The sequence below is a fragment of the Rhododendron vialii genome, chromosome 3a, assembly GCF_030253575.1.
Source record: "Rhododendron vialii isolate Sample 1 chromosome 3a, ASM3025357v1".
In the NCBI taxonomy this organism is placed as follows: domain Eukaryota; kingdom Viridiplantae; phylum Streptophyta; class Magnoliopsida; order Ericales; family Ericaceae; genus Rhododendron; species Rhododendron vialii.
Genome location: NC_080559.1, coordinates 12,917,863 through 12,978,810, shown reverse-complemented (window position 1 = coordinate 12,978,810; position 60,948 = coordinate 12,917,863). Strand labels below are relative to the sequence as shown.

The window sequence follows — 60,948 nt, the reverse complement described above, 5'->3', positions numbered from 1 at the left end:
TATCCTGGGTCATGTTATTTGATATAAACTGTTTATTTTGTTTGCCTTGTCAAGTAGATAGTCCCCATAGAAATTCAGCTTAATTAGACTATGATATCTATGTTTTTAGAATGTATATTTGTCTTGGAAAAAATACAGTTATAACTGATTTTGTTTGACAAAAAGAGTTGGATTCTTGTCAATTGGGCTAATCCAACTGTAGCGTGCAATTGAACTATATGCAGGCTCGTGTAGTTCTAGTTTGATGATCTAAACAGTTCACTTTGTTGAACTCCAATCTTGCAAAAAGTCATATTTATCGGATATCAAACTGTAACGACCCTAATTTTAGCCTTAATTTTTATTTTTACAATTAGAGAAATTTTATTCTAAATAAAAAATCACTTATTTAAATTATATGGTTTTGTGACTAAATAAGATGTAACTAGAATCCCTAACTATTAAATTCCTAGCCAATTAAAATCCTAAACTACATTACTTCCTAACCATCACCTCCCACATCACTCCATCACCTCCATATTTAACCATTTTTGGCCTTCTCTTTTCTCTAGCCAACAACAATCCAACAACTCTTCTAGAAACCTTCCTTACAACATCGTAATATTGCAGTCCCATAATAAAAGTTGGGCAACGAAACAATCCAAACAACACCCATTTAGAACTTCACATAGAATTGTTTCAAAAGCTGGAAAATTGGCAATATTGATCCAGGTTTATAAATTCTTCCCTGTACCAAAGGAGATGATACAAAAACCTCGACAGGATAAAAACGGAAAGAGTTTTCCCTTGACACTTTCCTTCCAAGGGAGATAGGCTACATTAGGGCTCCGTTTGTTTGAACGTAAAATATTTTCCGGTAAAATGTTTTCCCTATTTTCCGGTGTTTGGTTGTGTAAAAAATGAGAAAAATATTTTACATGTAAAACATTTTCCATCAATTGGATGAAAATGACTTACCCTTAAATCTTCTGTAAGTTATTTTTCTAAATGAACCCGCTGCCTTCTATTGCAATTCTCACTGCTCAATTTTCTCGATCATCAGTCCTGACCAACGTTCAATTCCAATAATCTCATATCTCTCCACCGTTTAAACTCCTCATCTCCCTCTCTACACTATTTTGTTGATTTTTGAAAATATTTTCAAATGCCAACCAAACACCGAAAAATAAAAGTTTGAAGTTTGTTTTCTGAAAAAACATTTTACATCGAAAACATTTTACATTGAAACAAACGGAGCCTAGGTTTAACGGAAAAAAAAAAAAAAAACCTCCTTTTATTTTAGAGCAGAAGGAAGATTATGAGGAGGAGTGGAGTGAATAAGCAAGAAAACTCCAGCCCATTCAGCTCCGCCCTCAAACTAGAAGCAGAACCCATCTCCACATCAAAATTTCTTTCGACTTCTTTCTCTCCCATTATGGGTACTTCATATGGTACGTACATTCTAGAGTTGGGTTTCTGTGGTGGCCTTGGTTACCGTCTCGGTAGCCGAGCCAACTGGTTTGAGGGGTAGGATGGCAACTAGGGAAAAGCTAAAGGGCCCTATGTGCTGTTCGGTTTATCACTCGGTAACAGGACTTCTGTGCTTGCTTCGGTAATTATCAACAGTTCGGAGTGTATCTGTTTCAATGTTCCTGAAGCTGCCTAAGAGAAGTTGTTACGCCGGATGCAGCCCATGAGGATTGTGCAACAAGCGTAATGGATCAGATCTGGCCATGTGCTCCGTAACCGCATTCCCCATTCGTCACATATGACATCACCCGGGACAGTTACCCGAGCGTATCCTCCACGTGCTAGCTTGGAGGCCAAATAAACCTAGATCTAAAAATACAAAGGGATACTCACTTGGAGAGATATGTCATTCTATCCTAACTCTAGACCTACATTCTTCCCCTGAGATCTAATTTGATCGTCGGAGGGTCACTGGGCTACTCCAGCCCTTGTGACTTGTTGCAGGTCCAGTAGTAACCTGACCTGAACCACGGTCAAGGTCCCGTCAAATCTGAACCCCGACAGTTTCAATTTTGTCCCTTTCAATTCTGAACATTACCCTTTTAATTTGCCTCATCTTCGAAGTCATAATTAGATTCTTATTTATATTCTACAATATATATCTCGGCCTATGTTTTTGTTCGATTCTGGTGTTTGTTTGAGAACAAAATTTCATTGGGTAATTGAATTCCATTCCTGTTCAACTAGAAAGGGGGGGGGGGGGGGGGGGGGGGGGGGGGGGGGGGATTGGAAAATCTATGTTAAATTACACCATTGTGGTACCTCTGCATTAGAATTGAGCCTTTTTTGTTGCTTCATTCTAGAATGAGTTTGGTCAATCAGTCCATGTTTAAGGGGAAAAGGGTAGTTTAATCATGAAACATAACAATGATTGATCCTTTCCTTAGTGTTGTAACTCACTTGTTATTTGTGATGAATTTTTAGAAAGTGATAACAAGCAAATGAGATGGTTGTGGAATCTCTCTTTTCGTGTTCAAAGCTTTTGTGATTCTATTTTTTCTGACATTCAGTTTATCGCTGGGCATGTTGATACTCGCTGGTATATTTGCATCTGAAAACTGCGGGGGAAATGATTCCACATTTCTTCGATTGTAACTATGAAGTATGATGAATTTCTAGCCAAAAGCGGCCTTGAAAAAGTATCCTCAAGCTTTATTACTTCAAAGATCTAATACCTATTTGTTGTCGAATTCAGAAACTCTTTCAGGGATATACAAGACAATTATAGTGGTGTTGTTGATTGGATTTGTAGCCTGGACATTTTAGGTCATTGTCCCTCCGCAGCCTAATATCTGTGGGTCCCCAAACACTCCACCCATCACAGCAACCAGAATTAAGCTTAGGGATGGAAGGCATTTGGCTTATGCGGAACATGGTGTCCCCAAAGAAATGGCCAAATATAAGTTTGTCTTCTTCCACGGATTTGGCTTTGGTAGAAATGATGGATCATTTGTAACCCCGGTAGTTTCAAGCACCGTAGTTGATGTTCTTGTTGATTGTTTTGTGAAGTTTTTTTCGAATGATTTCGACTTGGTGTTGGGATTCTTTCAGGAAATAACTGAAGAACTAGGAGTCTATCTTGTGTCTTTTGATAGACCAGGATATGGGGAAAGTGATCCAGATCCAAAGCGAACCCTGAAAAGTACGACTTTTGATGTAGAAGAGCTATCTGATCAGTTGGGACTTGGATCCAAATTTTATATGTTGGGTTTCTCCATGGGAGGGCAAGTAGTATGGGCTTGCCTGAAGTATATCTCTCACCGGTAATATTTTTAAAAATTTACTGCTTAATTTCGATTCACGCTAGGGAAAATTTGAATTACAATAATCATGGGAAAATACTGTCAACAGACACAGACCCATGGTCAGTTGTTAATATTATCTGAAATGATTTGGAGCTTGTATGGTGTCTAGACATAGAAAAAGTGATTGAAGCGGGTAGAGGACATCTAGGCTGTGTTTGGGTCAAGGATTTGAGGAAAGATTTTAATCAAGAGGACAATGTTAAGGAACCAAAGAGATCAATTTATCCCTTGTTTCAATTTTCTTGTTATTTACTTTACCTTTATCTTTCTGTTGATAAATCCCTTCAAGATTCTTGATCCAAACAAGCCTAATATAAAAATTAGCTGCTAGTGTCAAGTTGGCTTGCACAAAAAGGATTATTACTATGCAGCTGGTTGATTGTTGGTTGTCCATGATTCATTGCAGTTCTCAAATTTATATTGTGGTATGAAGCATATCCACTTCCCTCAATTGGGGAGTTCTTCGGAGTTCTTATGGTATTCAGTTAAGATGTCCCCAATTAGGTCGTTCCTTTTGGGCCTGTTTGTTTGCTTGATTTGGGGTCGTTGGTCACCATTAAATATTTGTTAGATATGAAATTCTAAACAACATGTGATCTATGATACCTTGGGAAATGTGGTATTACTTCTCCAATGTTATCACAATGAGAATACATTTCATGTAGGATTACGTATCATTTCCATGTTATGCCAGTTAAGGAAACAGGTCCTTTGGGAGTAGAGATGCGATGTCTTTAAGGTTGAACTTGCAGCATTAGATGAATCTTGGCGAGGGGGGCACATGTAGATTCTTTTTCAGACCTTATAGACAGTTTGGACTTTCACAGGAGGCTTTTGCAGTGTTTTAGCTTCGCATGTATGCCTTTGGGTGTTCCATAATAGTTACTTATGTCCAAAACAAATCTGAAGAGGAAAAGTTGAAGCAAAACAAGAATAGACATTGCGAATCACTAGTCACAACCCTAATCTTACTGCACTTTTTTTTAACATTAACTATCTTAAGTTGATTGACTGTGAATTTTATTATTTTTTGGCTATCAATTGTTTGTGATTTTGGCAGGCTAGTAGGAGCAACACTAGTTGCTCCAGTGGTGAACTGCTGGTTGCCTGGTTTTCCCAACAATCTAGCTAAAGAAGCCTATTATGAACAACTTCCTCAAGACCAATGGGCAGTTGGGGTTGCTCACTACACCCCTTGGCTTACTTACTGGTGGAACACGCAGAAATGGTTCCCTGCCTCTCGTGTTATTGCTCAAAAGCCTAAATTATCTCCCCCATACGTGAAAATTCTGACCACGATGTTTGCTCGGCAAGTAAGGCCAAAGGTACTAACTTTCCTCTCCTTTTATAATTTGGAGGGAGGTCTCAAACCTCGTGTGCTAGCGTCCTTTCATGCTTGTGCTAGGTTATAATTACAGTCAAGAAAATGTGTATGGTGGAATCAATTATACAGAATTTGACATTAAAGTACTTTTTCTTTTGTCCTTGTCTTCACAAACGTCAAATTGAAAACACGTTTACAACTGCTTTTGGTCCAACCCCTAACCTCCTTTAGGGCACCCCCTCTCTTCTTCTTTTGTGTTTTCTGTAACTATCATTGCTGCTAAACACTTGTAGGTGTCAATATTTGGATTTCACAACTATATAGCAAGTGCAAGACAACATAGTAACTTTTGTGGAGCAATTGAGATTGCTATTTTGGACTTTGGAAACATCATAGCTCAGGAGAAGCTAAAATTGATTATTGTTCCTATCCAGTTCGAACTATCTATGGGTATTAGGTATCAAAAAAAAAAAACAAAAAGGTTCTTGATCCCTTAACTTTATTACTTTATTTTCTATTTTTCTTGATCCCTTAACTTAATTATTTTTCTTTTTATTTTCTATATTTTTGCGAACATAAAATATAACCAAAAGATATTATCGTTGTCAAGTGCATGATACACAATATATGTACTTTTGTTAGCCGAGGAATTCAGTGAAGTTTACCAATCAACAAGGATTCGTTTTGGCTAGAGCGCCCAAACCTGCTATTTTCTGTTTAGTGTGTTCTTCATGAAATATTTTTGTAGTTATTTGTAGTTTACTAGTTAATAATGAATGTGTTACCTATCCGTTCTTAACCAGGAAAATGTAACGCAACTAGGGGTATACGAGTCGCTCCTAACGGACATGATGGTTGGATTTGGGAGCTGGAAATTTTATCCTATGGATCTCGCAAACCCTTTTCTGGACAATGAAGGTTCCGTACACTTGTGGCATGGCAATGAAGATGGGCTTGTTCTGGTTACACTGCAACGTTACATTGCGGGAAGGGTTCCATGGATTCACTACCATGAAGTGCCAGATGCTGGGCAGTTCTTCCCTTGTGTAGATGGAATGAGAGAGGCAATCTTCAAAACACTCTTACTTGGGGAGAAATAGCCCATTGCAGAACAATTCCCCCATCTATCTCAAAAATTTCGGCATTGTTGCCCTAAACGTGAAAATTTTGGATACAACGGTTATTTGTAACGCTCCTCTCACATGAGGTGGAACCTCCATATATATGGGACCAAATAACTATTGTGTTGAAATTTTTTTTGCCTGAACATTCAAGGATCCATTTATACTGATAGAAATGGGGACACAAGCACCAGTGGAAGAGAAGTTGTCTTGGGATTGGTAAAGAAAATTGAGTGGTGATTGTAGTTGGTTCACGACTTTGAATTAGAAACTTGGTTACATCATTTGTCGTTTCAGTTTCCAGATTCCCAGCCAACCTAAATTAATTGCTTTGTTTTCTATAACTCGGTATGCGACTTGATAAATTGACTAATCTGAAAGATAAATTCCATCAATCCACTACGAAGAGATCCAATTAAAGTTGGAATAAAGTTTCATATAAACTAGCTACACACAAGAATTGACAATTGATAGGCATATGCATGGGTGGACCTACATTGTGCCAAGCGGGGTTAGCTAACCCCATTCAGTGGTAAATTTCCCAAGGTTATGTATACTGTTTTGGGTATTTTACCTATATTTGCCCCAAAGATTCCATACTTTGTGTGGTTCTTGCCACCAACTTGCTTGATGGCCACCTCCTCACCGCGGATGTGTGGAAAAGGCTGCAAGGCTGAGTGATTAGTCGCACAAACTAACTGAGACATCATAAATTAACCAAAAAAATCCAAATGGACAAACTCAACATTTCGTATGCGTTTCCTTATTTGATTAGTAGATTAGAGCTGAAAAGGGAGTGGCGTGAATAAGCTCGAAAATTTCAGCTTCTTTCAGGTCCGCCCAAACTAGAAGCAGAACCCATCCCCACTTCAAAACTTCTCTCTCTCTCTATCTCTCTCTCCAGGTACATCAAAACTTCTTTCAGATGGGTTTTCATTTTGTTCCTTCCAGTTATTAACAGAACCCCATTAATTTGTTTCATCTTTGAAGTCATAATTAGATTCTAGTTTATATTATACTATACTATATATATCTTGAGCTATGTTTTTGTTCAATTCTTGTAAAATGATAATGAGCGATTGAATTCCATTTCTGTTCAACAAGAAAGGGGGAAAAGTATAAAAAGTTAAGGATGGAAAATCTAAGCATTTGAATTGAGCATCTATTGTTGCTTCATTCTAGAATGAGTATGGTCAATCAAGTCCATGTTTATGGGGAAAAGGGTATTAGTTTAATTGTAGAGACCCAAATTTTTGGTCCGTAATTTATTTTTTTAGGAATATTTAATTATCGAGTAGAGGCGTAAATTGAGGAAATACAAATAGTATCATGATTATAAGATTTGGGGATCAATGTGATATAATTGCAAGTACAGGGGTGAAAGTGTGATAAGTATATATGTATATGTATATGGACGTACAGGGGAAACTCCAATTTTCCCATTTTCACTTTTTTTTCTTTCTTTATCTCTATTCTCTCGGCAGTCTCTCTCTCATGTTCTCCTCCGAAAAACTCTCTTCTCTCTTTGATTTCAACACCTTAGAGCGTGATTCCGGATGAAATCCAAGAATTAAAGTTTCTATTCGGAGCATGGGCTTTCCGAATATCCAAGAAAAATCATGATCGGACCTCGTGGGAGCTCAGTTGACTTGGTCAAAGGGTCGGGTTTTGCTCAAAACCGATGAGGTAGGGATTTCTTGCTCTTTTTATGCGTTTATACGGTGTTTATGTACCTAGATCGTATCTTGCTGCGTTGTTTAAGCTTGTTCCTTCCATTTCCGAAAATCAGCATAACAGGGCCTGCGTTTTTGGGGTTTTACGCCTTCTTAAGCTTAGATTTGAATTTTGGCTCCTTCGTATGAAATAGAGTAGACTTAGAGCCCGTTCTAATGCTGCTGGAATCATACGAAACCGTTGAGAATTGAATTGATGGTGATTTTTAGAAAACTGGTCTGCAGTCTGTCTCGTGTTCTGGATTTCAGCCCACTTCGAATGGCCATAACTTCCTCGTCCGATGTCCGTTTCATGCAAACTTTATATTGATTCGAAGGTCTTGAAGTCAGCTTTCATTTGCCACTAGAATCGTCTTAAAACTCTTAGAACACAGAAAGTTATGATTGTTTGAGTGGAGGTGTGTCAATCTGTCATGCTGCGTGACAGATTCATATTGCTTCAGTAAATGCCTATTTAACCATCCTTGGAGTGCAGATTTGACAAGGCTTCCTTCGTTCAATTGCGCAACTTTTGGATTTGAATCACTCAAAAATATTAAGAAATCGATTTATAGTGATTTTTAGAAGATTGAACTGAAATCTGAAAATCTGGGCAGCTTACAGAGCTGCGTTTTTCATCGCTTGTCATGGTTAAACGACGCTATGGGTTATGGGTCCTTATGGGTTTTAAAGATTGGTAAGTTGGTGATATTTTGGCGTTGGAATCATTGAAAAATATTGAGTATGCAATTTTTAATGATGTTGTATAATCGTTTTAACTTGATAATGGGTGTGAGATTGATTATGGATGGATTGTGCATAATGAAGGATGTTTATGGACCTATGATTCGAGTGTTATGGCTACGTGTGATATCGAACTTTGTATGTATCGTGGTGTGGCATGTCATAGCATATGGAGTCATGGACAATGGATGGAGTCGTATCCAACTTCGGATGTCGACGAAGGTTACGGGGCCTAACACTGCCCGGAATGTGGAGTCGCATCCACTTCGGGGGATGTCGATGAGGGTTACGGGACCCAACACCGCCCGGAATTCACGTCAATATGGACGGAGCCCGGTTCACCTTCTTGGTGGGACCTTGGCGAGGGTTACGGGGCCCAACATTGCCCGGTGCATTGCTTTGCATCACATATCACGCATTGTTGATTGGTTGAGCTAGACTTATGACCTGTGTTGCTTGAGAAATGAAAAAAGAGAGATAAAGTTGTTAATCTAATGTTTGGCTTGTCATTCGACTTTGAACTGTATCTTGGATTACTATCCTTCCTCATTGAGCCTCTTGTTCGGTACAAATCAAGGAAGCTAGTTCTTGTTGCATGGAGTGGCTAATACTTGAGAAATAAAAGACAAATCAATTATGTTCAAAAAGGAAATCCAGTGATATGTTCGTGTTGTTCTGCTGATAGATGTACTCATTGTCATTAGCATCTTGGGGTTCGTTGTACATATATAATGTTGCTCACGTACCACTGTTGGTGCATGATCATCACATATTCGTATAGATCGAGGCAGAATGGAGTAATTGAGTAGCGATGGACAAATGACGGTTGAGGACAAGTTGTGGTCTAATTGGAATAATTCGAGTCGATTTTTGCTTTTAGTTTGATGTGTGAGCTATTAGGGTTATCTTTATGAAATCATGATTCCCTGGTTGTAGTATGCTTGTTCGTGGTGGAAGACCCATGTTTCTTTGTAGATCTCGTTGTATTCACTCACTCTAGGTGCATGATTCATCGCATTTTCATATAGCTTGTGTATAGATTTTCTTGCTAGGCTAGTGTAGCTCACCCTATCATTTTCAGGTGTGATTCAAGGATGTTGGCATGAAGTGCTTGTTGTGCATTTGTGACCAAACCTTTAAAAGGTATTCAAGAAGGATTTCATAGTACAAGATCTGAAAGAGCATTTTTAGGAAAGATATTATTTGTAAATTGTAATAATATTTCCGTAGGATATTAGTATTTTGATGACTTGGGGCCGTCGAGTTTTTTTTTGCTCGGCTTGGGGCCTTCGAGTTGGAAATGTAATATTTGAATTTTATTTGAGAATAGTGAACAGAAAGGTCTTTTGGGGTATTATTTATATTACAACGAGGACTTTATTTATTAAAAGTGTTTATTATATATGTTGAAAATCGAGGGCGTGACATTAATCATGAAACAGAACAATGATTCATGTCCTTTCTTGGATGCTGTAACTCACTTATATTATTTGTGATGAATTTTTAGAAACAATAACAAGCAAATGAGATGACTGTGGAACCTCTCTTTTCGTGTTCAAAGTTTTTGTGATTATGTTTTGGATGCTGATTTTGGCGCTCCACTTTTGTACGTAGGCGCTCCACTTTTAACATGAAGTTTACTCCTAGGGCCCCTGCGTACAAAAGTAGAGCATGAAAATCAATTTCCTTATGTTTTTTCGACATACAGTTTATCACTGGGCATGCTGATACTCACTGAGAAAATTTTGGGGAAACTGAGTACACGTTTGTTCAATTGCAACTATGGAGTGTGTCGAATTTCAAGCCAAAACTGGCCTTATAAAATTATCTTTAAGATTTATTCATTCAAAGATCTAATATTTTGTTGTTAAATTCAAATATTGTTTCAGGAATGTTATCGTCCCTCCGCCGCCTAATATTTGGAGTAGTGTTGATCGGGTTTCTAGCCTGGGCATTTCAGGCAATCGTCCCTCCGCCACCTAATATTTGTGGGGCCCCAAACGGTCCGCCCATCACAGCAACCAGAATTAAGCTTAGAGATGGAAGGCATTTGGCTTATGCAGAACACGGTGTCCCCAAAGAAATGGCCAAATATAAGTTTGTCTTCTTTCATGGATTTGGCTTTGGTAGAAATGATGGATCATTTGCAACCCCGGTACTTTCAAGCACTGTAATTGGAAGTCATTTATGTTCTTGTTGATTGTTTTGTGAAGTTTTTGCGAATGATTTTGCCTTCTTGTTGGGATTCTTTCAGGAAATAACTGAAGAACTAGGGCTCTATCTTGTGTCTTTTGACAGACCAGGATATGGAGAAAGTGATCCAGATCCAAAGCGAACCCCGAAAAGTATAGCTTTTGATGTAGAAGAGCTAGCTGATCAATTGGGGCTTGGATCCAAATTTTATGTGATTGGTAATTCCATGGGAGGACAAGTAGTATGGGCTTGCCTGAAGTTTATCTCCCATAGGTAATTTGTCGACAAATTTAGTATTAATTTCTATTTGCGCCAGGGGAATTTGAACTTAAATAATCACCGGAAAAATACTGTGAACTGACACATGGTCAGTTATTAGTATTATCTGAAATGATTTGGAACTCGTATGGTGTCTAATTATAGAAAAAGTGATTGAAGCAGATAGAGGATGTCTAGGCTGTGTTCCGGTCATGGATTTGTGGAAAGATTTATCAAGGGGAAAATGACAAGGAACCCATGAAATGAATTGATCGCTCTTTGCGATTATCTTCTTGTTGTTTACTTTACTTTTACCTTTGTCTTTCCTTTCATAAATCCCTTCAAAATTCTAGATCCAAACACAAGCCTAATATAAAAATTAGCTGCTACTGTCAAGTTGGCTTGCAGAGGAAGGATTAAAACTATGCAGTTGGTTGATCGTTGGTTGACCATGATACTATCATAATTCTCAAATTTATATTGTGGTATGAGGCATACCTACTTCCCTCCTTTGAGGAGTTCTTCGTACTTCAGTTAGATAATTCCTTTTAGGCCTGTTGGTTTGCTTGATTTACAGTCAACATTAATCATCTATAGGATATGAAATTCTAAAAAACACGTGATCTATGATATCCTTGGGAATTTGGTATTACGATTTCCACTATTACTACAATGAATACATATCATTTAGGATTACGTATCATTCCACTGTTACCAGTTAAGGAAACAGGCCCTTTGGGAGTAGATGTGACGTCTTCAAGGTTGGATTTGTACCATTTAGATGAATCTTGACGAGGGGCTAATACATAGATTCTTTTTCAGACCTCGTAGACAATTGGAGGAGGTTTTTGCAGTGTTTTAGCTTTGCATGCTTCGCGTGCATGTATGCCTTTGGGTGTTCGATTCCGTAATACTCCAGTTACTTACATCCAAAACAAATCTGAAGAGGATACATTGAAGCAAAACAATAATAGGCATTGCTAATAACTAGTCACTAGTCACCACCCTAATCTTACTACAATTTTGTTACTAATGTTTCTTTTGAGTTCTAAAGATCTCAAGTAGTTTGGCCATCAATTGTTTGTCATTTTGGCAGGCTAGCAGGAGCAATACTAGTTGCTCCAGTGGTGAACTACTGGTTGCCTGGTTTTCCCAACAATCTAGCTAAAGAAGCCTATTATGAACAACTTCCTCAAGACCAATGGGCAGTTGGGGTTGCTCACTACACTCCTTGGCTTACTTACTGGTGGAACACTCAGAAATGGTTCCCTGCCTCTAGTGTTATTGCTCGGCATGAAAGGACACCAAAGGTACTAACTTTCCTCTTCCTTCATAATTTGGAGGGAGGTCTGAACCTCGTGTGCTAGCGTCCTTTCATACTTGTGCTAGGTTATGATTGCAGTCAAGAAAATGTGAATAGCAGAATCAATTATACAGAATTTGGCATTAAAGTACTTTTTCTTTTGTCCTTGTCTTCACAAACATCAAAATGAAAACACGTTTACAACCGCTTTTGGTCCAACCCCTAACCTCCTTTTGGGCACCCCATATCTTCTTCTTTTTTTTGTGTTTTCTGTAACTAGCATTGCTGCCAAACGCCTGTTGGTGAAAATATTTGGATTTCACAACTATATAGCAAGTACAAGACAACGGAGCAACTTTTGTGGAGCAATTGAGATTGCTAGTTTGGACTTTGGAAACATCATAGCTAAGGAGATTTTCTGTTTAGTGTGTTCTTAATGAAATGTTTTTGTAGTTATTTATAGTTTATGATGAATGCGTTACCTATCCGTTATTAACCAGGAAGACGTAACACAACAAGGGGTATACGAGTCGCTCCTAAGGGACATGATGGTTGGATTTGGGAGCTGGGAATTTGATCCTATGGATCTCGCGAACCCTTTTCTGGACAATGAAGGTTCCGTACACTTGTGGCATGGCAATGAAGATGGGCTTGTTCCCGTTACACTGCAACGTTACATTGCAGGAAGGCTTCCATGGATTCACTACCATGAAGTGCCAGATGCTGGGCACTTCTTGCCTTATGCAGATGGAATGAGAGAGGCTATCTTCAAAACACTCTTACTTGGGGAGAAATAGCCCATTGCAGAATAATTCCGCTGTCCATCTCAAAAATTTCAGCACTGTTGCCCTAAACGTGAAAATTTTGTATGCAACGGTTATTTGTGAGCGTTACAAATAATTGTTGCATTGAAATTTTTTCGCACTGAAGGATTCAAGGATCCATTTACTAGAAGGGCATTATTGTTATGTATTTACTGTTTGACAAGTCATAATTCATGTCTTGATGGTTGGCATTGGGAGTGAGGATTAGCTTATGAAACGCTTGGTAAGACACAATTTTCAAATGCTTGTGTCATACTTATAGAAAGGGAGACATGACAGGCACCAGTGGAAAGAGAGAATTTGTTGTCTTGGGATTGGTAAAGAAAATTGCATGGTGGTTGTAGTCGGTTCACGACTTTGAATTACTAGTAGAAACTCGATTACAATTTGTTGTTTCAGTTTCTATATATATTCCGGGCCAACCTAAATTAATACTTCTACTAGCTTTGTTTTCTATAACTCGGTATGCGGCTTAATAAATTGACTAATCTGAAAGACAAGTTCCATCGATCCACTACGAAGAGACCCAATTAAAGTCGGAATAAAGTTTCATATATACTAGCTCAAACACAAAAATTGACAACTGATATTTATGCGTAAATAATATAGGTAGAGATTTGATTTTCTTTTAAGCGTTAAAGGCACCACGGTGTGTGTACACGGGTTTTTCTATACCATCTATAACGCTCCATATAGATCATTCATCATTGACCTAAATAGCTTGTTGAAGCCTACCAATATGACTTGCGCTGTGAGATTGATATCACATTTTATTTAGTGAGGGACCGTTGGGGCCCACGATGAAACTGATTAGATAAATGAAAATTTATTATGTTTAGCTCGTCAAGGAAAATAATATTAGAAGCTTCTCAGGTATTGTGATTGGATGTCCCAACCTCCATCTCAATCACACAATCTTGTGGGACTTAGGATTTTAAGTGTATGGATTTAGAAATGGATGTATAGAGGTAGAGGGTGTTAGAGGACCACTTGATGGTGTCTTTCTATAGGGCTCTGGATGCCTGGCTTGAGACGAAACTGTGGGGTTTACCACCTGCATCCACTCCTGATACTCCCATAAACCAAGTTGATGGAAGTACGTTAATTACATGATTGAATCATATTTTGGAGGTGAGCAAAATAACCATTGAACTGCTAATCCAGTTTGAACCAATCCAAACTAGTCCATTTGGTTCAAATTTCAATGGTGTGGTTTGGTATTGGTTTATAATAGTATGATATGAAAAACCGGGTTAAATGGTTTTGACATAATACATTTTTCAAAACATATTTCGACAGAATGCATCCCACAGTTGGCTCCCGTACGCCCAAAATGCAAAACCCACAATTGAAAATATATAAATGCAGCGGCCAAACAGGCCCTTAGTTTATTCAAGTTTTGTTCATGTTGCCGTTTTTTTCCTCAACTAACACAATTTTCTTTACTAAACGTATACCCGTAGCCCTTACATGCCACTCATGTTGTGACACTAACTAACTAACATGTAGAAATATTCCTAGTTTTTTTCTGTTTGTTTCCAAACGCTTTGTCTAGAACACGTGTGTTGTGCACCCATTATAGGATCCATCCTGGGTCATGTTATTTGATATAAATTGTTTATTTTGTTTGCCTTGTCAAGTAGATAGTCCCCATAGAAATTTAGCTTAATTGGACTATGATATCGATGTTTTTAGAATGTATTTGCCTTGGGAAAAATACAGTTATAACTGATTTTGTTTGACAAAAGGAGTTGGATTCTTGCCAGTTGGGCTAATCCAACTGTAGCGCGCAATTGGACTATATGCAGGCTCGTGTAGTTCTGGTTTGATGATCTAAACAGTTCACTTTGTAGAACTTGTTGAGAACTCCAATCTTGCAAAAAGTCATATTTATCGGATATCAAACTGTAATGATCCTAATTTTAGCCTTAATTTTTATTTTTACAATTAGAGTAATTTTATTCTAAATAAAAAATCACTTATTTAAATTAGATGATTTTGTGACTAAATAAGATGTAACTAGAAACTAACTATTAAATTCCTACCCAATTAAAATCCTAAACTACATTGCTTCCTAACCATCACCTCCCACATCACTCCATCACCTCCATATTTAACCATTTTTGGCCTTCTCTTTTCTCTAGCCAACAACAATCCAACAACTCTTCTAGAAACCGTCCTTACAGCATTGTAATATTGCAGTCCCATAATAAGTTGGGCAACGAAACAATCCAAACAACACCCATTTAGAACTTCACATAGAATTGTTTCAAAAGCTGGAAAATTGGCAATATTGATCCAGGTTCATAAATTCTTTCCTGTACCAAAGCAGATGATACAAAAACCTTGACACGATAAAAACGGAAAATCTCAGGTGGTGATAGAAATGCAATAGAGAGAGCAACACATACTGGAATTCACGGAATGCAGTTTCGGTCTCTTCACTTAGGCAGCCCAGTTTCAAGGCTGAGGAGAGCAAGGCTTTCATCACCAAGTAAAACAGGACCTCTCCCAGGTCTTGTGCAGATGAAGTAACTGACATCCCCCATGTACTTCTGGGCTGGAATGTTGCCCTTTATTTCCGGAGGTGGCGGCAGAGCTTCCACATCGTTTATGTCCTTAACCCCAGCATCTTGTAGTATAGACTTATCACCGATAACATAACTGGGCCCCCAAAATAGATAAAAGACATTATCAAAGAACTTATCATCCCAGACTTCTTCAAAACAACAATGCTTTTGGAAATCAGAGGAACTAGAATTAGAGATTGCTTTGCCAAGTGAAGTTGTAGACGCAAGATACCTGTCCATATCAGTATCTGGATGCGGGGGAAAATGGAAAAGCAACCTTTGAAGCAAAAGGGCAGCAACCTTTCTATTGCGCGCAATCAGAACTGCATTTGGCCCCGCGTCAAAAGTGTAAGCTACCTGTCAAACATATCAAGATCAGTCATGTTACACCCCGTCTTTTCTTATTCCTAATAATTATATTTTTGTAATAAAAAAAAAGGAGAAGATTTTTATGGTTTGAATCCTAATTGATATTTTCTCTCTCCACATAGAATAACTGTTGTTGGCACTATAATAGTGTTGGGGTATAAGTCTAGTTTTAGTATTCAGTGTTGTACCGTATTAAATATTTTTATTAAGTGGTTACATATTATTTAGGGGAGAACGTGGGTCAGTAATATGAGACTAGGGTTTTATATTGGAGTATATCGTTCGATTAAGAAGGAGGGGGGGGGGGGGGGGGGGGGGGGGGGGGGAGCGGGCGCAATCGAGGATTTTGCTTGGTGGAAGATTTGCCGAAGTGGTATGTTCATTTTCCTTCTTGTTCGTCTTCCTTCTTTCCTTTCCATGTTACAGTAGTTTAGGGACTTCAACAAGAAAATAAAACTTGGCTTTATTGAAAGTGTGGATCAGTGGAGTTAATAAAGGGAAAATTGGGTTTTGCTTAGTTTTGCACAAAGTTCTCTGGCGAGAATTATTTCCTTTTCATCATGCTATTGGACCATGGAGTTTGGAGGTGATTTTGGGTTGTGTGGCGGTGCATGTGGTGATTCAGTGCAAGAGGAGTTTTGTTTAAGGGATTTGTAGAATGATTCTAATATTAACACTTATTACTTCACTTCTGGAGTGCGAAGGTTTGAACAGGAAATTGTTATGGGAGAATTGGAGGAAGAAAGTAGTAGCGTGGCAGTGTAGATTTGGGTTTCGGTTTGCGTCTGATGGTTAGTAATTAGGATTAGGCTAGGTTCTTATTTTATTTGGATAGTGAGTGGTATTTACCTAGTGTGTATTGAATAGTCGGTCATTCGATGTTTTGCTATTTTGCTCAGGATAACTTCATTTCTCGTTGATCGATTTGCATTATCTTCGGACCCAGGTGAGTAGTTAAGTATGTTACGTATTTTCAAAAGTTCCATGTGTCCCTTAGAAGTATTTCCTTAAGAAATTTATATGATGTTATTCGGAGACTCAAAGCTGTTTATAAATTGTTCTATAAATTGGCATGCGATGAATTTTCTAAGATCAATTGTTAATATTCTTTTTAGTGAGAACTTGGTGGATATTAATGGAAACATTTATTTCGGAAATCCAGGAAAATTATTCCTCTTCGTGTTGGTGACCCTGGCCATTGGGGAAAAGACCGTGTTAGGCAGATGACCCTAATGCTCAACGGCTTTCTTTCGCCGGATCGTCTTAGGGAAAAGTACCACGGGCTGCCAACCTTGGTGACTCTAAGTTCGATATTGGATCAAATTTTGATGAGATTTATTTTGGCCATGGTATTGTTTGATTGTGGCTCCCCATTGTTGATGGAGTTAATGTTGTGATCACCACCAAGAATATTTATTGGTTAAATGCTTTATTGATTTACTTATTATTCTCTTGGACACCTCGTATGCCAATTATGTTCAATGGTAAATTATTTTCATCCTCGCTTTCAACTTTATTTAATAAACATACTTGCTATTCACTGAACTCGTCAGCTGACAGATTTTTATCCAACTTCTCTTTCAGGCAAGTTGGAGAGTTAGGCAATGACTCTAGTGGCATCTCGGGGATTTCTTTTGTTGACCTCCTTAGGGTCTCATTCAAATTTTATTTTAATAAATCGCTTCCGCATTAGAAACAATTGTCAGATAACGACTCCTCTTTATTATTGTTGGATCACTGAATATTGGTTGGTTCATGGGATGGTTGTGCCCCATACTTTTTATTGAACTTAATTGGTTGGAGTTGTTCTTAATAAAATAAAATAAAATGGTTGAACGTTTATTAGTTCATTGCCTTGGTTTTTAATCAAATTTCTTTTTAGGCTGCATGTTCTACGAGTTTCAGTCTTGTGATTCATGGCCGGTCACTTCCCATTTTGGGGTGTGACAAGTCACTTTTCCTGAACAACCAACATGAAGCAATTAGAGATGAAGACCGGTATGAATCTATTTATTAAATGAGGAGAACCAGTATGGAACCTGAAATAACTAGTCTATTCAAGGTTGCTAACAAATTTCTGATTTGAACATATGGATAGTCAGTCCTATGCAACAGGCCTTGACAATTAAGTTTTTACTTTCATATGCACATTAGTATACAATGAAGACTCGTTAATGGCAAAGCATAAAAAAACTATTAAGTTTTTACTTTCATATGCACATTAGTATACAATGAAGACTCGTTAATGGCAAAGCATAAAAAAACTACGATGCAAAAGTTAAGGCAGTGAACTCAACTCAATTTCATGAACCTGTTTATGGTCTATAAACGATGAAGTCAGAAATGAAGCAACTATAGAGCTGAGCTTTTAGAGAAATTTCAGAGCTTCTGAAGCTTTTCCGGACCATGCGATGCATTTATGTCCTGATGTTGTACCTGGATCTTGTTTTGTGGAGGAATTTATGTTTGGATAATGATCGGATTAAACTGAACATGTACTTATATTGTTTCTGTTAAGTTATCTGTGGGAATTCAGAAATCGGTACGTATAGGAATCCAAGATACCTAGTCTGTGATGCTTATGGAATATGGACCTTAGTTGCAGGAACCTCCTATGTGGGTGGTGAATCCACCTCGGAACCTCGCTCCTGCACTCCTTCCTAGGAACCTCGCTCCCATTGAGAAAGGAACCCGCTTAGAACCTCTTAGGCATATAAATCCCAAAAGTAACAAAAACAAAAGACACCAAGCAAGAGAAAAGACAAAGTAATGATAAGATACTATAAATTTATTAACTTAAATTTGCTCAATTACTTAATATAACCATAATATTACTTAGTCACTTAGAGTTTAAGACTATCTTTGCAATTGACATGAATGACGCATAATAATACTTTCTTGCATGAAATATATTCATGACGCTCCCCGTCCCGAAAGAGGAGCTCCTATAATCCTCCGCCCCTGATCTCGCTCCTACCCCCGCTTCGTGCAACTAAGATCAACTGGAAGCTTGAAATCACATATTAAAATTATAAATATTTTTACGCTTTGCAATTTAAGTGGTTGAATAATATTTTATTTTTGACATTTAACTATATTAATTTAAAATATATAAAAATATTTATAACTTTAATAATTTTTCCGAAATGCTCCCACACTTCTATGATCATCTGCTCCCCTACCTCCGTTCCCGCTCCCGCTTCGTGCAACTAAGATATGGACTGCGATGCCAAGACTCTTCTTCTCATGTTTGCAATAGTTTGAGAAGTGATTGAACAAGCAGTTACGTTACCAGTAGCATCCAATTTCACCTCAACCCAGACGAGGGAAAAAATTAATAGAACATAGAAAAACAAAAAGGAAATTCAAATGCCTCCCAGAGGGATAGTAGTTCAATCTTCAATATTTTGTTTTTGTGGTTTGAAGTACATATCATAGAAAGGCCTCCCAGTATCGTCTCCTGGCAAATTAGAGGGTGCCGGAGGGTAGATTAGACATGTACCTAGGGTGGCGGAATAAGCATAAAATGTAGCCCTTTTGATTACCCTTTGGATGGTATATTAGGTATGTACCTAGTTGGCAGAATATGGATGTAGTGTAGCTGGTTTAATTACCCAAAAACCGAATTTTTTACTCATTTTTCTCACAATACAGCGGAAAATAATCTTCTACGCCGGAGATATCTTCCCATTATCTAATAAGGGACACACATCATGACATCAATCTGTATGTCATGCAATTAGAAGGGTGCACAAAACCTGAATAAGATAGCACAAACCTGGGGTGAACCTTCTGCGCTGTTCCATTTCTCAACGCAACCAATTATCCTGAAAGATTACACCCTTGCCAAGATAAGTATTAGAAAGATATGATGCAGCTCATAAAACTAATCAACGATTATCCTGCCAGCCAAAGTTGAGGAGGAGGAAATGTGAAAATGACATGCCTATGGGATGTGTCGTTCATGTAGAATATAGGGGGAGATGTATCCAGGCAGACTGCATGAAACTGGTTGCTATCGGAACAAGCCAAACGTGCAAAAGATGGGAAATCACGATTTTTAATGGCTTCTTCCATATCAACAATTCGTTTTGGTACAACTTCCTGTTCCAAAAGAGGATTGAAAAAACATAATGAGTTTGATTCAACTACCAATATTCTGTGTGAACTACACGCATCATATTTAAGAAAAAAATTCTGCTCCAAAAAGAGGTCATGAAAATCGTAAGGCAACATATCGTTGAACAATCTACGTTAAGAACCATTGAAGAAAGTTCATGCTTTTAAGTGGACTTTAATAGTAACCTGGTTAATTATGTATGGAGCAATATTTAAGTGAATTAGACAGGTCAGAGGACAAAGAAATACCTTTGCTCTATGCTGTATGAGCTTACTTGTTTCAACAGTCTCACGCATTCCTGTGGTGCTACTTGTTTCCTTCTGCCGTGAACTTACCTGAAATCAACAGAAGAACCTACCGGTTATTAAATCAGGGAGGTTTAGAATACAGTATGGTATCACTTCCCAAAATTCCTAATCTGCTCGTTCAAGGGATCAATGTATAAATACTGTAAATTTGCTTTCCCCACAAGTATATCATTACTAACACAAATGAGTATTACAACATATTCCCAATATCAAGCTAGCAGAATGACACCAAAGACATTTTTGAACCCATCAAACACACTTTATAGGCTTGAAGATGATTGGCTTAAATGGAGTGATTATGAACCACAATCAACTACAAGTCAATCCCAATATCACCTGAGAAACTAACCAAGTGCATCCATCATAATCACAGTGAACAGCATGTGCCTCAAAATTAATTATTCTAGCTGCTAAAACCAACATTACTGGAAGAAACTGCACAAAAAACAACAACAAAAGGCAACTCCCCCCACCCCTCTCCAAAAAAGGAAAAACGCCAAAAGAATAACTTATGAAGCACTAGAAAAGGATCTTTTTTGTCATATCACATCATCCCTAGTACAGGGGCTAAATAGTCGAAAGCGGAGATCTTGATAAATGATCTTGCATACACATACCCGCCCTATGAAATGTAGTATAAATAGTAGCTCACCAAAAGAACAGAAATAAACCATACAAACAAGCAACTTAGATATGAGAGGCCAGGACCGCAAGCTACTCTGAATTGCAGACCATGAGGGATCGGGTTGTTCGCATGCATTCTTGGGGGAAGATAATTTCCATATATCGAATAGAAGCCACTGTTGTTTTGGACAAAACTATGCCCAATGAAAGAAAGGTAAGTACCACAGCAATAATAATGACAAGATCATCCCAGTGCTTCTCATCTGCAAGTTGAACAGCAACGCTGTCGCTCCCATCGTCATTCTACCAAATTCAGGAAAGAAAAGTCAGACTACCATCCTAAAGCATTACGCATATAGCATCACTAACAGTAGGAAATCAAACTTACTTTTCCCATGTTCCACTTGACAAATCCACCATATAAACTGCGACAAGCGCTACCTGAGCCTTGCCTATATGTGAATGAGTACGAATTGTGAATATCACAGCCATGGCTAGTTGGATATGTGTATCTCAGATAAAACTAATTAAGAAATTACATAAGTTAATGAAAAACATCAGGCAGAAAGAATATCACAATGCAGAAAGTAACTGCAATACCAAGCCATTAGCACAGGATAAAATAGAAACAAATCAACTAAATTATGAACACCTTGCTATGGCAGAAAGTTTTTCTAGATCTTCTTTCAAATTCATTAGCCTTGCAAGGGAAAAAACTGCATGGAGAAATTTAAGCATCAGTCGAACCCAATTGAAACAGTTAAATCTAAGATACAATGTATCGTCACTAAAGCAGGCTGTTCACAAGAAAATAGATTAAGCAGCTTCCCTTAAGCTAGTTAGCAGAAAATACATAGATGACACGAGTATGCAATTTCATCTCATAGATAGAAGCTAGAAAACATAGTTACATTAGATAGTAAACCTATAGCAATTCTCATGTACTTAAGAATTGATCTCTCGTTGGGATCCAGAGATTTAGTAGTAAATTGCCTTATGTTTACCTGGCCATGACAGCAAAATAGTTATAAGAAAGATTAGGGACATCAACAATAAATTTACTAATGGAAAGAGATAGGTCAAGTTGTGTGGCACTTAAAGTGCACATTTCACACTTCACAGTGCTCTACAATAAAAATAGTTAATCAGAAATAAGTAAAAAAAACAATTACATGACTGATTAGAAGGTTTGGGCATGTAACAAGTACTATCCTAATAAACATCAGAGTAAATCCAATGTAGCAAAGAATTTATTTGCCCTTCCAAAATTTGTTTATTCTCTCGGCCATGGATTATTATGGAGTATTGTTTTTATAAGTAAATAGCCAGAATGTATTAGCAAGCCTAGAATGCACCTCAAGATTAGAAGAAAAATGTGTCGTACATTGTTGGGCGAACTTCCTGATAGCTTATGCTTAGGGCAACTTGTGATATACCATGGTTGTCAAAAGTTTTGGTTTCTATGATGTCTTGAGTAGTTGGGTTCAAGTCAATATGTCTGCATTTGTCACTCTTTCATTCCGCTCCACTCAATTGCATTATGTTTGTCTCCAAATACAAATTTGTGCATCTCCACATGTCTTTAGCTTAAAATTTACGACGACCATGAAAAGCAGAAAGAAGATATCGATGAGCCATTGAAAAGACATAAATCATAAACTTGTAGAGAACCCGGGATGACTTCCCAATGAAATTTTTATCTTTCTCCAAATAAACAAAATCATCCATCTTTACATCATGGAAGCAAAAGATTGTTGGAAAGTAACAAAGGAGTATTTCGAAAAGGATTATTGGAACCCCAGAGTGAAAAGAAGCACCCTGTTATAGTTAATCAATATCAAACAAGTTCATACCTTAATAGCACAAGTGACTTAGTGGTTGTGAATAAGCGGGATTGTACGGATCAAATTATCATAAATTTTATAGTGTGAATCAGTAGAATGAAGAAGACAAATGCACGCAATAAGCCCAGAAGAAGAGAAAAACAGTTTTTTACCAAAGCAGGCAAAACCGGCAGCTGAGGAAGCCAAACCAGCAGCAGTAGGGAAATTGTTATAAGAATCAATGTGGACATGCAGGTTCTCCCAATCCTCTTTAGTGATTTTGATGCCCTTTTTTTCATCCTCAAAATCATTAGCACGGGACCGGATTTCCCTTAAGCACCTCTGGTATCTGTCACTGGAAAGGGAAATCTCCTATGGTAACCAGCCAAAGAACAAACAGAAAAAAAGTGCCAGCAATCAACACCAAAAATAGAGAAGCAAATTACAGTCATCACAAGCAAGCTATACAGCTTCTTAGAAATGCGAACCACGTGTATAAGTTCCTGCATGTCGTAAGTTCTCTCCCAAGTTTTTAAATATTCCCAGCAACCAAATTGAGGTAAGAATCACAGATCCAGATAATAAGAGGAAAAAAGAAACAATGCAGAAATGAAGAGGCAACAAGCTAGAAAAGCCCTTTAAGAAATTAAGACCTAAACAAACAATACTTTCAACTCAACTACAATTTTAGCCAGCTATTCACATATAACCCAAACAACATGTTATGTAAGAATAAGACTAATCAACAATAACAACAATAACAGAACTCATCTAGTCCCCACTCATTGGGGATATGGGCGGGGGAGGTGGAGTGTGCCGAATGTCTGAACGCTTTATGGTCTGAGCCTCATGTCCTTGAAGTGCTCGGCAGGGTGCAAGATACAGGTTACTTAGCACTCAGGATTGGGCAAGAGGATGTAAATGGTCGAGAACTGTTAGTCCGAGCCTAATGTAAGTCGCTCAGTCAGATCCGGCTATGATGCCCCAATCTGGTTTTGGGGCATCCATGCCTCATTTTCCCTCAACCGTTGAAGTATAGATTATGGCCATACATTGTGGTAAGTACGGTCATGCATTGTGGTAAGTATGACCAAACATTGTGGTAAGTGTGATCATACATTGTGGCAAGTATAGCCATATATTGTGGTAAGTGTGGGATGAGGAAAAATCATAAAACCACCTTGTTTTTGTGAGTGGTTTTGATCTAATAGCTGAGATTTATCCATTTTTCACTCTAAATGTTCATATTTATGGGTATCCATGCCCCAATATCACTGTGGGGCATCACAGAAAAATTCTAAGAGGATTGGAGACAAACCTAACATTTGGCAATGTATGCACATCAGCCACTAAAATAGTGATTGTTCTTAGAATACCACTAAAATAGTGGCTCCCCGATACCTTGTGAGGAGCTAAAGGGACGTTTTGTTGTAGAACTATGCTCCCAAATCAAAGCTGAAGTGCATGAGAGAAGGCAGGCCTAGAGACCCAAATCAATTTCTATGCACATTACCCTGCTTTTTCAATCATAGTCCAGAGCATTGGAAAGCACAAACAAGAATAAGACGATTCAATGTGCACAAAAAACAAAAAGAAATTAGAGAAAGTCGCACATCCCAAGAGAACGTAATACATTATTTGTACTTATGCCGCAACCTACTATTCGGAATGCAGATTAGAACACTCAACTCTCATAGAGCCTCATCTATCATACTCAGCCCTCCACCTCTATAAAAAGGGTGACATGTGTTTGTCACCGGGCTAGGCAATGCATGACACGGTCATGTGCTTGCTATGAAGCACGTGTACTTCAGAAATGTCGCCGTACCCGTACCGGGTACGGGTACGGCGCCGGTACGGCAAAAACGTACCGGGTATGGCAAAATTTGATCGGGTGCTTTTGATAATTTTGGGTACGGCTAGGGTACGGCATGGGTAGGTTTTAGCCCAAAATGATTTTTTCAAAATTTCAGGGATTTTTTTGTAAATATTATAAAATATGGGCTTATTGCGTAATTTTTGTCTTTTATATACACATACACGTTTACTGAGTCACTGAGAGAGGCAGCGGTCTAGGGCTCCAAATCGGAATAGAAGACGTAAGTTCTCTCTCTTTTATATACACATGCACGTTTACACTGAGTCAATGTTTGTAAGTACTGTTGGTATGTAAGGAACAAGGAACTCGTCTAGCTTTGATCTAGGCACGTTGAACTTAATGTATGAACTTCGAACTTTTATCTATGTTACTTTTTGTTGGTAAAATGGGTTTATATTTCATTTAAAGCAATAAAAAATAGAAAAAAAATTATATATCTATTTGCCGTACCCCCACCGTACCCGTACCCTACTTTTTTGGGGTTTTGCCGTTTTCCGTACCCGTACCCGTACCGCGTACTGGTACCCGTGCTCCATAGTGTGCTTGTCATTGTGCCCGCCCGCCCGCCTTACTACACTAAACTAGAAATAAGATTCAGGTTTCTCTTCCCTATTTTCGCTTCCCTATTTTCACTTCTTGGCCTTATTATGGTGCCGTTCCACATTCTAAAAAAAAGGAACTTTAAGAAAAAGAAGTAATCTCAAGGTCAAAAATTATTTGTTTACGCAAATAATTTTTCTACTAATATGGATCATGTTTAATAGATCTCTGTTAAGATCTTTTTAAACGGTGCAAAAAAAATTGAAAATTATTTTTTCATTTTCTTTATATTTGAGTTTGAAATTTTTGAAAAAAAGCGGAACCGGGCCTATAACAGTTTTCTTAGCAACCAAACAGGAAAATAAGGCTCTGTTTGGAACCTATGGAAAGGAAAAGATTTTCCATTGTTTGGTTTGAAGAAAAAAAGTGAAGAAAATAAAAATTTTAACCGTAAGTGAATGGTAAATTTTTCAGTAAATTTTTCCTCCAATTTTCCTTTCATTTTCCTTCTATTTTATTTTCCTTTCTTTACTTTTCCTTTCCCTATATTCCAAACAGAGCCTTAAACTTACATTAACACAAGAAGATGAAACACCAGAAATGAAAGATACCCAGAATAGTAGTAATAAAGTTACTCTTTTTTATGACCTTTTTATTGAGCCACATGCGATCCCTGTCAAAGCTAGGGCTAACAGCGACAGTGGTGGTAGTGCAAAGATGCTCCGGATCCAGAGTCACGCTGATGCTATCGTTAATGGGTAGTATCAGGTTTTCGTCCCTCTTGCCCCAGTACTTGATTACTGCTATGTTTGTGGGCGTCTGAGCCGTTGTCATCAAAATCCATCTCTTGGATTGATCAGCCATTTCAAGTTGGAATCGAATGCTTTCCGAATCCAAATTCAGCTGCCTGTTTCAGAGGAGATTGGAATACTATGAGAGAGAACGTAGCGAGATGGGAAGAAGGAGTTTCCTTTTTGGGGGGAGTGTTGACTGTTGAGTCCTTCAACAAAAATAACAGTGTAATTAATTAAGGGCCCATTAATTAACCCCATGGAGTTGGCCTAGCATCTTGGTTTGGGACTCATGAGTGGCTCCCTACAAAGGTCTCATATTGAAGTTCTCTTTGCCAAACAATTTTTGGGATCACCTTATTCTCGTGAGTAATTATTGGAATCATCTTATTCTCGTGCGTAAGCATAAGGATTAGTTTGGTTCGTGCAAATTGGTCTAGGACACTCTATATTATCTACAACAATAAAAACCTAAGGCATTGTTCCGCTAAGGGAAACTTTTTAAATAAAATGTCTCATTCCGCTAAGGGTCTTATTTTTAAATATATATTTTTCGTTTTACGAAATAAGATATTCTCTCATAATACATCACCTTTAATTCATTTTCTCACCTTTAATTCATTTTAAAATGAATTAAATGTGATGTATTGTGAGAGAATGACTTGTCTTATAAAGCAAAAAATAAGAATGAGTTGCACTTAGCTAAAAGGACTTTTTGAGGTTTTGTCCTTATCCAGAAAAAATTCGCATTCGTTAGTTTTACATCAAATTTTTGGATTATTGATTCGTCTCAACGAGAGGTATCGGACGGAAATATCCAATTTTAAGTTCAAAAGGCCAACTTTTTAACTTTTTTTTGCTGAAAAGTGGGATATTTTTCCAAAATATTTGGGTAAAAATTAAAAGAAATACTTTTCCGATTCCTCTCGTCGAGACGAATTAATAATCCACAAAAGTTATGTGCAATCTCTGACGTTTGTTTTAAGTACTGTGCATACCTCATAGAATTTCCATTAGTTGTTCATACTGTTATGACGTTTGTTTTAAGTACTGTGCATACCTCATAGAATTTCCATTAGTTGTTCATACTGTTATGACGTTTGTTTTAAGTTTTCTGATCCCGTTTTTATATTCATCGAGTTAAGACAATCAAACGTTTGAGATTCTTAAAAAATAGGTATGAGCTTGTAATTTATTTCCCATCAAAATCTATGTACAAGTTACACTTTCCGTCCCCCAAGTCTTTACTTATTATTATAGTGTGATATGAATAATAACTCTGAACATTTTCAGGTCTGAGATCAACCGTACAATAGTAAGTGCTTACAAATGACACGTGTAATAAGGAGATCGATGGATGCATTGTTGTATTTCTCAGATTTCAGGAATTTGGATCTTATCTAACCTGTTAATAAAAAAACGTTAAAAGGGTTTGGCCATTTTTGTCCATTTTTTCCAATTAAGCCCCTGGATTGGAGCTGGCCAGGTTTGTGATGATGGGTAATTTGGTCTTTTTAATCTGCGGGGTGTTTTCGTAAAACCGTGGTTCTGCTGGGGTGTTTTCGGCCCCCTCCACCCCGCACCACCAGTCACCTCCTCCACCTCCTCCGGTGTTCTCTGTCCACCACCGTGAGCCCGACCCACCGAGCCCCCACCTCCTCGGCTCCACCATCTCCGGCTTGACCGCCGCTCCTCGACAACCACCCACCTCGGTCGGCCACTCCTCGGCCCGACCTCCTGCCATCACCACCACCTCTCACGGCAGCCACCTCCCTCCCCTCCGTTCACCACCACCCGTTTCCACCCCGGTGGTCTAAAAAAAAAAAAACAGTGGGTTTCATGCCTACATCGCCACCGCGGGCCCCGTCAAAGCTCCACCGGACCCCGCCTCGAGTTTTCGAAACCACTACAGTGAACTACAGACACCGTGCAACACTTACCCGAACTTAAAATCGTGTTTGAGTTAGTTTTTCGGAAACCCGTAACTCAATTTGTATTTTAATGGAGTTAGGACAAAAACTTAATTCCTGTTGAAGATGGTAACCTGTTTTTAATTTCAGAATTTAATTAATTATTATTTAGTCCTGTTTTCATTAATATTTAGTCCTGTTTATGATAGAAAATCAGTGACTTAGCCTGAAAATGTTTTTATACGTAAATTGATGATTATTCGCAAGATCATGGTGAATCACTGACGGAGATAAGTGGTTGAATTGTGTGCAAGAGGACAAGTGCAGGTTTATTAAATCAATAGATGATATAAAACAAAAGGGGATTTTAATCAGTAAATAGCATTAAGAAACGTAGGAGAAACTTTTTATAAAAGCAAAAAACATGTTTACCAATGAAATTTGTAGAAAGTATCTATTTATAAATATGATGATTAACACAAGTATTTGTTCATACACTATTTATTTTTATTCATTTTGTTGTATAGTTAATTAGATTTATTTTAGATTATATATTAGTTAATATTTAACCCCAATAAATATTGATTAGACCTAATTACTCATTATAAAGATTTAATATTAAAAATTTATTGTATTTTGTTGTTAAAAAAATAAAATTAAGAAAATGCTAAATTTAGTAATATGCGCTTTCGAATAAAAATTAGTTTCTAAAATCTATGAATAATAATATAGTAGTTAAATAGATAAATAGTGAAAATGTTTTATAAATTATAAATCTGAGAAATAGACTTAATTTTAAATGTAGTAATTAATTATTTGGCTGAATATTTATTTTGTGATATTATTGTAATTTGAATTGCTACATGAATGTAGAAATTGGACAAAAGGTATCCTGAGGGTATTCGTGCCCGAATTGAAACTAAATAGACGTTAATAAGGCAATTGTCACAAAAGTGATCAGTGATTGGAGATTGTGCGTTGTATACGATATTTTCGAAAAATCTCATTTTTAACAGATTCCACGGGCACGAAATCTTCGTGCTTGCACGACGGCGAAAAACCTAGTTCTCTAAAAGATTGTTGCCATAATATCTTCAAGTCGAGATTGACAGAGAAACCAAATTCGGGTTTCAACTTCTAGCAGCTTCAATCAATTTCATATTGAAGGTTGCCTTGAAAAAGAGAACTCCTGAGAAAGCTTCGGCCGAGGTTAGGATGAAGATTGTTGGCCCCGTTCTGCTAAAGTTTTTATTTTTTAAGTATTTATTTCGCGTTTTACAAGACAGATTATTCTCTCTAATATATCACATTTAATTCAACAAATGAATATTTATTTTAGTTAGTGGAACACACCCTAACTCATTGAGTGTAGTGACTAGGACTAGTGGCTGCTAATCCAACTTTAGGAACCAAAATATCAACCGAAAAAATGCTGAAAATTTTAAGTTACTTTAGGATACTGAGAGATTTAAAATTCCTCCTAGGAACAAAGTGGAGTATCCTAGAAATAATGTAAGCCTCATTAATGTCACTCCTCTTTTGTCTTATTAGATGATTTGTTTTGTGAGAGAAAAGAATTGACATTAACAAAAAAGGGAATGGCAAAATCAATTCCCAAAATAAGGGGGAAAAAAGTGGAACACCCTAGCTAGAAGTCTCCATTTATGAGGCCTATAAGATAGAGTTTTATTTCGCAAGAAGTTTACAATGCAAATGAATTTGGTCAGGTTGTAGTAACTAATGTTATGTCATGATGTTTAGTGGCTAGCAAAACGATTGTGGGGTGAGTTTCAAACAATGTGGAACAGAAATCAGCCAACCTCATGAATTCTCATCAAGCACTAGTCCATAGGCCCAAGGGAGTTAAATAAGACTTTTGGGGCTAAGATCAAATGTGATTATGTTTGTTTGCCCAAAAAAGGTGGGTTGGGTTTTAGAGGGTTAAAGGATTGGAATAAAGCTGCTATGTCCAAGCTCTTATGGGCTCTTGCCAAGAAGGCAGAGACATGTCCCAAACTCGTCTTTTCACGATTTATTCGTGTTTAATTGATTTATTTGTGGTTTTTTTTATTTTTACTAGGTTCTCCGTTCGTGCAAGGCACGAATGCCATGCCCGTTGAATGGAAGAAGCTATGTTTGGGGGCAGTAATCTTTTTGGGTTTTAAAACAACATATATTAAAGAATTTGTTGTTGCAGTTATTCTAGTGCAAAGTACATAGGCTTATATGTACAAGTTTATGTAGCTACTACGAAGCAAGAATATTTGGAAGCAAAATTGTCCGCCCTTTTAGATTATAAAAAAGAAGAAGTAGAGCAATAATTGAAGTGAAAAGCTAGAGAAGGAAAACACTTTTCTAAGCCAAGGCTCGTTCCATCTCTTATTGCCCTACTCATATGTTTATCCAGAAGCTGGATAACAGAAAGTACTTAGTAAAAAATACAATAAATTGTCCCAAAGCGCCATTAGTATTTTACAGAATTCATTGGACACAAGCAATTATCGGGGACATAGGAGTAATAACATAGCATTCTTATTACTGCTCACTGATTAGTGCTTTAACTGTGAACCAGATTGTAGTTGAGAATGGAAAATTCATTCAGTAATATTCGATATTCCTTGCATCAACACCTTTCAGTCCACCTTGAATCCAAGAGATTTATCCAGATGGCCCACTTATCTCCATCAAAATTATTAGGGCAAAAAAAAGCCCTCAAAGTTGTTAAAGGAGGGCTTTAGATTCATGATGAGAGCAAGTAGCAGACAAGTCAACGACAAAGAAATTGGGTCAATTCTGAAACAGAATACTTAAGCTGGAAAATAGTTCCACAGAAGCAAGGTATAAGAGTACTTCCAATGATTCGTTATTTCTCCAAAATGGGGACAAAAGTTCCTCCAATGGATAATCTACTTTCAAACTACGAATTGAATAACTGGGTTTTGATTAGCCTCCAAAACCCATTTTCCCCATAAAGAATTTGGGTGTAGATGCTACTTCACATTCACTGTCGTGCAATTATGTACTCAACTGATTCAAGAAGAACCACCAAGCCAAAGGATCCTCGACTCATCCTTGCATACTAAATCAAACAATCACAATGAACGACGCAAATGCAAATATAAATATAAAAATATCGAGAACATTGTGTGCAAATCACAAGGTTAAGCTTTGCATCTATGTAGTTATCAAAAGCATTGGAACATTTTATCAAACAATTTTGATCGTCCTTGACTAATCACCAAGATTCACAGATCATAAGCTTCAAACACACTAAATCGATTCAAAACAACATACTGTATACACATATTTTAACACTCATTCCAAAGAAGTTGAAATAATCTCACCAATTTGGTCATCTAGTGGATTGTTGTAAAACTCGCAACCTGGGTAAACCAAACTTAGTAATGCTTAGACATGCAATACTTAGATCTGCATTTAAACAAGAACAACCGATCCCATGGACTACTAAGTCTACACATAACCCATAACTAAGAATCAAACATCCAATGCACAAACCTTCCATGATTATGTATATCCAAGAAGTACAGCGCAAGTATCACCATACAACCTTTTGGGGAAAGCACAGGCAAAAATCGTAAAATGGATAGCATAATATAAGGGGCCCTTGCAGCACAAGATATAGTCTCAATCACCTACATCTACTACATTCTACCACGTGCCATATCAAAATTCGAAGGGTCAGTTGGCTCTCCTGAGAAATTCCATTCATCCATAAATTTTATTAGAATTTACCAAAAGAATAGGATCATAAGTTTTAAGGGAATTAGCCAAAGAATAGGACAACTCTTGACTAAAAGGAGTCACACAATATAAACATGAGACAAAATGTACTCTATTAGGCATTGTGACAATGGTTCTCCGAGTATATATATAAGAGTTCTCTGCATAGAAATCTCAAAGCTATCGAACTTCAATTAATGAAATCGGAAATGCAAAAAACTACTCCCTCCGTCCCAGTGTATTTGTCCAATTTCTACATACGTGCCTTTTAAAAAATTATTTATATTTCACAATCTATAATGTTTTACATAATTTCGAAACATCATATTTTAGATCTAATTGAGACCTATCAAATAAGATCCATATTGTATATAAAAAATATTATAAATTGAAACATATAGACAATTTTGTAAGAGGTCCCAAATAGCGAAAAGAGACAAACAAATCGGGACGGAGGGAGTACTACAATAACACCTCCCAAGTGATGATCGAGAGATGGGGGGGGGGGGGGGGGGTTGGCGGGGTTACTTGCTCAACTTTGCCCAACAAGCAGGAAATTTTCATTGTAATCAAGCTTCTAATCATAGCATAGTTCTTGTGAAGTAATGCTACATTATGGAAAAATTACAAAGGAAAAATTATATAGTACTGAAACCTAGTAAAATGCCTTATAATTGCCACGACACTATATTAAGTCATTTTGATGGAATATTCTATATAGAACATATAACCAATCTTTATGTAACTTATCTTATGGCTGACGGGCCATGTTCATACTTGGTGGATGATTCTGGCACTCTGCTCTTTCCCTTGTTGGGCCTCGTCCTTAGAATCAGCTGCGTTAACACAGACACATACATAATCACTGTAGTAATCGGAGTCTGAAACAGTCAATGAAATTCATAAACCACCAACTTGGTGAATACTAACCTTGGCCTGAACCTGGGCTTGGCCTGCCTTATTGTAATATGGGTAACCAAAATAGCATTTTTTTGCATGAAAATACAAGCATGCACTGCCTCAACAATGACTCAAGGTAAAACGTTGAAGATAGAGTACTGGCTGAGATTACCAAAAGGAACGCAACGTTAGTGTTGGAAACATATATATCCCATTACAATTTCTAGCCAAACAAAAACAAAAGTGCATAAGCTAAAAAGTTCTTTGGGATCATACCTAATAGGCTAATATGTTAAGTCTAACATATACAGCACTTCCTATCATATGCAACTTGTAGTTAGGCTTTGAAAAGCTAAAGCCCATGAGTTGTTGAAGCTAAGACGGTATATATTCTTCAACACAAGTTAATCTTTAAAAAACGGGAGTCTTTTTTTTCCCCCTATATTGGTTCTTCTTTGACATGGTAATTGCATGTGGCGAGTCAAGATCAACCTCGTAAGTGATTTTCGATGTGCCTGGTGTTTCTCCAAAATGCACCAGAAATGTCAGTTGCTTGGTGCTCTCTTAAAGCGATGATGGAGAATGAAGTATTTCAGCCAAGTCAAACTATGGAGGAGGTTCATCAGCACATTTTTCATGGACTTGGACAACATTGAATTTGCACTGGGATATTCAACCAAATAATTGTATGCTTCCACATACAAAACAAATGCAGCATCATGAGTAGCCATTTGACTCATTTTCTGCGGTTCTTTCAATGCCCAATTTTCCTAATTCAAAATATGAAGCTGTCATACACTTCGTCTGATGGTAAAAGCAATAAAAGCAATGGATTGCATTTGACTTGCATCAATTGTGTTCTTTAACAAATCTGTTGCAGATATGCGGAACAACTTTTCAGCATGATTCCCAAAAAATCATCACATAAAAATCACACGAAAAGCATCATAACACTTTTTTATAATTGAGCAAGAGTCCGTTTCTTTAACAAATCTGTTGCAGATATGCGGAACAACTTTTCAGCATGATTCCCAAAAAATCATCACATAAAAATCACACGAAAAGCATCATAACACTTTTTTCTAATTGAGCAAGAGTCCGTGATTATCAACCTCATATCTGTTCCTCAGCCTCATTCTCAGCCCTACCTTCGATCTCGCTCTATTCTGTCCAGCGTCCGATCAACTCCTTGCTGTCGATCCTCCACTTCTCCATCCGGCATCCGATCTATTTGTTGCCGCCGAAGGAATCGCTAATAGCAACATTAATCTCGTCGCTAATAGCATTAGCTGCTCTGTCTCTCTCTCTCTGAACCAGACGAAGGAAAGGAGAGGAGGACGATCGGGAAAATGCAGAAGCACGTAGCAAAAGTGAAAAAGTTAAAAAAGAAACGAAAAGAAAAGAACAGGCCCAAGTTACCTCTCGACGGCAAGCGGCGGAGCATAGCAACGACAGAAACCCCTAAAACTCCTCTCTCTCTCTCTCTCTCTCTCTCTCTCTGTCTCTGTCGTTGTTCTCCTCTGAACCAGAAGATGAAGGAAAGGATAGGGGGGAGACGTGGCCTAATAATGTTCAAGCATTCTGGATCAAACCGAAAAGACAAAAATACCCAGATGGCTAGTTTGCACTGTTTGCAATTGGGGGGCAAATTCGTCCCAAATTGGAGGAAAACCTCCGAAAAACTGCTCCTTTTTATATAGGAGGAGGATATAACGGCTAATGGACAACTTAGAAAATTTCTTGATTTATTGGTGTTCATAAGTACCCATAGATTTCAGTCCGTATTTTAGTCCTTTCAGATACAATGCTTTCATTTTAGAAGAAATAGAGAGATTAATACACACACACACACATATATGTAGCTATGTTTCATGGACTCATAGTGCGCGTGATTCATAGTGTGCTTCGTCATCTACTCAATAAGAATAAGATTGCCCCAAGCATAGGGCTAATACGTCCTTTGAAGCATAATAATCCGGAAGTTTGGGTATCGTACCCAAAGGAATATCATCACGGCTCGATTGGATTTGTAAAAGTAAGTTTTGCGGCCTTGAGACGACTAACTTTAGGAATAGTTTGAAACGGAGAAAAAGTGCGATAAAAGTGTGTTTTAAAAAACAATTTAACTAAGCGGCTGGGTCTAGGGGATTTTAACACTCATAACTTGAATCAATCAACTTTTCTTGTTGATTACTCGGGTTGAGATACGCGTCAACGATCTTCCAACCCGGAAGATTTGACATTAAACCCGTTTACTAGAAAAGGAATTGAAATCCCAAGTGAGTTCTAGTATTCATCTAACAAACGCAATGGATGACATAGCTCCAAGCATCATGCATGACAAGAAGTCTCGCTCTTGCCTATGCATGATCAAAGAGGTTAACACCGCCAAGTTTTGATAGACAAACACGAACTACCTTGATTATCCAACTGAACATGAGGATTTATTGAGAGAAAGCATGATCAATCCAAGTCATGGAGTGCTAATCATCCTATGACCAAGCCTAATTAATTAATCATTCATGCTAGAAATTGAATCAACAAAGCCAATTATTAAAAACATGACAGAATTCAAATTAAACTAGAGATTAAGATAGATCAAGAGCGTAGCTACAACTTTAATGAAGAGTAAAATAACAAACTACATCTAATTAAAGAAGAAAAGTGCAGAATTAAACTAAGAACACCAAGAACAATGAAGACCAAGCAAGAGTAAGAAACAAGGAAAGTAAAATCCTATTCCAGATTTTAAAAAGTGCTATCTCTAGATATTGTGACGTAATGGGGTATATATACTAGCCCACATTCGCTCACGAAATATCTCAAAAACGCCCTAAAAATCCACTACGAAGGCCTTCGGTAACGATACAAGGGTTTCTTGTATCGATACCGGATAGCGTTGAGTAGAATCCACTAGGCCGCCGTAGCGAACCGGTATCGATACAGCAAAACGTTGTATCGATACCCATTTGCAATTGGCCCGCTGGATTCTCCTTTACAACTGGGTATCGATACAGCGTTTTGCTGTATCGATACAGCAAAATGCCTTCGAATCCTTGGGCTCTTCAACTTCCGGCCTTTGGCTTGGCTTCCAACGGTCTTGGCCACTCGTCGGGTCTTCGACTCTTCGTTCTTGGGCCCCGGTGACTCCAATTCTTGATCATCTTGAGTCTTGGGTGCCTCCGGCTTGCTTTAAACTTTAAAACCCTCGTTATTAAGCGGTTTTCCTACAAAATGAAAATAACATACCCTACGTGCAATATCAAATAAAAAGCTAAATTAACTAAGTATAAAGTGATAAAACTAAGGACTTAAGTATCAAGAATATGCATTATTAGGTGCTTATCATAGTGTTATTTTGCCGCATTTTTTTACCTTGATTTCTACAGTGTAACCTTGATCAGCAGATGAGTATACACAAAGCATGTGAAGTTGTGTCCCTATGTCAGAGACACCTCATAGCTGAATTGGCTCTCAATACTCAAATGGTCATTTACGCAAAACACAGAGTAATTGTAGGATCATGTTTTCAATTGATATGTATTACGTAGGTTCGGATCAAATAATAAATAAAAAATTTGATACGTAGGTTATTTACCTTTGGAAGTCGAGTTTTCTTTGACATGCTACTATCATGCAATTTACCTTTGATTAGGTGCACATCTTATTCTCATCTTCCTGTATTTGCTCTAGTCTAGTGCATTATTTATTCTACACTTTGGCACTTTCTGTGAACGAGGCAAATTAATACTCTCTACGGTATTTTTTTTTTATTATAAAAAAACCGCCACTAAGATTTTTTTTTCTTTCCTAAAATTGATATGAGATTTTGCATTCCAACAATATGATTCAAAATAATATTATATGGTGAATGAATACTTCGCAACTCTTGAAGAAGGAAAAATTTTAAAATGACACCTAAACTTTCACTCCAATGTGACCGAAACACCTAGACTTCATTTTATTTCAATTAAACACCTGAACTTACAAATTTTCCAAAATGAGGCACCTGCCGTTTGCCTCCATCCATTCCGTCAATAAAATTGCAGATGTGGCACACATCACCTGTTAACTGGCCCCACTTTATATGTTAGGAAGTAAAAGACATGCACGCAATCAAAACCCCACCCTTTCACTGCGCTAGATCCATCGTCACTTCCACTTCTTGAACACTCCTAATTTCCTCTGCTTTTCCCTTCAACTGAATCCACAATTTCTCCCAAATTCGGTTCGATTTCTTCAACAATCCTTGATTCTGAAACTAAATCTCTGAAATCAGAAAAGACCCGACCCATTTGTTGAAACCAGAGCAAAACGATTTGAGTTTGATTTGTTTAAGGAAATGGGGGCAAAATAGATTTTAGGGCAAAATAAACTGGTTTTGATTGTGCGCACAATTAAAAGATGAAGAAAAGTGAAGTAGGGTAGTGTTGGATTGGGTTGTGATTGTGTGCATTTCATTTGCTTCCTAACATGTGAATCGGGCCCACTTAACAGGTGAAGTGTGCCACATCAAGAATTTGTGGATGGAATGGATGGAGGCTAACAGCAAGTGCCTCATTCTGGGAATTTTGTAAGTTCGGGTGTTTAATTAAAATAAAGTGAAGTCTAAGTGTTTCTATGACATTTGCAGTGAAAGTTCAGGTGCCATTTTGAAATTTTCTCCTTAAAGAATGAGTAATTTCAAACTATTACAAAACTAAACTAGTGTCACGAATTGAAATGAATACAAGTTCAAATTTCACCATTTCTTTGGCCAGTTAAATTTCCCTGTATTGTAAACCCATCGAACCGCCTATTTTCATACTTTGTTCGGACGTATCACATAAGAGTTTACACTACCAAAATATCTAGCAGCAATCCAAGGACATTCTTTTCTCCAAGACACCAGATTTCCATTGGTAAGTATCGTCAATAAGCAAAAACCGTTACACTACATAACCAGCTGAGACGGAAAATTTAATGAGATCAAAACTCCCATTTTCATGACTACATGAAAACTAGCCAATTACAACTACACTCTTGCTTACATCCCAACCGATTTGGCATAAGTTACCGGAATTCACTAACATCTAATCAGAATCTGGATCCCCATCCACAATGTCAGGAATTGATTCTGACTCACTATCCAAGTCAATAGCAGAATCCTTGTTTTTCCCCAAACTTGATGTTCCAACATTAGTGCTCACACCCTCCATATCAAACGAATCCGTTATAGCTGCCAAGACATTATTGCCAGTATCCACTTTACCCTCAACAGGATCCAGCTCACTGCTGTCTGAAACAACCCCACCACTTATTTGAGCCGCCAAAGAACCACCGCCAACAATAGGCACTGTCCCATCTAGCTTAATTGGCTCTTGCAAATGTTGCACTTCAACCATATTTTCGTCTCCTTTCGCTTCAATTATCCTAGCATCATGAACTGACACTAGTTCCTGTCGATTTTCTTCAGAAACTCCAAACATTTCTGAATGTTGTTCGGCATAATCTCTATCCTTTTCTGTTTCGGTCTCTGGAATCTCAATTTCATCATCATTTGCAAGCCAACTTTCATATAGGTCATCATCAACAGAGTTGGAATCGTTAGGTCCCTTCCCCATTATGCCGCTTGAAAATGGGGTATTTTGTTTATTACCATATGAGTATACATCTGGGAACCTGCTGTTAACCCCATTGAAGGAGGTATTGCTGGGAGAGGAGAAATCGATCAGTGAAAGGGCCCTAGGATGTATGAGCACTTCCAATGCCAAAAGAGCATGCGCACAAAATTCTGCAGTCTTCGTTCCAGTTTCTTGCCTTCCTGCAGATATCATTTTCATAATAGGATGGGTTAGGGCAACATCAGGAAAAGATATGTTTAAAAGATGTTCAAAATGGCACCAGAGCAGCATTTTTTTGCTAATTGCAAATATCGTATCGTAATCAAGCTCTATAGTACAGCCATTCCACAAACTATTAAATGTAACTGTGTCCAAGCACAACCACTAAACTTGAGCTCTTAGACCTAATTTTGAGACAAGACAATTCCATGAGACAATGCATATGACAAAATACGCATTGTCTTCCCTTTGAGCAGATCAGTAATGAGAGAGAGAGAGAGAGAGAGAGAGAGAGAGAGAGAGAGAGAGAGAGAGAGAGAGAGAGTGAGTGTGTGTTTTTCGGTATCAGACCAATACCTGCGAAGCGATTCTCATATGGTAGAAACAACATGCCTGCTTTCCACAGAGAGAGAGAGAGAGGATGCTAAAGGATTTGATTTTGGACCAATAACAGTTGTTCTTGCATTCCTTCTTCCAGTGTCCTAAGCACATTGATGTACCTTTCCTCTGTTCGTTGGTACATGGGTGTAGCTTTCCCACATTCTTTTCGGCATCGCAAAATACCTGAACCATAGTTTCTCACCTTACCCTGTTTACTTCCATTATCTTCTACAGTGTGAGCATCTCGCAGTTGAAAACTGGAAACCCAACCCATTGCAGCTTTAGTCTTTGGTGCATGTGGCAAGACTAGGCGGGAAATTACACTCAACTTTCTCTAATATGATTTTCTATTGATTACCACTATATTTTTCTAGGCAATCCACTACTTCTCTATATCAGTTGTCTGGAAAAAATTTATCCAGCCAGTTTAAATCCGTGTTGATCTCATAGCTGTGTACCATATCTTATTGTTCTTGCACCCAAATTTCCTCTAGGTAGTGTTTAGACAAGGGCAATGGTTGGGACCAAAAGTCTTTAAGACATACCCATATCAGATGTTCGCTGGTCTGTATACCTGTGTCTCAAACGTTTTTGTTAGGGCTGCCCGCAGATAGGTTCCGCATGGATTGTTCGGTTCCCTATCCAATCCGCTCGCGGCAGATTGCCATTTTCTCCATCCGCCAACCGTCCGTGAGTGTGTTTGGATGGATCGGTTCGGTTGTGGATTGTTCGGTTGTGTTTGGGTGGATTGAGCGGATTATATACTAGTAAACTATGGTTGGGCGGTTCGGTTCGGTTTGGAACCGATCCGCTCGTCGTGGATTGTCGTTTTGTTATCCGCAAACCGTCCATGAGTGTGTTCGGTTTGAGCGGATTGAACCATCCGCTAGGCAGCCTTTTTGCATACCCTTACTTCATTAAAAAATTCTCCTAAAATAAAATCCTTGTTGACAAGTGAATGAGCATTTATTCCTATGGTAGATGTAAGTACAAGTTGAACAAAAGATGAGTAATATAAGTGCACCAATGCATTCTCAGAACATCTGAAGAGATGAGAATGCAACTAAGGTGTTGTATGATAAAACTGAAACTGAAAGTTAAAAAATTAAGTGCTGAAAAGTGAATGCTGAATTTCTAAAGTTGAAAAGCTGTTTGATAAAAATTTCAAGAGCTGAATTAAAATAATTATCTTGATATAAAGATAAATGAATTTAACTTAAAATTATTTGAGATTGTTATCTTTTAGTTTTACTAATGGATGTCATGTGTTTGTAGTCGTGGTGAGTGGTGGTGGTGGCCATGGCAGCAATTGGTAGTGTGGCAGTGATGGTTGTAGTGATTAGCAAAGGTGGTGTGATGGTGGTGGTTGAAATAGAGGTGGAGTGGTGGAAAGATGGCGAGGGTCATGGCGGAGATGGCTGTGGTGCAATGATGACACTGGCAAGTGGTGGTGTAGCCGTGGCAGTGAAGAAGAAGTGTGTGATGAATGTAGCAATGAAACATGATGGAGAAATAGTGATGGTTGAAACTGCGGTGGTGGTGTTGGAGAGATGATGGTGGTAGTGATAGTGATCGTGGCGGCACTGGTAGTGGTGATGGTGCTCGAGTGGTGGTGGTAACTATAGCAATTGTGGAGTGGTGATGGTTGTGGTGATGGAGGAGTGGTGGTGGTGGTTGTGGTGACGGTGATGGCATGGTAGTAGTGGCGGCAGTTGCAGTGGTGGTAGGGGTGGTGGTGCGGTGGCGAAGTGGTGATGGTGGTGCCGCGGAGGTGGAGCGGTGATGACGGTGGCGACGATGGAGTAATGGTGATGGCGGTGGCATTGGTGGCGATCCACTTCCAACAGATATAGGAAGAGAAAGTAGTACATATATATTATATGCAGAGAGATATATATTGTTACGTGGGGGGTGACTTTGTCAGTGGTGGGCCAAGTTTGCGTTTTTTCCACCGAGCCCACCGTCATACAAGCTAATTACAGACGAAGCCACTGGGCTGTTGCTGCTGGACGCCTTCTCTAGCTAGTGTTAGACAAGGGCAATGGTTGGACCAAAAGTCTAACACATACCCATACACATGTTCGCTGGTTTCAATACTGGTATCTCAGACTTATTTGTGTATCCTTATTTCATTAAAAAAAAAAAAAAGTTCTAAAATGAAATCCTTGTGTAGACAAGTGAGTGAGCATATATTACCCCAGTGGATGTAAGTACAAGTTGAACATAAGTAAAGATGAGTTATATAACTGCACCAAATAAATCTCAAAACATCTGAAGAGATGAGAATGCGACTAATGCTCATTCCAAAAATGATGTGCATCTTTAGAATGGACAATTACATTGACATCACATGACCATGAATACAAAATTAATCAAGAATTTTCAAAATTTGAAACAACAAAAATTACCTCTACGGAAAAGGTCAAGACCCCGAGCTAGATTTGGGGACCGAAAGCGAGTAGGAGAAAGAAGAGATGCCAAAAGTGCACGTAAGGCTGCAAGCTGAAAATCTGCCCAAGCCGGGACAGATTCACTCGAAAGAAAACTATGATTTTCCTCCTTAGTCCATCCCCCTTTACAAGCATTCGTAGCTACACTAATAAGAAGACTATCTATACTTGGTCGCCAGCTCTCAGCTCCCAAAGCAGAGCCCTGTTACATATTAGAGAGTTAGTAATGATCGTAATCACTTAAAAAAATGGGGAATATAAAAATAAGTCAAACATTTCCTCTTTCATAAATCAAGGACTCCAAATCGGTGTTTTGAAAATATACAAATTTACTTGGCGGAGAAACCAATAATAAATTAACTATGGTGACTGAACAAGAAACGCGGTACCAGTGATACACCCCCCAACAACTGAAGCAAAAACTTTAACAGTGATACAGGTGAAAATGAACCTGGGCAACCTCTCCACTCATTTCCAAATGATTTTGAGTTGATCAACATTGTACAGATCTAGGGTTTCGAAGGCTTTTTGGCAAGACACTCTAGATTGATTCCTCCTCCTTTGCCATAAGTGCACTTTGTTTCATTGTGAACCCGAGGGGTGAAATCGGTTCGGTTCGGGGTGATTTTTTCCAATACCAATTCGGTTCGGGACATGACTTTCCAGAACCAATCCCGACCGATTTTATTTTGGTTCGGGGCGGGGTCAGTCCGACTGAAATGGGCCAACTTGAAGCTTGATTTTGGGCCAAACCCACCTCTAGATTTTAGGGTTAGATATAACTTAGGTTAGATCAACAGACCAGATTTTAGGAGTAAAGATCAACAAATCAGATTGGTCAAGGGTAAAAATTACAAAAAAAAAAATGGTATAAAACTTCAGTTTTTACTTTTGGTTCAGTCCCATAACGGTCCAACAATTTGGTTTGGTCCGGCCGGAATTCCAAGCAACTGAAACCGAACCGAAAATTAAATTTTTCCAGATTTCAAAACTGAACCCAATCTGAAGCGGGACAAGACCGACCGAAAACTGAAAAAAAAAGGTCAGTTTTTTTGGTTGGTTCGGGTTGGTCGGGTTTTTTTCCACTCCTAGTGAACCCTACATGTTGGATCCTTAATATACCTCCCAAGAGCGAACCAAAGGTCACACTCATGGGGGAGCATGAAACCTTGTCCCACATCACCTCCAAAGCACTGTATGAGCTTGGATAGCCTCTCCACTCATCATAGTTAGGAGTTGGATGCTTTTACAGTTCTATTGCAAGAGATGTTAACCAAATTTGGTGCATCCCCGTAATTTTCAAACTGAAGCTAAAACAGTAACTCAAGAACTGCCGCTAGTGTACTTAAGAAACAGCACAATTTGAAAGGACTGTTTCACTCTCAAACAGTAAGTAGATCTATGCTGACTTTTCACATGACATACCACAGTCAGAAGTGCCTCCAGTGTTTCAAGCGCAGCTATCTTTAATGAAATTGGAATGGGGTTTATGGGCACTCCCACTTCCAAATCAACTCTATCAGTCTGCTCATCAAGTGAAACAGTTGTACTTGAATGCTTCCTTTTCTTCTGGTCAGGTTGCAATAATATCTCAGTGGAGGCCTTTGAGTATGCACTAGAAGATGTTTGACCACCTTCATAAGCAATAGTCTCCAAATCAAGAAAAGCATTCTTGATAACTTCCTGTGTGAGATAGACTGCTATGCCTGCACAACATACAACCATGTCAATAAGTATTTTCCATAACATATCATAGAGAGAGGTAAACGTTACAATTAAACAAACATGAAAATGCCCTCCCTGTCCAGAGGAAAAAGTTGGCTCAGAGTAGTAGGAAGTAATTGGCCTCAGATAAAGAAATAGGAGAAAAGAAACCTAGTAGATCTATGCAATGTCACAAAACGCCACTTCAACTGTGAAGACAAAAATAAAAACGTCATGACTGGTTCTGCTGACATTGTTGTGCTAATTAGCATGAAAACCGATACATAATAGATCCTTTCTACAGAATCAAAAAATGGTATTAAGGTCTAGGCTTCTAGGTTTTGATTCATAAGCATATGTAGATGTCTAGATGCTTACCGACCCCCAAGGACATCAGCAAAATCCTTATTATTGAGTAGACCTTTATCCTCAAATCTGGCAATACACATCTCTTAAAATACTCTGTCAGGAGTCGCACAATTTCTGCAGCATGCGGTAATAGCTGACTAGAAAATAAAAGAAATGAAAATTCAAATTAAGATTGCATCCATAATTTTGGATGATACAGATGAACATAAAAAGAAATATGGGATCTCTTCAGCTACAAGTGCCCATGGGGAAAAATTCAGAAAATATAGAACACTTAGATGCTTCCCAATCCCCACATCCCCACCTTATGCATTGGCAAGAGCATCACCTTTAATTTAATCTCCATTGCCCGATTCAAAGCCTTCCAAAGATTACCAAAGAAATAAGGTTAAGATTAAATCTTTTGGAACAAGTATATCAAATCAACGACCTTTCTGAAGGAGTGTTATCCCAGAAGTGCTTTTGTTTCATGAACTTCTTTAGTCCAAGTGAAAGTTACCATTATCCATCAGATAAACCAAATTGATAAAGGGACAGTTACTAGATAACGAAAAAAGCTGGCAGGAAGCATCTTGTCACACAAAACTCAGACGATTATATTTTTTGATGCCTGCACTGAAAATGGATCACGAACAGGTTTTCACCAATAGACATAAATGGTGCAGGTCAATATTATGGTTCACCTGCGTGCACTCTTTATGATAGCACTGAGGAGTTCCAAGCTGTGCATGTGCAAAACTGGAAGTTCTAAGCAAATAGATTCTTGTTGCATTGCAGTCATGAAGGGAAATACGGCTTGAGACGAGGACCCATCCACCATCAGCACCCTCCCTGCAAGTACTACTAAGGAGCGAATAGGAACTCTAACCTATCAGTGAAAAATACGAATTCTAAGAACACTAGAATGGTAACATCTGTAACATTGCACTGCTAAATAAATGTACGTCCATAATTTCTGCTATGAAAGTTTATCTGCATCTTTATGTTTGTTGAGTAAACTAACCCAATTTCATAGCAGTACCTGAACAGGATAAGTACTTGTAAGCATAGTACAACTGCAACGCATCAAGATTGAGACACTGGATATCTGCAACTGCTGAGATCTCTTTATTCTTTGGTCCGAGGCTTCTCCTACAACCTGGCCTCCTAAAGGAGGTGGGGGGTCCTTTCCTGGGGGAACTAATATCCTCATAGCTTCATTACCTTTTGAATCTGCAATGAGTGAAACAAATCATTCAGTCCTTCATATACCAGTAAAAATACATGTGTCAGCAAAAACTCTTACAAATTACCTTCTTCTACCCCTTGGAAAGCATCGTTTAGGTGAACATTAATTCTTAATAAAATCTTCTGCATCATCAATGACCAGCTTTCCTCATCTCCTTTAGATTTTGGAAGCAGCGCCAAGCAATGACCGAGCTCCTGAACATAGCAACCAAATAAGTTCCCTCGCCAATGACTGCAATATCAGGCATTCAAAACTGCGCCTACCTTCATCAATTTCACACTGCATTTCCCTGACATGATTTTTGAAACAACAGCAGCTTCAGCCTGCCAAAAGTTTTGTACACTCAGCTCATCTTGAATAAGTTAGCAATCAAATGCAATGAGTTAAAGAGACAATCGATGAATAATTACAGTACAACCAAATCACCAAAAGATCTGACCCGCTTAAGTGGAGAACAGACACTGGAAATACTACATTAGGTATCACTTTTCAGAGCATAAATACAATGGTCAGGCCATGGGAACTGCTCTGCCACTTCCGGTTCTCAATTCTCTACCTTTTGCCTTCCAGATGAAGTATTACCATTTCCAGGATTGTCTTATAATTTCCATTCAGCAAATACATGTTTTATTGCCAATCTAGATGGCCATAGTAAAAGAACAAGACAACCACCATAGGTAGCCAATGTATGAATGGTATCATTATAATATAAAGAAACCATGTTAAATCTCAGAATAAAATTGGAATTCTAAAAATGACACCAGAAAACATACAGTGTCGTAACATCGCTGAATGGAAGAAGGAAAGGAAGTTGTAAAGGTGCATAGTAAACAAACAGCTACTTCCTGCACAAGTGATCACAACAAAAAGATGTCATGATGTTTAAGTTGTGAATCTGAACCACATTAGAACACCCAAACTTCCAGAAAATACTAGTGAAATGACCATCCAACAAGGGTAAACAAGATAGACCACTATCCACGAGTACCACAAGCCTCTTACCTCGACCAAGCTCAAGAGTCACTTGCTAGGTATTATATGTGTCTTTGTCTGTTCGTGTGAGTGCATATGCGTAGGTGAGAGAGGGGAAGAAAATACTTCACATCTTCCACCATTCACTTGTGCATTAAAAGAGGGATATTCCACATGAAAATTACATGAGCGATGTTCTTGTACAGTTCCAAACAAACATTGCTAGTAGCTTACTTCCTGCCTCCTTTACAAATTGGAATAGTCCCCTATTGATATCTGTTGCAATTTGAAAGGCTTCCACTAAGACGATACACTACTTTCCACTAACATATTTAGTATGGCATTTCTCGCCAATAGAACCACTTTTTAGAACAAGAAGTTGACCATGATTCTGGCATTCCGTACTGAACATGTCATATTTACAAGAACAAGGAACGTGCAATATATGTTTAGATAAAACCTACAACAGCATCAACTCACATACTCTACATTTCACTGATGTCTAACTAGCTTTCTCAGTAAAAGACATCAGTGATAAAGGTGAATTACTATTTTTTGTCATTTTCAACCAGTATATACTTAACGTCAAAAGCAAGAGACAAGTCTTCAAGAAATTCATACTTACCCATACAGCTTCTGAGCTATCTTCATTCAACAACTTCAGTACAGGTTGAGTAAGTTTTACAGCCTGGGAGGTTGCATCTTTCTTTATTCTTGGAAATCTACCCATCCTAATTTAAGAAAACAAAAAAATATATCTAAAATTATTGCAATAAAGAATCTAAGGTTTCAAGACATACGAACATATATGAAGAGCTATCTTCATTCAACAACTTCAGTACAGGTTGAGTAAGTTTTACAGCCTGGGAGGTTGCATCTTTCTTTATTCTTGGAAATCTACCCATCCTAATTTAAGAAAACAAAAAAATATATCTAAAATTATTGCAATAAAGAATCTAAGGTTTCAAGACATACGAACATATATGAAGAACTAAATTGTTGTTTAGAAGTTTAACCGCATCGACAGTTGACACTTGACAGCATAAGGTTGAAGTAACCAATTACAAATCAAAATACGTCCAGAATATGTTCATCCCATTGAACAAATGCATGGTGTGACTCCAGGTATTTCCTCTGCTCTGCACCTCCCTTAAGAATAAATCGTAGTTTCTAAACATATTTTAAACATCCTGCTCCACCAAAATTTATATATTTCCCCCCATGATTTGTAGTTTATTACACGTCAAGAGTTTCCATGCATGTGTAGCATTCCTCGTCAAACATTTACAAATTCGTAAAAAGGGAAACCTTCCAATAGTAATTATACATTAGTTTCTACGCCAGAACAAATAAACCAAACCTTGTGAACAGATCTGACAACGAGGCACAAGCAGCCACCTTTACAAAATGAGAATCTGCCGGAGGCTGCTTAAAAAGGAAAAAACACACCATTTTAGATTCAGAAACATACTAACAGTAACTAACATATTATGGAAGAGGGTGCTCCTACAACCTAGACGACTGCATTAAGAGTATATGTGGGTGGAACACAACCTAGACGACTGCATAAGAGGGATCATATATGTGGGTGTGGGAACCCCTGTCGATGCAGTCCATTTGCTATGGAAATAGCATCCTCCTATTTTCACCAATGAATTACAGCACCAAGCAATTTCTAGAAGAAACCTCATCAACTTGAGCTTAGAAACTGGACTTCCCAATGCATGCAACAACAACTTCAATGTCGGAGTACTATAGTAAATTGCTTTAAGTTAAGTGGAATTAGATAGCAAGTTCCAGCACGACTTCTTACAAACATCACCTGGGTAAGTGTTTTGCTGGCGAGGAAAACTAACAGGGACTAATGTCGTCACAAACACTTAAATGTGTTCCAAAGCAGATACATTTTCTATAATAATTATGCGACTACATTAATAAGTCAATGTAACAAATTTATCATCCACTTATAATACCAGATGGCATCCACGTATCTATGAGATCTTGCTAATTTTGGGACATCATTCTGACGAGTTCAGAAGCTAACTCTCAATTTTGAAATTGAAAAGGACTTAATGCCTACTTTCAGTCACTGGTAATCTAAACTGTACATATTGTATCACTACCCAAGTTAACAAAGGAAACAAACCTTAAACTAGATTGCTAAACATAGGTTCCCCTGATTGATTATACAAACAGAACTTTCAAAGTATTTCTTGTGAAAGACCCTGTTTGGAACTTAAAGAAATGACACAAGGGTGAAATGTAGGCAGAACCATCCAGAGTCTAACTCTTGTGTAACAAATCAATATGCAAAACAAACGTATTAAATTATAAATAAATAAAAAAACATAGCTGTCTGGACTCTGGCCCGTCTCGACTCTGGAAACAGATTCTGAAAACTTTCTTCTTTATGATAACATTAAACAGTCATTATCATTAAACTCCCAACCGAAAGCAATTATCAAGAATGACTGAATGTTCTTGCCATGAACTGGCAATTAGAAAGTTAACTGACAATCATATGCCAGAGAACTACCTCGGATCATTTATAAATACGATAACATGGATAGACCGTGTAGAATAAGACTAGTCTTTCTTTGGAAGTAATGAAATTAGGTCAGATACCTGAATATACGATTGGAGCTTCTGGAGCCACAACGAGTATGATGCCAAAAAACGTTCAGAACTGCATTCTTGAGAAGTAACCCCTAGCAAACATATTCCAGCCCAGCATTTATCTGGCTAAACATACCCACAAACTCAAAAAATGCCCAGTCAACTCACTATTAACAAAACCTACTACTTCTATAAAGACCAATAAATTTACTCAAGCAATTGTGGGCCCAAAGATGAACACAAAAGTTAAATTTCAGCACAACAGAGATGTCACGTCTATCATCTACACATGGTATCGCTAAACAATATGATGTACCTAAATAATCCAAGCCATCTCACTATATTCCGCGTCTGCATGGTAGGATTCACTTTGCATACTTGACAATTTGATGTTGGAAGGTGCTACTTTGTGTGCATGATGATTTGGTATATCTGGTGCATTAAAGTTTTTTCATTGCGCACATTAATACACAAATGTGACCATAGTCATAGACACATACATGCAAATTCAAACAAGTCTAGTAACACAACAACATGCGCAACCTTTTCACACAACATGCCTATATGGTAGTGTTTCATTGGCAACTCGATGAATTGCTAGTTTTCAATTACCAATGAGAGACATTGCCACATGAGCATGGTGTGCAAAATGTGGGCATGTTCTTGTATTCTTAGATCTCCACTTAAGGCCACATTCAGTTGCAAGGAAAGGAAAGTACGGGAATTTCTTGGATTTTTTAATGTTCCGTTGGTAAGAAATTTGTGGGATCCGCACCTCTGACTTTCCCACTAGCATTAGTTTCTCCCCAAATCTCATCACGCAAAAAACACAAGAATTTGCAAGAATCTTGCTTTTATACTAGTTTCTTATAACCAATTCCAGCTCTTTACAATATGAAGAAATAAATACGGGTCGAACACATGTAGAAAGTACTTATCCTTTTCGTTTACTTCACTTTCTAAAACTTTCTCGACAATAAATTTCCTTCATCAGCAAGTGAACGGCAAATCCGTAAGGATAGACCGATTTTTGTCACGATGCTATTACATTCATTTAATGGCATGAAAAATTCAAAGACATCCAAATTAACGTAAATGCATCTGAATCTACAATAATCAAAATCGGGACTAGAATGAGTAGGAGAAATTCACCATATTGCTAGAGGCGAGCGACAGGACGCGGTCGACCCAAGCATCCACGGCAGCCTTCCAGGTTTCCACCGCCTTTGGATCAGTGGATTCAACTCCGGCGAGAGATTCCGATAAGAGTCGATGTGTCTTAACCGTCGACACGACGTGTGACAGCTGCAGAGGACCCTTGAACGGATGCTTTTCGTCCGGCAAGTGGTCTCTGATCAGCGAGCGGAGCAAACGGGGCTTCAGGGCAATGTCGTGCATGTTGCGGACGTGGTCGAAAGCCGCCATTGGAATGAGCTCGAGCTTCAGAGAGAGACTAGGGCTTGGGGTTTAGGCTAAGCCCTTGCTTTGGGGGATTGATATTGGTGATCAGTCCTGAGATAAGAGTAAATGCTACTCGGGTCCCTAATTGTTTGAAAATTACCTGAAGACCCCGTGATTACTAATGCATTCCAGATGTGTACCCATTTTTTGGGTTTTACCCTTCTGCATACCCAAATAAGGGAAAACTCAAACCCTTGCCTATTTCTTGCCCGGCTATTTTGAGAGATAGCTTTGCCAGACATTTGTCGGAGCTTCACCGGCTCTTTTGATTTGATGTCAAAGCTTCACCAGGGAATCGGAGCTTTGCCGAAGTTGATTCTCTCCTCTCTCTTGTTTTTTCATATATGCCACTGGATATTTAAAAATAATAAAATTAGGTGAAAATTGGATTTTCCATTGGAGATGCTCATACCCAAATCAAGTTTTTTTATTTTTATTTTTATAAGTATGCCCAAATCAAGTTTTTTTGACAAATTTTGACTCAAAGTCAGTAAAAAGAAAAGGGTTAGCTAACGATGCTCTACGGTGACAGCTCATAAGACCGTCGAAAAGCAGGATATTATTGACATTGTTGATGGTGTTTGGAAAACAAAAGGAGGTGTCACTGCCTCATCCTTAGAGCATCTTTATCATATACTTCAAAAATTAGCATTAAAACTGTATTTTGCTATCATTCTTCCAAATTTAAGGGCGCTGCTATTCGCAGCCCTTTATTTTCTCCCATAGCCCATTACATTTCGGTAAATGGTTGTTGAAAATCATAAATAACATTTCGGTAAATTGCTGTTGAAAACAAGATTATATTTCGGTAACTACATGTCGAAAATATGTTCAACTTTCGAAAAACAACTGCCGAACATACATTTTCGGTAAATATTTGTTGAAAAAAATATCATATTTCGGTAATTGGATGCTGAAAATATATCTCAATTTTGATAACGAACTGTCGAGTATAATTGGAAATTTTTAACGGGTTATGGAAGAAAATAGAGGGCTGCGAATAGCAGCGCCCAAATTTAAAGGGTGAGTTTTCTGTAGTGCACTCTAACAAATCCTTCAAGTTATAAATTATAAGGTCCTATTATTTTTAGTTGTATTGATGTAAATATATAATGGTACATATTCGAGGTTACGAAATAAAAGAACAATTAGAAATGAAAATAATAAACCAAAACTGTAACTCGTTCAAAAATATAATCTGTAAATCAAATCGAGTCGCATGTTATACATGGTGTCCTTAAAACGGATTCGCCGCCTCCCAGGTGATGGTTGAAGTTACAAACCGGCATATCTTTCCAATGAATATATACAATGGTTCCACATCGTCTAGCGCGCGACATACAAAGAGACTGCCCGATGAACGAAACCATTTTTGTACTCTCTCAATTGAACATGAAAGAATTAATTGGAACAAATTCTGGGAAACAAATTTTTATGAATTCAAATAGAGCATATAAACGCATGGAGAAGACCTTCCCATTGCTTTGCAATCAATTTCGACATAAAGGTGACTCTTCACCTCCCACGCATAGCCCATTTTGACAGTCAATTTTCTCATTCATCTCTCAATAGTTCTTGGTCATTTTTTTTTTCATATACTAAGGCGTGGCTTCCCAATATAATTTTGGCTCCAATTTCGCCAAAACCCTATTGAAGAAAAGCCATTTTCCAACACTAGTTATTTTGCATAATAAAAAGAATGGGTTGCAAATAGAATGGTTCTTATTATTGAATGATTCTACTACACGTTGGGGATGGGCAAGGTTCCAGACCAGTTGGTCTCCAACCAATTCGGTCCAATTTGGACCATTTGTGGACTCTTCTCAGGGTCACAACAATAAGCGGAACCATTCACTTTAGAGAACTTGTCGAGAACATTGACAACGCCAAAAATCACGTTAATCAGATATCGTTTGACATGATTTCGAAATGCATTAAGTTTGGAAAAAGAAGAACCGTGCAACACTGGATTGCAACCCATTTGACACAATTATCTGAAGATAAATGCATTTTGAAATTATATCAAACGATATTCGATCAACGTAATTTTTGGCATTGTCAATGTTCTCTACAAGTCTTAAAAGTAAACGGTTCCGATTATTATTGAAGGCCCTTGGTCCAAACTGGACCGAACTAGTTGGAGACCAAATTGGTCTGGACCCTGCCCCGTTGGTGATGATGGCGTATAGCACAATTACATCTACAATTGAGGACCTTGCTGGGGCTTTAGATCTTTATACTTTCCAAACGAGGTTCGATATCTAGACCAACTGCTTGAGAAAAAGTAGAGGATAAAAAGAATCATCTTAAGATGTAATAATAACAACTTATCTGTCTTTGGTATCTTATCATAAACTTCCATCCACTGTTTATAGTTGCTTTCTTGTAGGTAAGGATTAGTAACTTGCTAGCTAACCCAAGTGGGTTTTCTCAGGTGTCCGGACAAGTTTACGCGCACCTCGACTAATTTTAGGAGATCGATCTCAATGTCCACTAGCAAGGGCCATCCTCAATTAAAACCAAATTAAAACTTTATTTAGACTATCAGGTTTCGTATATGAGACTTAAGGAGGAAGCAAACCCCAAAGTCTCAAGTCTTAACCATCAAAGCAATCCCTTGAGATTGCTAACCCAAGTGATTGAATGAGTAAAGAGCATCTCGAATCTTGGCCCATGTTTTTTCTCAAATTTGAGTAAAATTATGTGCAAAAACTCTATTTGGATATGACCATCTCTAATGACAAAACCCAATCTTTACCCAAAAAAAAAAAGCTTTCAATGGCAACATGGTAAATAAGAGGGATAAGATTGATCTTTGAGAAAAAGGGTAAATAAAATGGGGCAAGGTTTGGATTTTCCCAAAATGGGTAAGAAACGGGCAAAACTCATTTTGGGTAGAGAAATGGTTATGTCATTGGAGATTGATTTTTGCTCCTTTTACTCAAAAAAAGAGGTTAAGTGAAGAAATGGATCAAGACTAGAGAAGTTGCAAGGTAAATGTGTTCAATTCTCCTCCCCTTGTCTTTGAATTTTATAATTCAAAGATGGGATCTTGCATGTACTCCTACAAAAGTTCATTGCATAAAAAAAATCTCCCTCATAGAAAGATTACAACCATATTTTAGGTTAACATATTAACCTTACAAAATTCTAAGGGGTTGATTAAGTGAGAGCATTATACTTTGAAAGTGACTTACTTTTTAAGCTCGCACTTTGACTTTAATAGCTAGCAGAAGATCTTTAGGACCACTGGAGATTTGCATGCCTAATCGTTCACTGCATACTTATAAATTGGCTCGGACAACCGTTATACTTGAAACATATTAACCTTAGTGACTGATATTTGTTTGATTAGTTTCTTTTGTTTGGAGACTACTATCAATTGATGTGGGTCCTTAGTCCAAGCATGCTTCCTTTTACCTTTTTTACTTTGACAAATTTCCACTCATGCTTGGCCTACACGTCCGGCAGTCACGGGGACCCAAATTTAGCCCCCACTCTCTACCTTCCAATTTGGCCAACAAAAAAGGAAGAGAAAATTTAGCCCCCACTCTCTACCTTCCAATTTGGCCAACAAAAAAAGAAGAGAAATTAGGAGACATACTAATTACTAGAAGCAATTGCAATGAGTAAAAAGAGCATTGCAGGTCCATCACTCCATGTCACTACACCAGTGCAACTCATTGGTAGTTCGCATCTCTACAGACATGTCTATTTTCCCGAGCCTGCCTCAGTGATAAACATCTAGAAATTACCCCCCAAAAAATGCAAACAAATTTGCACAAAATAATGAATCTATGGCGTAGATTTGCTATAGTCCCTCTCTCCCTCATTAACAGGGTAACTACCTGGCCTAAGACTTGAGGCAACAACTTTAAGGAGGAATGAGAACTAGGATTAATCGTTGGTCCATCCCTTTATATTCGAACTTGAGACCTCTGCAAACAGAGTTGTAGATTATGGTACCTAACTGTCAACTTGGACGATTCATTGATTTTTTCTGTGCACTTTCTCTTTACACTTTTATGTATTTTTATCTTTTATTTTTCATTTAGTACTATTGTTCCAGCTAATCAAAATAGAAGTCCAAATTTACCTTATAAAGTGGGTAAAGAAAATCAAACTTCACCGTTGTGTGGACTTATAAGTAATCAGCCTTCAACATACACAAGGGTTCTCTTCTCTAAGACATTTCATATCTTTGGCTTCCATGGCTAAGCCCAGAAACAACTCTCTCTCCTACCTCTTCTCCTCCATCATCCTCTTCTTGAGCTTCTTTCTTGGCAAATCCATCCATTTTAACCTAGACAACGCCTTGTCATGGCTTAATGACCAGGACGACGATGAAGTTACCATGGTCCAAAGCCGTCATTCATCGCTTAAAAGTTGTGATTTCTCGTATGGAAAATGGGTTTATGATCAAACTTACCCACTCTACGATTCGAACTGTCCCTATCTCAGCACTGCTGTGACTTGTAAAAAGAATGGACGGCCGGATTCCGACTATGAGAAATGGAAGTGGAAGCCGCACAGGTGTTCAATTCCAAGGTACTCCATAAAACCTTTCCTAGTTCTGAATTTTTCTTTTGTACAACTCAGATATCTGTGTCAGCTTACACTCTAGCTCAACTAATCGGTGGGAGCCAATCCCACTGTCCCGTAATGGCCATAACACCTAACATGTTTCGAACTTGAGACTGAGGAGGAACAAAACCCCCAAGTCCCGGCATTGACCACCATGCCAAGGCTTATTACCTATTTGCTGCTCTTTTATCTAGTACATAGTAGCTAGTACTAGAGATCAGAACAGGGGTTTACAACAAACTAGTTTACTTCAATACTTGGATGCCAGATGGCCTAGTCCAATATGCTTCTATATATTCTCCATAATTTGTTTTTTGTTTTTTGTTTTTTTTGGTGATTAATTCAGGTTTGATGCATTGGAATTTCTGGGGAAAATGAGAAGGAAAAGAATAATCCTGGTGGGTGATTCCATAATGAGGAATCAGTGGGAGTCTCTCGTATGCCTGGTGCAATCAGTGGTTCCAACTGGCCGAAAGACGGTCACTTATGCTGGCCCTACCATGGCCTTCCATGCCTTGGTAAGAGTTTCGTTCACTTTGCCTAGATTATTTCCTCCATATATTACTCCTTATCGAACTATACGCTTTCCCGACTAACTTCGTCTGCTTGATTTTCTTGTTCCACAGGATTTTGAGACATCAATTGAGTTTTGCTGGGCACCATTCCTAGTGGAATTGAAGCAAGCAAGCGGAAACAAGAGAGTTTTGCATCTGGATATGATTGAGGAGAATGCCAAGTATTGGAGAGGAGCTGATGTTCTTGTGTTTGATTCAGCTCATTGGTGGACTCACTCTGAAAAATGGAGCTCGTGAGACAAATTTGCAAACTAAAATTTTGAGTAGTCGGTTAAATTCTTCAAATCATGTAGTTTTGGTTACATTTCCGATTATTACGACAGTGTCGTTGATTTTTCAGGTGGGACTATCTCATGGAGGGAAACAGTGCCTACAGAAGTTTGAACCCCATGGTTGCTTATGAGAAAGGACTTACAACATGGGCCAAATGGGTAGATTTGAATCTAGACCCTCGCACAACTCGGATCGTTTTTCGAAGCATGTCACCGAGCCATAACAGGTATGTGACCAATAAATTAAATCACAGACACAGAAACCAACCATAGATCATACGTAATACTCACAAAACTAGACTTGGCCCTACGGCACACAACTGTAGTTGCAACTCGCATACCAAAAAATGTGGTTGGCCTACGGCTCGAGTCAGATGATGATTTAGGTATTTGCGACCTCAACACCTATACATCACCGAGTATTTCAAAAACCATTAGACCATGACCGATACTGATACGTGTTTGTGTCCTTGTATCGTAATTTGAAACTCAGTGACACTGTGTGTGCAGGGAGAACGGTTGGAAGTGCTACAACCAGAGGGAACCGCTCGGGTTCGCCAGCCACCCTCATGTTCCTCAACAAACGCTGGTGCTGAAAGGGGTGTTAAGAAAGATGAGGTTTCCGGTATATTTGCAAGACATTACAACCATGTCTTCTCTTAGGAAAGATGGGCATCCCTCTGTTTATGCCAGGGCTGTGGATTCAAAAGAGAAGCAAACCATTCAAAACTCGTCCTCTGACTGCAGCCATTGGTGCCTTCCTGGGGTACCTGATGCTTGGAATGAAATTCTTAGTGCTATGCTTTGAGCTTGTACTGTTAAGTCCTGGGACTTGTACGTATAATTATGGTTAGAATAACTGTTTTGTGCAACATTAGTGGTTGCTTCTCTTTCATAATAGAGCGTTTGATTGTTTAATTAGGTCTGGTATGTTGTGCTTTTGGTCTTCAAAAGTAATTTTGTGTGACTGTTGGGTATTTGACTTCTATTGTATGACACTACACTGACCAAGTTTGGTTTGTCACTTTGCACACTCGACGGGGTGATGTATATATCGCATAATCAGGACTTTGAATGGCACGCAATTCATATGGAAAGAGTTAAATTGACGGAAATGGAAGAGGGGAAAAAGAAGAAAAAAAGAACGGGAGGGGATATGAAACGGAGGCACTGGTGCAGATCAAAAATAAGAAACAGAGGCACTGGTGCAAGGACAATTTTGGCATAGAAACGTTACATAAGTTCAAAAATTGAGACACTCACTAGTGTTCTTCTTCTTCATGTATGTTTGTTAACTTTAAAACCTATGCTATGAACGGAAGGTGAAAAGAAACCTATGTTTATAACACAGTATATAAATAACAAAGAAATGTTACAGACACAATAGCGAAGTTACATTTTTTAGATTGTTCCAACAACAAATTAACTAGTGCAAATAGAAGTTACATTTTTTAGATTGTTCCAACAACAAATTAACTAGTGCAAATAGAACCACAATCTTCGCACATTGAAGGTCAGAATTAACTTCAAATCAAGCCTAAAGTTCTGCAATTGTTTGCGGTAATCGTGTTTTCTTATTCAAAAGATCCCCAAAGTAGCTAAAGTTGGACAATGTGTGTGTGTGTGTGTGTGTGTGAGAGAGAGAGAGAGAGAGAGAGAGAGAGAGAGAGAGAGAGAGAGAGAGAGAGGAGAAACTAAGGCGTTTCTCTCATTGCTGGCTAAATTAGGGACAAAATAATTTCTTAATTCGTCATTCCTTGGCAATCATCCAAATTAATCATTTCGCAAACCGAGTAAATGCTCACTTCTGAGGTAAATATTCCTGTTTCTATCCACAAAAGATGATGCACACAAACAAAATAAAAACAAAACAGGGAAAACTATGGTTAGTTTTATCTTCCAAGGTCAAACATCTTTGAAATAATGGTACCTAATTACAGTGTCAAAGACATGTTCCCCGGAGAAGGAAAAAGAAGCAGCATAGAGCAAAATCAGGAGAAGTGGAAACCCCATGCTTAAGTACCATTGAAAAGATTAACAAATATTTCTCCACAGAATTAAATCCACCTCAAGTCACATACTAACAGCTACCACATTTTCTGAAAGCACATGCACTTCTTTGTGTTTTCTTACTCCAAAAGATGGATTAGTTGAGGTGCTTTAAAAAGGTTTTGCTTTTGACTTATATGTTCTTCTCTTTTTCCTTTAGACAATCCTTTTGACTGCTTCCTAGTGCAAACTTTGGAATTACCTGTAACAACCAGATGAATCTCTCAGGTGCTATAACTCCTCCGGGGCTCGTCTATACGGAGTATTTGCTCTAACTTCAAGTAGGGCGACTGCTAGTGGACGGTGGATTTATGGTCCCCGGGTTTGTCAAGGTGTGCAAAAGCTAGCATGGACACCAAGTTATAAAAAGAAAATACAGATGCCCCGACAATCTTTTAATCGGGTTTCAAGAATTTGAACTACTCTAATCACGGTTCTCAATAATTTTCTCTATCTATCTTTTTTTTATTAGCAAAAATAAATTTCATTAACTCATAACACGAAGATCGTCTTTTTTTCATTAACTAATTAACTCATAGGAGCTTAGATATACCGGCCTGACCACCAAGATCCTCTTTTCCTAACCACACGGAGGAAAACTGATTTAGGCCCAACAGGCTAAGCTCAAACTAGGAGGAAAAACCCTAAAAAACCCAAATGGTTGGTAAGGAACCAAACCAAACCAAAACACCCCTAACAAAGGCGTTGTCTTTCAAAGGCAAAGAGGTAGCTCGGTTGGGCACCACTTTACTAGCTCAAGGCCAGGGTTTCAAATCCATGGTTTGAAATTCCACACTCCTCCTCTCTCACCCCTGGGCTATAGAGTAGATGTAAGATTTGCCAATGTCCAAAAGAAATATATTGTCGATGCTTCAGGTATGTAGTAGGCCTTGCAACCTTGGTTTTATTGTTCGAAATTATGGAATGATTGTGTTGATAATCAACCAAGAGTATCTTACAGTCTAAGAAGACTCTGTAGAATGGACACAGAGTCGGCCCTAACTTTTCGGGGGCTTAAAGCAAAGATTAAAAATGGGATATCTTTTGTTGGACTATAATAAAGGATAAAAAAAAAAGTAGGAAGAACCCTTACAATTCAAAAATGAATTTTTGAAGGCCTAGAACGACCGCAACACACGTTTTAGCTCAGAATCGACTCTGACCGAACTGGACATGTCCAACACTTAAATTTAAGTGTCTTACCTTGTGTCATTTGAACTCTCAGGGACACTCTAAAAGATGCCGGGACACTCTTAAAGACCCTTGAGGGAGTAGCCTTTTCGTGTGATATATAGATGATGATGGCTTGAATATAAAGACACGTGTGAGTGATGATAATAACATATTTTGTTGAAACACTTTAATGAATTACTATGTGGTAACAAAAGTCAAAACACGCAATATGGTATTTTGACTGTAATTTAGAGGTTTATTTTCTATTTCGTAGTTCTATAATAAATTACGAACATATTTTCCTAATCGTATCCCCCACGCATTGTGTCCTCTAATTTTTGGAGATTTATGTGTTGAAGTGTCTGTGTCGCGTCCTCCTTATGTCGTATGTTGTGTCGATGCTACATAGCCTTCAAAATACATGCGTTCCCAACAAAGCGTCATATCATCGATTTTGCGAATTGCGGTCATCCCTAAACCCACATCCTCCTTATGCCATGTGTGTTGGTGCTACATAGCCCTCAAAATACACATGTTTCCAACAAAGTGTCATACCATCGATTTTGTGAATTGCGGCCATCCCTAAACCCATGTCCTCCTTATGTCGTGTGTTGTCGGTGCTACATAGCCCTCAAAATACACGTGTTCCCAACAAAGTGTCATACCATCGATTTTGTGAATTGCGGCCATCCCTAAACCCACAATGCGCTCTCTCTCCATCCAATAGAAAATGAATTGGAGCTGCTGGTGTATGTTCTTTTTCTCTCTTTTTTTGGAATTACCATGCCTGGTTAGATTCAATCGTAGTGAGTTTTATTTGATTGAATGAGCAATCATTTTACGATAGGGTTAAATTTTGTGAAATTATGCATTAAATGAGTTGATTTAGTGGGATGGGTTGCGGCTACTAGCATTGGGTGTTTTAGGCAGCGAGCTGGGTGGATAAGCAAGCATTGATACGGTGCCTTGATCATTTCGGGTAGGCATGTCAATGGGTCGGATCCGATAAGACTCGAATCCAATAGTGGTAATCCGGATCCGATCCGAAAACTTTTTTTACTTCAAAAATTTTAGCAAAAAAATATTTTAAAAAAATTTTTCAAAAAAAAATATTTTCCAAAAAATTTTTTTTTTTTTAAATTAAAATTAAAAGTAAAAATAAAAATACAACTTCTTAAACATTTTTTTTTCAAAATTAAAAATTTACTGTTTTTTAAAAAAAAAATTAAAAAATTAAAGTTTGGATTCGGATTGATAACGGATTTAATCCGATCCGAATCCGATCCGATCCGTATTTGAATTACCGGATTCGGATTATCGGATTTCGGATTGACATTATCGGATTCGGATCCGGATCGAATTTTTCGGATCAGATCTGGTCCATTGACGGGCCTAATTCCGGGACAGACCATGGAATGGATGCAGGTGGTATTTTATTTCCTATTTCATGGTGATTGTTGGTGGTGGCGGGGTTTTCGATTATAATAAGTTATAAAAAGTAAGGGGGTAGTATTTTGGAATTTTCTCATCTGTTTTACTTTGAACTTCAATTTAGGGGGTCAGCACGGTCCGAATTAGTTCAATTTTATAGTAAATCAAGAATCAAATTAATACTTACGAATTATAAATTTGGAGAATTAAACCAACCCACAAAAAGTATAGAATCAAATCAATCCAAATCATTAAAATATGGTTCGGTTTCGGGTTTTAATTCACGGTTTGCCCTTTAGGTTTACCATTAAGTCTATGCACTAGGAAACAAACCCATGCCCCAACCCATGATAGCTGACGTAGACTGGGCCCCACATCAGCTTTAAGTAAAATAAATAAATTAAAGTACTGAAAATTTTGAATCGGCACCCTAGCAAATAGATAAACCAGAACACACACACAGAGAGAGAGAGAGAGAGAGAGAGAGAGAGAGAGAGAGAGAGAGAGAGAGAGAGAGGAGGAGGAGGAGGAGGAGGAGGAGGACCAAACCACAACCACCACCACCGGCGACCTTCCCTCCACCGACCGCCACCACCACCAGTGGCGATTTTCGCCTTCACGACTTCCGACGCGATCACGCCTTGCCAAGGTCTCTCTCTCTCTCTCTCTCTCTCTCTCTCTCTCTCTCTCTCTCTCTCTCTCTCTCTCTCTCTGTTGATTTCTATAGTGGTTTCCTGGGATTGCGCCCAAGTCGAGCCTAGTTTCAATTGAAAGTTGAGGTTTTGGTTTCTTTGCTTTTACTTATTTCGTTTCTACTTGGAATTGAAAGATGAGATTTTTGATATGTTCAACTTTTTGTGTTGAATCTGTTGACTATATGGTAAATATGATACTTTTGTAAGTAATTAATATTAGTTCTCTCCTAGATGAATTGGGGATTTTGATGAATGCTTATTGTTTTAACAGATGTGGCCAAAGTGTTGGTTGAATGCTTACATAGCTTATCTACTGCGACACAGAAAAGGGTTGGAGCATGGGTTCGTTTCTTGGGCGGTAGACTTATTGTTTATCATGTAAGCTATATATAGAATATGAATATGTTTTAAGGAATTATACGAATAGGAATTGGTATTGGTATTGGTATTGGTTTTCATGTATAGAAATTTAGGGGAAAATGATGGCTCAGGACGTGTTTTGATAATTAATACCCGCCAAGGACATACTGTGAATATTTGTTAATGCTGAAAATATCCTTGGTAGGTATTAATTATCAAAACACGTCATTGACCGTCATTTTCCCAAAATTTAGAGAAATTTAAGAATTGTGCTGTGAAAGTTGACTGATCTGGTGATCCCATGTGCTTTTTGTGTATAATAAATTAATAATCATAGGGAAATTAGGAATGGGGTTGTGATATACAGAAGTTTAGTCTAAATTATATTGACAAGGGAGGAAAACTAAATATTGCAGTAGATTTAAAATTAATAGGATC

At 38.1% G+C, this 60,948-nt stretch overlaps 5 protein-coding genes and 1 non-coding gene across 8 annotated transcripts; 3 read left to right on the top strand and 3 right to left on the bottom strand.

The window, feature by feature from the left end:
- Positions 1-1,274: 1,274 nt before the first annotated feature.
- On the top strand, positions 1,275-5,861 carry LOC131319360 (uncharacterized). Of its 2 annotated transcripts, XM_058349577.1 has the most exons (6): positions 1,275-1,430; positions 2,520-2,611; positions 2,705-2,970; positions 3,061-3,272; positions 4,375-4,639; positions 5,442-5,861. In XM_058349577.1, exons 3-6 carry the CDS (start codon positions 2,899-2,901, stop codon positions 5,736-5,738), a joined length of 846 nt encoding a protein of 281 aa, XP_058205560.1. In that variant the 5' UTR covers positions 1,275-1,430; positions 2,520-2,611; positions 2,705-2,898; the 3' UTR covers positions 5,739-5,861. The 2 variants fall into 2 exon arrangements, with proteins under 2 accessions (XP_058205560.1, XP_058205559.1); XM_058349576.1 differs by lacking the exon at positions 2,520-2,611.
- Positions 5,862-7,191: 1,330 nt separating this feature from the next.
- On the top strand, positions 7,192-13,179 carry LOC131319358 (uncharacterized). 2 transcript variants are annotated; one of them, XM_058349574.1, is made up of 6 exons: positions 7,192-7,445; positions 9,297-9,358; positions 10,105-10,370; positions 10,470-10,681; positions 11,763-11,976; positions 12,470-13,179. In XM_058349574.1, exons 3-6 carry the CDS (start codon positions 10,107-10,109, stop codon positions 12,764-12,766), a joined length of 987 nt encoding a protein of 328 aa, XP_058205557.1. In that variant the 5' UTR covers positions 7,192-7,445; positions 9,297-9,358; positions 10,105-10,106; the 3' UTR covers positions 12,767-13,179. The 2 variants fall into 2 exon arrangements, with proteins under 2 accessions (XP_058205557.1, XP_058205558.1); XM_058349575.1 differs by lacking the exon at positions 9,297-9,358.
- A 1,859-nt stretch (positions 13,180-15,038) lies between these two features.
- On the bottom strand, positions 15,039-55,263 carry LOC131318446 (diphosphomevalonate decarboxylase 1-like). Its single transcript, XM_058348227.1, has 11 exons — positions 55,259-55,263; positions 25,675-25,924; positions 22,781-22,979; positions 21,437-21,500; positions 21,173-21,236; positions 21,007-21,087; positions 20,101-20,187; positions 19,679-19,836; positions 19,511-19,559; positions 15,596-15,720; positions 15,039-15,457 (listed from the first exon to the last, which is right to left on the bottom strand). Exons 2-11 carry the CDS (start codon positions 25,888-25,890, stop codon positions 15,235-15,237), a joined length of 1,266 nt encoding a protein of 421 aa, XP_058204210.1. The 5' UTR covers positions 25,891-25,924; positions 55,259-55,263; the 3' UTR covers positions 15,039-15,234.
- Positions 24,029-24,136, bottom strand: LOC131321495 (small nucleolar RNA snoR100). Its single transcript, XR_009198539.1, has one exon. It is a non-coding gene; the product is annotated as a small nucleolar RNA snoR100 (small nucleolar RNA).
- LOC131321118 (uncharacterized) lies at positions 37,242-49,398 on the bottom strand. The gene is made up of 14 exons (XM_058352129.1): positions 49,063-49,398; positions 47,920-48,036; positions 46,655-46,722; positions 46,099-46,200; positions 45,920-46,025; positions 45,096-45,167; positions 44,586-44,645; positions 44,387-44,516; positions 44,116-44,306; positions 43,778-43,962; positions 43,104-43,231; positions 42,447-42,727; positions 40,980-41,223; positions 37,242-38,171 (listed from the first exon to the last, which is right to left on the bottom strand). Exons 1-14 carry the CDS (start codon positions 49,333-49,335, stop codon positions 37,441-37,443), a joined length of 2,688 nt encoding a protein of 895 aa, XP_058208112.1. The 5' UTR covers positions 49,336-49,398; the 3' UTR covers positions 37,242-37,440.
- On the top strand, positions 53,283-55,826 carry LOC131318447 (protein trichome birefringence-like 36). The gene is made up of 5 exons (XM_058348228.1): positions 53,283-53,919; positions 54,302-54,473; positions 54,582-54,763; positions 54,871-55,029; positions 55,313-55,826. Exons 1-5 carry the CDS (start codon positions 53,582-53,584, stop codon positions 55,608-55,610), a joined length of 1,149 nt encoding a protein of 382 aa, XP_058204211.1. The 5' UTR covers positions 53,283-53,581; the 3' UTR covers positions 55,611-55,826.
- The last annotated feature ends 5,122 nt before the right edge of the window (positions 55,827-60,948 follow it).

Coding starts and splice junctions, on each gene's coding strand:
- LOC131318447 (XM_058348228.1), top strand. CDS start 53,582: ATGGCTAAGCCCAGAAACAACTCTCTCTCCTACCTCTTCTCCTCCATC. Junction 54,474..54,581: donor CCATGGCCTTCCATGCCTTG/GTAAGAGTTTCG, acceptor CTTGTTCCACAG/GATTTTGAGACATCAATTGA. Junction 54,764..54,870: donor CACTCTGAAAAATGGAGCTC/GTGAGACAAATT, acceptor TTGATTTTTCAG/GTGGGACTATCTCATGGAGG.
- LOC131321118 (XM_058352129.1), bottom strand. CDS start 49,335: ATGGCGGCTTTCGACCACGTCCGCAACATGCACGACATTGCCCTGAAG. Junction 44,517..44,585: donor GCAGTGTGAAATTGATGAAG/GTAGGCGCAGTT, acceptor TGCTATGTTCAG/GAGCTCGGTCATTGCTTGGC. Junction 38,172..40,979: donor TCTTGACCTTTTCCGTAGAG/GTAATTTTTGTT, acceptor TGATATCTGCAG/GAAGGCAAGAAACTGGAACG.
- LOC131318446 (XM_058348227.1), bottom strand. CDS start 25,890: ATGGCTGATCAATCCAAGAGATGGATTTTGATGACAACGGCTCAGACG. Junction 22,980..25,674: donor GCATGTGGCTCAATAAAAAG/GTCATAAAAAAG, acceptor TGGTTACCATAG/GAGATTTCCCTTTCCAGTGA. Junction 19,560..19,678: donor ATGAACGACACATCCCATAG/GCATGTCATTTT, acceptor GTAATCTTTCAG/GATAATTGGTTGCGTTGAGA.
- LOC131319358 (XM_058349575.1), top strand. CDS start 10,107: ATGTTATCGTCCCTCCGCCGCCTAATATTTGGAGTAGTGTTGATCGGG. Junction 10,682..11,762: donor CTGAAGTTTATCTCCCATAG/GTAATTTGTCGA, acceptor TCATTTTGGCAG/GCTAGCAGGAGCAATACTAG. Junction 11,977..12,469: donor GGCATGAAAGGACACCAAAG/GTACTAACTTTC, acceptor GTTATTAACCAG/GAAGACGTAACACAACAAGG.
- LOC131319360 (XM_058349576.1), top strand. CDS start 2,899: ATGGCCAAATATAAGTTTGTCTTCTTCCACGGATTTGGCTTTGGTAGA. Junction 3,273..4,374: donor CTGAAGTATATCTCTCACCG/GTAATATTTTTA, acceptor TGATTTTGGCAG/GCTAGTAGGAGCAACACTAG. Junction 4,640..5,441: donor CTCGGCAAGTAAGGCCAAAG/GTACTAACTTTC, acceptor GTTCTTAACCAG/GAAAATGTAACGCAACTAGG.